Genomic DNA, 72089 nt, shown 5'->3' on the forward strand with positions numbered 1-72089 from the left:
TAATGAACACACTCAGTTCAAAATACCTGGTGAACACTTAGTTCAAAAATACCTAGTGAACACACTCAGTTCAAAATACCTGGTGAACACACTCAGTTCAAAATACCTAATGAGCACCTAATTCTACAGGTTACAAGCCTGCTAGCGTTCCACTGGACTGTCTAGTATAGTCTGTGGTCGTCATCTATGCTCCACTAGATGATTGGATCACTGTCAACCTTGAGGTCTTTCATCGTGTTATCACACAACAACTATTTCATCTACCCATGTTTTACCCAACATATTTTGTAGATATAAAATACATATACAGTTTAAAACATTTAAAACATGTATAAAAAAAATCTTTCACCCAGCATAGACAACAAATATTCAGACAATATGCACACATAGCACGTAATTTATATTAAATACTTCATATATATGTGTAAGATGAAAGGGACTATGCACTCACCTGATAAGGTGGTGATTCTGAATTCAGACAGCGCTTCGTTACTTCTTAAAACAATTTCCCTCGACAAAACCTAGTATCATTACCACTAGGGTTTAGCTCAATATTCACCGAGACTAAATAATAGTCTAGCTATTATTATTATTATATAAGCGTTAAACAACACTATATAACTCATAATAATATCCCAAATAATTATTATAAGGTCCTAATAACATTACTATATTAAAACATAAGCTATACTAAAGGTAGGTTAGGCGTAGCGCACTTACAGCGGGTTTTTATCAAAACCGGGCTTCGCTGGAGCAGCATTTCTGAGCCGAAAGGCTCTTTTCTCGGGACTCCGGGAGCCTCGGGGCTTCCTTCGGGTGCTAGGGGGTTTACCTAGACTTTAGGGGGGGTTTGGGGGCTAGAGAGAGAGTCTGGAGAGAGAAAGAATGGTTTGGAAAGGTGTGAATAATGAGGGAACCCGACACCTCTATTTATAGGCTGGAAAACAGCTCTACTCGTCGAGTCCATGCCACATGTCACCTTCTGGTGGCTTGCCTTGAGGAGAAAGCCTTGGCCCATAATCAGCCACGTCACCCGATTTCGCACAGCACCCTGCCGACTTCTAAACCCTGTAACTTTCGCATACAAGCTCCGTTTTCGACGTTCTTTTTTTCCACGCGTAGGTAAAAATAAGATCTACAACTTTCATTTAGACTCTGTCAGCTAATTCTCGACCGGTCTTAAATTTAACAGTAGGAGGAGATTAGACTGTTAAATGACCGCGAAAAATTCGTATCTCCTTCATACGGACTCCGTTTTCGTCTGTCTTTTTACCGTTGAGTTCCTATTAATGAGATCTTCAACTCTAATTTAGGTCGCATAAGCCAAAAACCGCTTGAACTAAAATTCGAGTTTCGGGTCGTGCACTGCTATGCCAAATCTTAGAAAATTCATAACTTCCTCATACGAAGTCAGATTTGGGCGTTCTTTTTTTGTATGTTCTCGGTTTAACGTACACTACAACTTTTGTTTACATCACTAAGGCCAAAAAGTCTTCTACTGTAAATTCAATATTTACGTCTCCCGGTGTCGTGCCGGTTTTGCCATAAAACTTCGACGGGCCATAACTTCTTCGTTATAACTCGGATTTCGGCGTTCTTTATATGTACGGAACCCTTGTAACATATACTACAACTTGGTTAAGATTAATCCTTCTAAATAATCTTCCATCAAAAACTCATTTTTGATGCTCATCGTCTCTAAATTGACTAGCCCGGATCTACGGGCGTTACAGGTGCCATAGTGGAAAGCATGATACAAGCCACCTTGGTGGCATCTTTCTCATGTGCCCTAAAATCAGCAACCTCCTGTGGAGTAGTAGACGACTCATCAAGTTCCTTAAGCTCCTTGTCAATGACATATTCCTTGTCCTCATAGCGTGTGACCATTCTGATGTTCCTAATCCAGTCATTGAAATTAGTCCCATAAAAAATGACCCTCCCACAAAGGTTCATGAGAGAGAAGGAGCCGGTAGGGTTTGATCCTAAAGCATTGTTGGAAGACATCTGAAAAGAAAGAAAGACAAGTTTAAATTAGATAAGGAATCCTTAATAAAACACCCAAATGTAATATTAAGGCTAGGACCCAACACAATACTTTATAACTTGGAAGAGGGATGCCGTAATCCAAGCTACAAAATATTTGAAGGTAGGTGAATGACGATTCACCAATTTCCACCATGAAAAAATAAATTATTAAGTTTTAATGAATTGAAATTCCTAGATTCTTTTGAGATTCATTGAACTTTTCGATGGCATGTTTAAATCTCGATTGTGCCCTTCAAGTTTGTGACTGGGATGCCGAGGATCACAAAACAAGGTGTGAATAACCATACAAATTAACTTGGTACTCTTAACTTTATCACTTAATCGATGTGTCGGTTAACCACACACGCTCCACCGATCTATGATAAACATTAAGTTACCCTTTGCAACACTTACTAGTCCATATTAGTGTACCAGTTAACTACACACGCTCCACTAACGACTTGGTAAGGTACAAAGTGTAATTTCATGGGTTAGCACCAAATTCACATTTTCCTAAAGTAACTAAGATTGGGAATTTATAAAAGGTTTAGTTACTTTATATTTATCATTATACTTTTAATGAGAATTATAGTCTTTGTCCTACCCGTTCCGCTAACGACCCTCCACCAGTCAAGGAGGCGGTGGGTGAGAGTAGAAACCCATTAAGCTGTCATTTTATAGGCAACAAACTTATACCCCTCTTATAGACCGGCTTCATGAATGAGGCCTACTAACGGTAAAACTGACTTGATCTTATACATATATATATATATATATATATATATATATATATATATATATATATATATATATATATATATATATATATATATATATATATATATATATATATTAACTTATAATATTATAAAGTATAAGGGTTGAATTTTAACTTTTAAAACTCTAGGGTTTGGAATTAAAGTGTGTATGAGACTTTACAAATTCCAAAACTTGAGGGCAAGTTTTGAAACTATTCAAGACTCTTCAACTTCATAACTTATGAGTTTAATGGTCTATTGAAATGAAGACTCTTCATTTTATGTAACCTATGAGTTCTTAATTAATCTCTTAAAGAAAAGGACTTTTGGTAATCCATAACTTGAGGACAAATTATGGACTCCATTAATACACATATATCATGGATTCAATTCATCAAATAAGCATGCATGATCATATTCAAACTCATAGAACAAAGCAATTCATATCATCAATCTTCAAGACATTAAGCATAATCATATTAACTAATTCTTGAAATTATGACAATTACCTTGTAATTAGATTACGATAAACATTACCATATCATAAAAACAGATCAGATGATTAAAAAATAGTTATAGGTAATGATCCTCACCCAATTTAGGCCAAAAAAACTCAAATAGTTCGATGTCAGCTCATCAGACTCGCCGAGTGCAGGTCCAGACTCGCCGAGTCTGTTCATGGACTCGCCGAGTTGAGCAGTCAGACAGCAAAACAGCTTTGCAAAATCACATATAAGCAACAATATAATAGAAAACAAGCCTAGGATCTGATACCACTAATGGGTTTTGAGCATCCTAACAACCTTAAGGAGCAAATACAACCCTAAAAGCTTTGGAACTATGTTTTCACTATTATACATGCAAAATTTGATTTCCAAAGCTTTATCTTTTCTAGCATGCAATTCTAGGTACTTGTATAACAAAACTAGATATAACTGCACACCTTTCCTTGTGATTGATTCCTTGGAGCTTTAAGATCCTAGCACCAATAATATGTATGCCTCAAATGAAGTCACAAATCACCAAAACTACTTGGAAGACTTGAGAGAATATAGAGCTCTCCAGAAATTGGCCTCACCTTGATATCACACACACTAGTGCCATTTCTAAAGCCTTGGACTTCTTTATATAGTATGGAGGATTAGGGTTACATCCATGTAAACCCTAATATCCATGATCCTTCATTTCCATAGGATCCATGGGTTAAAAACTTCATGGACTATCCATGCAAGCTTAGCCCATCCTAAATGAACTTGGCCCATTCTATATATATAAGAGTTGATATTTAATTAGTTCCTTTTTGATCACTAAATTAATTCTAAATTAATTCTTGATCAATACTAATTAAATAATATGATTTAATATTAATATATTATAACTAATAATATATTAATAAATATACTATTCTCAAAAGATTATCCATACAAGTTGTTTCGGTGAAGTGCAACCCAAATGGACCATGTCGGGTCGGGTCAAGTACATACCAAATACAGTTACGGACTTAGACACCTTATCTAACATTGAGACCCACTAAAATCGACTGTTTAGTTTTGGACAAAGAGGGACTCGGCGAGTTGTTCATGGGACTCGGTGAGTCGGGTCGTATTCCCCATCAAACCCTTTATGTTAAGGGACCAGGAGTTAAGATAGAAGAGCACCCAGTCGTCGGGGCTCATTAGGGACCTGAAAATCATATGACTCGGTGAGTGGATGAACAAACTCGGCGAGTCCAAGGCAATCTCCCAACCCCATGAAGATGGACTCGACGAGTTCAAGGAGAACTCGGCGAGTCATAGACTAGACGTATTCATTCGGATGAAGATGAACTCGACGAGTTCAAGGATGAACCCGGCGAGTCGGTTAAAGAAGGTCCCGATGTTTTGGTTGAAGGAGAACTCGTCGAGCTCTTGCTAGACTCGACGAGTAGAGTCGGGGTTTAGCTTGTTGTGAAGGTGGGGACTCAACGAGTTTATGGACCAACTCGGCGAGTCGAGTCAACTGGATGTGGACTTTGACCAAAGTTGACTTTGATCAGGGTTTTGACTTTGACTTTGACTTGGATTTGAGTTGCCCCTTGTGAGGGGTTATGAGTATGAATTAGTAATCAAGAAAGGTTGTTGTGCAGGGATTGAGGAATTGAGACGAGTTGATTTCCGTACCGAGGACTATGCAGACACTAAACGACATCGAGTTGAGTTACCTTCCAATAGAAGTAGGTCTAAGTCACCAAGGCCGACCCACTAGTAAGAGTTATAGTTGAGACGATTGTATTTGTGATAATTGTCTGGTATGTGATATATGCTATGATTATGTGCTAGTATGCTATGATGTTATGTGATATGTAATAGGAGGGGTATGAAAAACCCCAGTATCGGTCGAAAGGACCGAAGGGGTAGTTAGTACCCAGTTATGTTAGACAATATATGTTATGTGTTATGATATTATGTGGTAGTAGTAGGGGTGAAATAGTCCCCGGAGACCGGTCGAGAGGATCGAAGGGGTAGGCCAGCACGCAGATATGCTAGGCAAGATTACCGGTCGAGAGGACCGAAGGGGTTGGCCAGCACCCAGGTATACTAGGCAAGATTACCGGTCAAGAGGACCGAAGGGGTAGGTCAGGCACCCAGATATGTCTGGCAGTATGTGTTATGTATGGTATGTGCTATGATGGTGGAACTCACTAAGCTTCGTGCTTACGGTTTTTAGTTTTTTTTCATGTACCTCTTCAACGAAGGGGAAGGAGCCTGCGCGGTAGCAGCACATCACACGCACACCAGATTTCCGCACTACGTGATTCATGGGATTGTACTCTGATTTATTACTATTTGATGATATGAGTTTGAGACATGTTTATTATGGTTTTATGGATTGATATGTTATCGACACTGCTTTCGATAAACGATTTTATAAATTACTTATTTAAAAACAAAATTTTTGGCCTTGAAAATTGGGATGTTATAAGTTGGTATCAGAGCCTTGGTTTGAGGGATTTGGACACACCTTCGGGAGTGTCTGGACTCAAACCGAGGGTTTGAAAGGTTTTTCGCAAGAGAAATGTTTTTTAAAGTTAAAGTAAGAAGTTTTGAGAAAGAACAAGGTGTGTGATGTGCACGACCGGCCGAGCTCAAGTAAGTTTTCCCCAAGATACCCATACATGTTATGTTATATTACTATATGGTTATGAGAACTACATGCTAGAATAGGGATAAGGATCTAGGAAGGATGCATTTTTATGCCTGCTATGTGTATATGAGAACTTCATGCTAGAATAGGGCTAAGGATCTAGGAAGATGCATGTTATACCTTTTGTATATGCTTATTGAGTTGCATGATAGCCTGAATAGGATATGCTTGGTTTGGGTTACTCAATACCCGAATGCTGCTTGCTTTGTGCTAATAGGAGTTCAAGCTATCTTTAGTTAACTAGTAAACGGATACATTACATTACATATTGCGAGGACTAAATAATTTGAGAAGGTTAGGTTTAGCCCTATTTCGCAGCTCTTGTTTGAGTCCAACCGTTGTCGCATAGGACCTCTCATTCGAAGAATTATCTGTTCTTAGTGATATGTAATGGTATCCGCGAGCTAGTTAGGTGAAGGTGGCAGGAACTTCTTATGCAACTGATGGCAGAGAGTGGGTTGGAGGAGTTACCCTAGGGTAAGCCTAGGAAGAGATTAGCACTAAGTGCAGCAGTAGAAGAAGGGACTTGGTGAAGTCGAAGCGATCCTTGAGGAAAGTACAGATAGATGTGGAAGGTAGTATGGGCCCGTACTACTGAAAGCAGAGGATCCGTACCCGAGTCGAGGAGGGCTAAGGTGGAACCAGGGAACTTGTAGAGTGTGTAAGATCTCTCGTAATTATGTATGACCTTGACATTATGTATTTTGTTTCAGAATGGTGATGATTACGCGTCACGGAGCAGGAGGATCAGGATCAGGTTAAGATTCAGGTTCCGAGCCAGTGGACGAGAGGCTATGCGAGTTTATCGCGTCGGAGATCACGAGATGTGTCCTTGATGCGACCCCAGTTATCTTTGGGTCGATCAAGGAAGGGATCATAGAGCTGATGGAGGATCATCTCAGGGTGTTCAGGAGCGACATGGCGTTCAGCCAGTCAGGATCGCGCACACTGTCCTTCAAGGACTTCAGGGGGAGTGGTGAGCCAGATTTCCATGGGGCGAAGGACCCCATCGTGGCCAGGAGATGGATTGCAGACATCGAGTCTACATAGTTGACGAGCTTCTGACCTGAGGGGTCGAAGGTGCGATATGATGCAGGTTGTTTGAGAGACAGGGCTAGAGATTGGTGGGAGTCAGTTGGTGACTCTCTGGAAGCCTCGACTATTGAGGCTATGACTTGGCTTGATTTTGTAGCCCGGTTCAGGGCTGAGTTCATGCCAGCTGTGGAGCTTCAGCAGCTGGCCAGGGAGTTCCTTGATATAAGGCAAACGACAGAGACAGTGGCGGAGATTACCGCCAAGTTCCGAGAGAGGGCATTGTTGGTGCCCCGGTATGCGGGGGACGAGGAGATGCGGAAAACCCACTATCATGATATGTTGATGGCTGATATCCGGGAGCATGTTAGCTACTCAGCTTGTCCGACCCTGGATTCAATGATTGCCAGGGCGAGGGAGAGGGAGATTGACTTGGAGCACATCCAAAAGAGGAAGGTGGAGGAGGGTCATATGACTGGGGCTTCAGGGAAGAAGCCCAAGGGATCAGACACTAGGCCAAAGGGCCAACAGAGCTGAGGACGCTGCGGGAAGTGCGGAAAGACCCATAAGGGGGTATGCCGATTGGGATCGTCGGGCTGCTACAAGTGCGGCAAGACAGGGCACTTCAGCCGAGATTGTACCGCCCCTGCGCCCACTGTTCAGACATCAGAGTTGTTGTGTTTCCACTGCAACCAACGAGGCCACAAAAAGGCCAATTGCCCGCAGTTGACAGCAGCAGCAGCGCCAGTAGCGGTGCCAGCTCCAGCGACCCTAAGGGTTACAGACGGCCGGCAGGACAGGTCATAGGCTCCAGTGGTGAGGAGCCGAGCCTTCCATTTGACTACAGAGGAGGCACGCGCCGCACCCGATGTGGTGACGGGTATGATTTCTTCTCTCTAGCTTTTATTATATGTTGTTTATGATATTGATGTGCCATGTTGTATGCTTTGTTTAGGATCATTCCATGTGAACGGTATCCCAATATAGGTGTTGTTCGATTCAGGTGCCACTCGATCATTTTTTTCTCTTGCACTTAGTAAGAGGTTCCATGAGTCTTCGGGCATGTTGGATTGCCCTTTAGAGGTCGAGATTGCAGACGACCGGTCAGTACGGGCATCAGAGGTTTTTAGAGATTGTGTTCTGAGGCTGTACGAGGAGCGCTACTTGGTAGACTTGGTTCCCATTCCGTTGCGTGGGAACAAGGTCATTATAGGCATGGATTGGTTGAGCCTCAACGGGCCAGTGATCGACTGCGCGCAACAGTTGGTGCGGATCAGGACCCCAAGTGGGGGAGAGCTGGTGATTCATGGCGAGAGGCCACAGCACGGACCAGCCTTATGTTCAACAATGAGGGCTAGACACTACCTCCAGCAGGGTTGTGCTGGGTATGTCGCCTATGTTATAGATACCTGGGAGGCGGGTAAGGCGTCGGTGAGCGATGTACCGGTGGTGTGAGAGTACGCGGATGTATTCCCAGAGGAGCTGCCTGGGATACCTCCGGAGCGACAGGTGGAGTTCAGGATTGACCTAGTCCCTGGTGCGGCACCGATAGCCAAGGCACCATGTCGTTTGGCTCCTCCCGAGATGCAGGAGTTGTCTACGCAGCTGCAGGAGCTGCTAGACAAGGGATTTATCAGGCCGAGTAGTTCACCGCGGGGAGCCCCGATCCTGTTTGTCAAGAAGAAGGACGGGTCGCATCGCATGTGCATAAATTACTCGGAGCTGAACAAGGTAACGGTGAAGAACCATTACCCACTCCCTAGGATAGATGACTTGTTCGACCAGCTACAGGGAGCATCTTGGTTTTCCAAGATAGACTTGCGGTCAGGCTACCATCAGATGAGGGTCAGGGACGAGGATGTACAAAAGACTGCTTTCTGGACTCCCTATGGCCACTACGAGTTCGTGGTGATGCCCTTCGGGCTCACCAATGCTCCTGCCGCGTTCATGGATCTCATGAACCGCGTATGCAGACCAATGCTGGATCGGTCTGTGATAGTTTTCATTGATGATATCTTGGTTTACTCCAAGACGCAGGAGCAGCATGAGGAGCATCTGCGACAGGTTTTGAATACCTTGAGGAGGGAGAGCTTGTACGCCAAGTTCTCCAAGTGTGAGTTCTGGTTGCGCGAGGTGCAGTTTCTTGGGCACCTTGTCAACCAGAACGGTATTCTGGTCGACCCGGCCAAAGTGGAGGTTGTGATGAGATGGGAGGTTCCGAAGTCTCCATCTTAGATTCGGAGTTTCTTGGGGTTAGCAGGCTATTATCGGAGGTTCATCCAGGATTTCTCCAAGATAGCCGTACCCTTGACCCGGTTGACGAAGAAAGTTGTGGTCTTTCGCTGGGGGCCTGAGCAGCAGGCAACATTCGAGACCTTGAGACAGAGGCTATGCGAGGCACCGATCCTCTCCCTGCCAGAGGGCGTGGAGGATTTTGTAGTGTACTGTGACGCGTCCATTTCAGTTTTGGGCACGGTATTGATGCAGAGAGGTCATGTTATCGCCTACGCTTCGAGGCAGCTGAAGCCTCACGAGGCGAACTACCCGACGCACGATCTTGAGTTGGGGGCGGTTGTCTTCGCCCTCAAAATTTGGCGACACTACCTCTATGGGGTCCGATGTACCATTTACACAGACCACAAGAGTTTGAGGTACCTCATGGATTAGCCGAATCTGAACATGAGGCAACGTCGGTGGCTAGATGTGATGAAGGATTACGATTGTGAGATCCTTTACCACCTGGGGAACACCAATGTTGTGGCTGACACGCTTAGCCGCAAGGCAGCCCCGATCAGAGATATTTGTATAAGGATAACGGTAGTGACTCTGCTGCTGTAGTAGATCCGAGAGGCGCAGGTTGAGTGCCTGAAGGAGGAGCGCCAGAAGTGCGAGCGGATCATAGGCCAGGTGGCCTCTTTTGACTATGACAGCCGCGGATTGTTGACCCTGCATGGAAGGGTCTAGGTACCGTACTGGGGCGGGGTACAACAGATATTGATGGATGAGGCCCACAAGTCTAGGTTCTCCATCCATCCAGGGGCTACGAAGATGTACAAAGATCTTCGACCCGATTACTGGTGGCCCTGCATGCAGCGGGACGTCGCCTGGTGCGTCGAGAGATGCCTGACCTGTAGAAAGGTCAAGGCGGAACACCAGAGGCCTCACGGAAAGATGCAGCCGTTGGACATCCCCATGTGTAAATGGGAAGATATTACCATGGATTTCATCACTAAGTTTCCCAGGACCGCACAGGGAGTATATTCCATATGGGTCATCATGGATCGGTTGACCAAGAGTGCCCATTTTATACCGATCCAGGAGAGCATTTCGGCCGAGAAGCTGGCCGACATCTACATTTGAGAGGTCGTAGCCCGACACAGAGTGCCAGTCTCTGTGATTTCGGACAGAGACGTGCAGTTTACTTCCAGATTCTGGAAGAAATTTCATGACGAGTTGGGCACTCGTCTGCACTTTAGCACCGCTTTTCACCCGCAGACAGATCGTCAGAGCGAGCGGACCATTCAGACATTGGAGGATATGATGCGGGCTTATGTCCTAGACTTCGGTGGTAGCTAGGATACCTACCTCCCCTTGGCAGAGTTTTCCTATAATAATAGCTATCACGCGAGTATTGACCGTCCCCCCTTCGAGATGTTGTATGGGAGGAAGTGCAGGACCCCGATATGCTGGGGTGAAGTTGGGCAGAAAGTCATGGGGAGCACCGAAGTGGTGCTCAAGACGACGGAGAGGATTCAGCAGGTTCGGAGCAGGCTTCAGACTGCTCAGAGTCGGCAGAAAAGTTATGCCGACAAGCGTCGTTCAGACCTGGAGTTCCAGGTCGGGGACATGGTCCTCCTGAAGGTGTCACCTTGGAAAGGTGTCATCCGATTCAGTAAGCGGGGCAAGTTGGGCCCCAGATACATTGGACCTTTCAGGATTGCAGCCCGGGTGGGCAGGGTGGCATATAGGCTGGACTTGCCAGCCAAACTTAACCAGATTCACAACACCTTTTACGTCTCCCAGCTGCGGAAGTGCTTGGTAGACGATTCAGCAGTGGTCCCCCTAGAGGATATTCAGGTGGATGACAGCCTGAACTACATCGAGCGGCCAGTAGTTATCCTCGACAGGAAGTTGAAGGATCTGAGGAACAAGAGGGCCGAGCTGGTGAAGGTGCAATGGCAGCACCGCAAGGGCTCGGAATGGACTTGGGAGCCGGAAGACGAGATGAGGGAGCATTACCCCGAGCTTTTTCCAGATTCAACAGCAGACTTCGAGGACGAAGTCTAAAAAAGTGAGGGAGATTTGTAGCACCCGGTTCCTGGTACGTATTTAATTCAAGTAATTTCATATTTTTCTCTGGGACTCGGCGAGTTGGAGGCCCAACTCGTCGAGTAGACTCGACATTATTCGGGGATTTTAGTGACCTACTCGACGAGTAGAAGCTGTCTGGATGAAACCCTAATATTTAGGGTTTGCACCCTATTTAAACAACTTATCTCGTCCCAAACCAGCCTCCATCGTCCCTCTCACTTCCTAGAAGACCCTAACTCGAAACCCTAACCATTTATTGAGTGTTCTTGAGCTTTGTGGTGCCATTTTTGTGTGTTTGAAGCTTGAGGAAGAGAAGGAAGCTTGGAAGATCAAGAGAAGGCTAGTAGATCTAAAGGTTTTGCTTCATTTCCATCTCATTCAAGGTAAAAAGCTTCAACCTTGACTCCCCATTTGATAGATCTTCTTTAGGGCTTACATCTTGTCATTTTTGGGCATTTCTAAGGCCACATTCGGGATTGGGTGTGTATCATGGAGTTACACTCCAGATCTGGAACCATTGAGGGTTCCCATGGCACAAAGGTGCCAAACTTTTCGGCCAAAAACCCCATGCATGGACATCAAGTTCGTAGCTTTACGTACAATATGGACCCTAGGAGGCCAGATCTATAGTTTGGATGCTTTGAGACCCACTGAAATCGACTGTTTAGTTTTGGACAAAGAGGGACTCGGCGAGTCGGGTCGTATTCCCCATCAAACCCTTTCTGTTAAGGGGCCATGAGTTAAGATAAAAGAGCACCCAATCGTCGGGGCTCATTAGGGACCTGGAAATCATAGGACTCGGCGAGTGGATGAACAAACTCAGTGAGTCCAAGGCAATGTCCCAACCCTATGAAGATGGACTCGACGAGTTCAAGGAGAACTCGGCGAGTCATAGACTGGACGTATTCATTCGGATGAAGATGAACTCGACGAGTTCAAGGATGAACTCGGCGAGTCGGTTGAAGAAGGTCTCGATGTTTTGGGTGAAGGAGAACTCGTCGAGCTCTTGCTAGACTCGATGAGTAGAGTCGGGGTTTAGCTTGTTGTGAAGGTGGGGACTCGACGAGTTGATGGACCAACTCGGCGAGTCGATTCAACTGGATGTGGACTTTGACTAAAGTTGACTTTGACCAGGGTTTTGACTTTGACTTTGACTTGGATTTGAGTTGCCCCTTGTGAGGGGTTATGAGTATGAATTAGTAATCAAGAAAGGTTGTTGTGTAGGGATTGAGGAGTTGAGACGAGTTGATTTCCGTACCGAGGACTGTGCAGACACTACACGACATCAAGGTGAGTTACCTTCCAGTAGAAATGGGTCTAAGGCACCAAGGCCGACTCACTAGTAAGAGTTATAGTTGAGATAATTGTCTTTGTGATAATTGTCTGGTATGTGATATATGTTATGATTATGTGCTAGTATGCTATGATGTTATGTGATATGTAATAGGAGGGGTATGACAGACCCCAGTACCGATCGAAAGGACCGAAGGGGTAGTTAGTACCCAGTTATGTTAGACAATTTATGCTATGTGTTATGATATTATATGGTAGTAGTAAGGGTGAAATAGTCCCCAGAGACCGGTCAAGAGGACCAAAGGGTTAGGCCAGCACCCAGATATGCTAGGCAAGATTATCGGTCGAGAGGACCGAAGGGGTAGGCCAGCACCTAGGTATGCTAGGCAAGAATACCGGTCGAGAGGACCGAAGGGGTAGGTCAAGCACCCAGATATGCCTGGCAGTATGTGTTATGTATGGTATGTGGTATGGTGGGGGAACTCACTAAGCTTCGTGCTTACAGTTTTCAGTTTTGTTTCAGGTACCTCTTCAGCGAAAGGGAAGGAGCTGGCGCGGTAGCAGCACATCACACGCACACCAGATTTCCGCACTATGTGATTCATGGGATTGTACTCTGATTTATTACTATTTGATGATATGAGTTTGAGACATGTTTATTATGGTTTTATGGATTGATATGTTATCGACACTACTTTTGATAAACGATTTTATAAATTACTTATTTAAAAACAAAAATTTTGGCCTTGAAAATTGGGATGTTATAATACTGGGCCCCCGCCCGCTGCATCAGGACTTGCCCAGCATCAGACTTGCTCCGAAATCGGGCCCCGCCCGGCATCAGGCCCCGCCTGGCATCGAGCCCCGCTCGATATACAAATATGTTTCTCTTAGGCCCTGCCTGTCTCTGGGCCCTGGCCGCTAAACACATACAATCATATAACATGCTAGTACATCATACTGTACTGTATTCCTGATCTAAGGCCTCACCTAACTTGGGCCCCGCCCCTGGTGTGCTACTGATGAGTCGTAGAACCCCATCCACACTCCTGCTGATAATGAGATACAGGCCCCCGCCCACACTAACTTCTCTCCTATCTCGGGCCTCGCCCCTACTCTGTTAATAATGAGATATGGAACCCCGTCCATACTCAGCTAGTGATGAGATACGGGACCTCGCCCACACTCACCTCCCTACCAGGCACATACAAGTATCACAGAGGCAACAAGTATAATCTAACATAATAACGTTCCTCGGGCTTGCCCCGGCATCGGACCCTAGTCCGGAAACATACTATCATATAAACCTTCCTCGGGCTTGCCCCGACATCGGACCTTGGTCTGAAACCTCTAAATACCGACACATGCAAGAATCACAAAGACCTCTAGCATACTAACATTCCTCGGGCCTCGCCCGACATCGGATCGTAATCCGGGACATATATCATAAAAATGCCTATGGCTAACCCCCCATGTCTTCCTACTATACACAAACATAATGGGTCGGCATTGTGGCCGTAGACCCATGCACACAGTGAGGAGACTCACCTTGCACTGCTGAAGTCCTCTGATACATCTCTGGCTGCTAACTGGAAATTCCCCGAACTGCTACTCCTTCAGCTCCGCGAGCTATCAGTAATAAAATGACACTTAGTCCCAAAATGTCCTCAAAAGTCAAACTAGGTCAACCTTGGTCAAACTCAAAGTCAACGGTCAAAGTCAACGCTCCGAGTTGACTCAACTCGTCGAGTTACCTCCTAACTCGTCGAGTTCATATGCTACTCAGACTCGTGATAAACCGAGTCAACACGTCGAGTCATCATCAAACTCGTCGAGTTTTACCATTTCCAAAATCGGGACAACTCGTCTCAACTCACCGAGTTCCTCCATCGACTTGTCGAGTTCCTTAGAACTCAGAACCATGCATAAACCCTGGTCAAACTCACCGAGTTGCCAAACAACTCGTCGTGTACATGCAAAATCCATAATCGAGGAAAACCTTATCCACTCGTCGAGTCACCCTATCAACTCGCCGAGTTCATGCAGAAACCAGAAACGGGAAAACCCTCTTCAACTCGTCGAGTTGGCTATCCAAATCATCGACTTCCTTCAGTTCACTTCTCAGTCAGTCGATTCTAAACCAAACTAATGCTTCCAGAGGTAGACCTAACCTCCTAGAGCATGCTTTCCACGTAAAGTTGCAAACTTTACATGCATGCAAGTCTCAAATGCTAAAAACTAGGCTAAAGGAGGGTTATGCTATGGTGAAGGGCTTCAAGATCCAAAAGCTTGAGACTTTATGACATTAGAGGCTTTGGAGAGTCCAGATCTGAAGTTGCAAACTTCAGATCATGTTCCTCACAAGAACTAGTCCACAAAAGTGCTAGAATGGCCTTAAAGCTTAAAACGAGGAGATCTATCCATGGAATGCTCAAGGTAACGACTTATTACCTTCTAAATGCTGCCAAACTGAAGTAGGTGCTGGATCTACACTCCCCTCCTCGTTCCTTGCTTCCAATCTTCCAAGATATGCACCACAAATCAACCATTAGCTTAAAAATGCTCAAGAAATGGAGTTAGGTGGCTAGGGTTTTGCTTCTGGACTTGAGAGGGTAGTAAGGGGGCTGAGAGAGAGTTTTAGTGTTCCTTAAATAGGGTACAAGGCCCGAATTTAGGGTTTACCAAACCCTGACCAACTCGTCGAGTTGGTCTCCCCAACTCGTCGAGTAGGTCCTTCCACCCGCGTCCTGATTCTTGCACCAACTCGTCGAGTTGTTCCCCTGACTCGACGAGTTGCCTTCTAGACTTGTGGGTTTTCTTTCCTTTTCTTGGTCTTCTGGATTTTGGGTGTTACAAAATATGAGTTGTGGGCCTGATAGGCAAGCCAGACTCATACTGTCGGCTAAGAGGTAATCTAGTCTTTTAGCTATGGAGCCAGTACATGCTGTTGTTATTTATGTGCTATCTGTTTGTGCGGTGGTATTTTGGGGGAACTCACTAAGCTTCGTGCTTATAGTTTGTTTATGGTTTCAGGTTCTTCAGATGATTCGTGGAAAGGCGAAGGCGTGACCGTACACATCCTCGGTTTTACAACATATTGGACCTTGGGAGACTCCGATTTTAAATCATGTTTTGGAGACAATGTTTTTGTAAACACTTTTGTTAATAAATGAGTTGTTTTGAAAAGTTTAAATTTGTTGAAGTTTTTGTGATGTTACAAGTTGGTATCAGAGCCTTGGTTTGAGTGAATTGGAGGAACACTCGTGTGAATCCAGTCTCAAACTAAGGAAAAAGGGTTTTAAAAATAATTTTCGAAGTAATGGTTTTAAAAATAACTTTCAAAGTTGTTTTCAAAATAACCGAACGAGGATGCGATGTGTACGATCAGCCGAAGCCAGTAAGTTGACCCCAAATTACCACAATGATCTTTGATGTTGTGATATGTTAGAACGGCATGCTAGTGATAGGCTAGGGATCTTCAGGAATTGCATGATAGAATTGTCTGATTATATGATGTCTGATAGCCTAGGGTTCTTCCTTATATGAAATTGACATCATTATTGTAGTTGCTTAGTGTATGCATCATAGTTGTACATAACTAAGATTCTATAGCCTGAGAATGTTTGGTTTGGCCTTATTTCCTGTTCTTGTTTAATGAAGGGCTTAGGGTATGATCAGGTATTCGGATGTCTATAGGATCCAATGTTATGTATGGCTAGCATACACGAGTATTGCAGGGTTGGTAGAAGTTTCATGAGTGGGTGCAGTGTATAGCGGGTCATCGCGAGGAAATGATTAGCCACTCTGGGGAGAAGCTTACCAGAATGGCGATAATGAAAGAGTGGAACTAGGCCGGAGGTGTGGAGGCGTCGGCGATGTGAATGAGGACTGGGGAGGGAAGGTCATCGTACCTGTGGAGGCAAAAATGAAACCGAGAGTGATGTGCGACGACGGTGTGCTGTGTAACGTCTGCGACGGTCGGCTGTGAGACATAGGCGCTAGTGATCTGTGACGTTTGAGATGCAAGGGCAAGAGACAAGGATGAATGTTGGTGTTCTTCGATGGATGCAAGAAAAGAGACACCATGGTAGGGTTTGGGTTAGGGAAATATATGAATCATGCTTTTTTCCCTTTTCAGATACATTTGAAGTCTGACCAACTAGAGTGTATTTGTTTTTTTATTAACATGTGTATTAAATAATAATTTAAACATAAAATAATTTGATGATTAATAGGTTTGGTAAATGAAAATTAAAATTTAACTTCATATTTGTGTAAAGGAAAATTAAAACTTTTATGTTTCTATAACAATCTTTGTGTATGTATAATATTTATAATACCTAAATAAAAAATCTAACAATTCATGATATAAGATTTTTGAATTTGACATTTTATCCGTCTCCCTTAACCGATAATAACGCATTAAGATTTCTAATTGTAATCATTGAAATTATAAAATACATTTTAATCTCCATATTTTTGTTATTAGATAAATTTCTATTCTTTTATGGATTTAAAAAACATGTATTATGCCAATGCTAGAACAAACATAAAATTTAAAATTATATTTGAATAATAAAAAATTAAAAAAAGTTGTCACCCGCATCAAATGTTCAAGGTTGGTATTTTAATACTAAGGAGAACAATAATATTATTATTTTTCATTTATATTTTATATACACTATAGTTTTTATTAAACTATTATCTAATATGTTACCTTTTTTCTAATTAACACTTAATAGTTTTTTTTTGTTATTAACTAATATTATCACTATATTGCAGATATGCACAATCATCACCAACATTTAAAATCTTGAAATTAAGTTGAAAAATGTTGCATCCGCAAATGAAAACGTCAACTCAAATAAATTGTTTGTACATCAATATACAAGCTTATAATTTCTCACTTCAAATCGCAATGTTAGATATGTGTTATCTAACATTTACAATGGTAAGATAATTGTTTTTCACATTTTCATTTTAGAAAAAATAATTTCCATTTGATGTATGTTTTGCAATAACAATAAATAAAAGTGAAAAGATTAGTTTGTTTCTAATATATCAAATATTCACGTCATAAGAAAAATAAAAATATTAATTATAGATAAAGATGGTTCACATACTAAGGGAGTGTTTGGCTTAGCTTTTGAGAGGACAAAAGTCCTTTTAGGAAAATATCAAAGGTAAAAGATGTTTGGTAAAAGACTTTTAAAAGTTACTTTTGGATTTTAGATAGAAGGAAAATCAACTTTTTGGAAAAGTCAGGAAAACCTGACTTTTTGCAATTTTTTCAAAAAGAACTTTTGCCCTCTAAAAAACTAAACCAAACACCCCCTAAAAGAGCATAAAATGTTGTATACAAATAAGTTTTTACAAATTTATAATTAACACCTATGTTTTTGTTATTATCTACCGTATTTTAATTTTCTATAGCATCTTTTACTTAATTATAGTAAATCACACTTCATTCATCATTTTAAGTTATAATTTATTGTGTTGTATTTATTTATATTTATTACCTTATGTTACATTTAATTTAACATATATCAATGTCATTTCCATGATTTATTATGTTTTTTTTTCATTATACTCAAATGTATATTACATCATAAAAACTCATGATTTTATCAAATATCTAAGCATACAAAATGTAAATTGGATATTCATAACATAAATATCATTATGAACTTACCGACAAAACATCTATTTTATAAATTATTAATTTATTATTATTATTGCTAAATAATTACGTTAAAATGTAATTAAAATTATTTTTAACTTTCTCATCGGTAGTGTCTATGAGTTATAATCTAATTAAAACTAATAAAGTTAAAGATAAAAGATATTAAAAAATTAAAAAATAATCTTTTACATTGATCCTATGGTTATAGCCATTTAAAAAATAAAACTATAAGATCCATACCTATAAAAATAATAATAATAATAATAAAATAAGAAATACAATTTTGATCTTATTGTAAAAACAAGGGGACCCTTTATTTAATTGTGTTTATTTTTTTTATTATATTTGTCATTTTCTCTATTTTAAAATCAAAATTAGATCCAACATTTTTAAAAGATATCGAAAAGTCTCATTGGCCAAAACAAGAGTCACTGTTGACTGCCGCTTTATCCACTCTTTAAAAACCTCTTTACTCCGCCGATCACCACAACCAACACAACCCCTCCGATGTCATCCACCATAACCACCGCCATCATCCTCTTACTCTTCATCACTCTAATCAACATCCCAAATTCTCAATCACAATCTCCCAGATTCCCATGTCAACCACCACACCACAACTCCTACCCCTTCTGCAACACCGCCTTACCGATACCCACCAGAGCCCAATCCCTCCTCTCTCTCCTCTCTCTTTCCGAAAAGATCAAACGCCTCTCCAACAACGACACCGGCATTCCCCGTCTCGGCATCCCTCCCTATGAGTGGTGGTCGGAATCTCTCCACGGCATCGCCTCTAATGGCCCCGGTGTCACATTTGAAACCGGACCCATCCCCGCCGCCACCGGCTTCCCACAAGTCATTCTCACCACATCCTCTTTCAATCGAACGTTATGGTTTTCAATTGCTTCGGTTATCGCCGTCGAAGCGAGGGCAATGTACAACGTGGGTCAAGCCGGGTTGACTTTCTGGGCTCCGACGATTAACATTTTCCGAGACCCAAGATGGGGAAGAGGGCAGGAAACCCCCGGCGAGGATCCAATGGTGGTGTCCGCTTACAGTGTTGAGTATGTGAGAGGGTTTCAGGGGGAGAAGACGACCGAAGGTAGGAGGAGGGTGTTGTCAGGCGCCGACGACAACCATGGCGGCGGCGGCGGCGGTGATGAGTTGATGGTGTCTGCTTGTTGTAAGCATTTCAGTGCTTATGATTTGGAATTTTGGGGGAATTACGCCAGATACAACTTCAACGCCATTGTAAGAATCCTTTCCAAATCCTGAAATCAACTAATTTGTATCCAAAATCGAAAATTAAACAAATTCGAAAAACAAATGCTTGAAGTTCAAAACTGGGTAAACATTCAGGTAACAGAGCAGGATATGCAGGACACATATGAACCACCATTTAGAAGTTGTATACAAAAGGCGAAAGCAAGTTGCTTAATGTGTTCATATAATGCAGTAAATGGAATCCCAGCTTGTGCTGACAAGAAGCTTTTACAAAAAGCTCGAACACAATGGGGATTTAAAGGGTTCAAGATTCATCAAATTACATAAAAAAGTTTCTAAATTTTAAATACATTTGATAAATGATAACAAAAACTTACAAGCTTTCGGTTTTATCTTTTATGCATAAAACCAGATACATAACTTCAGACTGTGATGCTGTGGCCACTATATACGAGTATCAAAACTACACTAAAAACCCTGAAGACGCTGTGGCCATTGCTCTAAAAGCCGGTTTCTTTCTAACTTTCCACTTTCCCATTTCTAACTTTGTTAAAATGGTTATTGACCAATTTACCCTTATATTCCCTAAAACAATTTTTAACAACTGACTGTTGAAATTGAACATCGGGTGTAGGAACGGATATTAACTGTGGGACCTACATGTTGATACACACAAAGTCGGCAGTTGAAAAAGGGAAAGTGAAAGAAGAAGACATCGACAAAGCTCTTCTTAATTTATTTACAGTTCAACTTCGTTTAGGACTCTATGATGGGGACCCGATAAAAGGGAAGTATGGAAAATTTGGAGCTCAAGATGTTTGCACTTCAAATCACAAGAATCTTGCCCTTGAAGCAGCAAAACAAGGGATTGTACTTCTCAAGAATGATAACAAGTTTTTACCTTTGAAAAAGAATCTTGTTTCATCGTTAGCTGTTATTGGTCCAATGGCAAATGCCACAAGCAAATTGGGCGGAGGATACATAGGTTTGAATTTCTTTAATTTGATCTTTATTTCAATAATTTAATTATTTTTACCCATAATAGTCAGAAAATTGAATCAGAAATTTTGGGGAAACTACTAAAAAATGATATATTTTGGACAGTTTTGTAGTTTAAACGACTAATACTTCATTTCTTCCAATAAAACTATACAAGTTTTAAACGTTTTTCCAAATTAGCTATTTTGACTTGATAATATATTAGGTCAAAATGACAAATTTGGAAAAAAGAAATAAAGTATAAGTGGCTAAACTATATTATTGCTCAAAAATGGGCAAATTTGGGAAAAAGAAATAAAGTATAATTAATTGGTTTCTTCTGTAAATTGGACTTAAATTTTTGGGTTAATTTCTGTGTTTTTTTTTGGATTAAACCTCAATTTTTTTTTGCCTGAAAAAACCTTATATTTTTTCATTTTTTCCGAAAAAACCCTCAAATTTGTATTTTTTTTTCCGAAAAAACCCTCAACCTTCTAAATGCTTCCAAATAAACCCTCAACCTTTTTAGTTTTTCTTGAAAAAACCCTCGTAGTTTACAAATTTTTTTTTGGAAAAAAATGACTAAAAAGCCAGATCGGAAAAACTGAAAAAAATACAAGGTATTTTTCAGGCAAAAAATAAAATTGAGGTTTAATCCGGAAAAAACACAAAATATTAAGTCTTTTTTAAGATTAACTCTTATTTTTACCCCTAATAATCAGAAAATTGAATCAAATTTTTTTGGCAAATCACTAAAAAACGATATATTTTGGCATTGTAGTTTAACCACTAATACTTCATTTCTTCCAATCAAACTATATAAATTTCAAACATTTTTCCAAATTAACCATTTTGACTTGATAATATTTTATGCCAAAAATGGGTAAATTTAGAGAAAAAAAGTATAAGTCGCTAAACCACAAAATTACCCAAAATATAATGGTTTTTCTGTAATTCTACTAGGAACTTGTCTCAAACTCTAATATGAGCTTAAGCTTTTTAAACATACGTACATTTTTCTAGTGATTATAGCAATTAACCTAATATTACCCTAATCACAACAATTATTATAATTCATAAATTCCTACTTACTTACAATTTAATTATTTTGAAATTTATACAGGAGTTCCATGTAGTCCAAAAAGCATAATCGATGGGTTTAAAAAATACATAAAGAAAACAAGTCATTCATCCGGATGTGTAGATGTCGCATGCGCTTCCAATTCAAAATTTCCAGAAGCAATTTCCATCTCAAAAGCAGCCGATTTTGTAATTATTGTGGCTGGAATTGATTTGAGTCAAGAAACCGAAGATCATGATAGATTTAGTCTTCTTCTACCAGGGTATCAATCGGCTTTGATTTCTACAATTGCTGCTACAAGTAAAAAGCCGATAGTTTTAGTTTTGACAGGTGGTGGGCCCCTTGATGTCTCATTTGCTCAAGGGGACCCACGGATTGCTAGTATTATTTGGGTCGGGTACCCTGGTGAGGGTGGTGGTACTGCTCTTGCTCAAATTGTGTTTGGAGATCATAATCCTGGTTAGTATTTCCAGATTTTAAATTTTTTTTTTTAATTATAATATTGTGGTTTGAAATAATTTTATATATTTATAAATGGAAAGTGATTTTTCATGAAAAGAATTGAAAGTAGAATGGTATAAATATAATTGGGTAGTTTTTTAAAGTACAATGCCTTCATAAGTGAACAATTGAAAGTAGGATGCTATCATATACTGAATAAGTTGCTATTTATTGTAGGGTTAATCTCATAAAAAACCTTATATTTTATGTTTTTTCCGGATTAAACCTCGATTTTATTTTTTTCTTGAAAAAGACCTTGTATTTTTTCATTTTTTTTCGATCCGGCCCTTTTAGTAATTTTTGTCCAAAACACTTGTAAAATGCGAGGGTTTTTTCGGAAAAACTAAAAAGGTTGAGGGTTTTTCGGAAACAGTTAGAAGATTGAGGGGTTTTTTCAGAAAAAATTTAAAAACATACAAGGTATTTTTCAAGAAAAATAAGACAAACGGGTAGATTTTTCAAAGTATAATGTCAAATAAATGAAATGGTTAATCTCATAAAAGACCTTATATTTTGTGTTTTTTTTTTTCGGATTAAACCTCAACTTTATTTTTTTTTCTTGAAAAAGATCTTGTATTTTTACATTTTTTCCGATCCGGCCCTTTTAGTAATTTTATTTTCTGAAAAACTTGTAAAAATGCGAGGGTTTTTTTTCGGAAAAACTAAAAAAGTTGATGTTTTTCGGAAATAGTTAGAAGATTGAGGGTTTTCTCCGGAAAAATAGACAAAGTTAGAGGGTTTTTCCGGAAAAAATTAAAAAAATACAAGGTCTTTTTCAAAAAAAAAAAAAAAAGACAAACGGGTAGATTTTCAAAGTACAATCAACGCCTTAATAAAAAAAGAACAATGATCTAATCGAAATAAACAAAAGTCTAGAATGATATAATACTTATTAATAAATACAAATACACAAACAGATGAAAGTAGATTGCTATTTCTTACAGGTGGAAAACTACCCGTGACATGGTACCCACAATCCTTCACAAGCATAGCAATGAACGACATGCACATGAGACCCAATCTTTCTTATAATTATCCCGGAAGAACATATCGTTTCTACACGGGTCCCACAGTCTACAAATTCGGACACGGATTAAGTTACTCAAATTACACCTACAACATCCTCTCACCACCCACCAAATCCATTCTTCATGTTTTCAATTCACAAAAAATATTACAACAAACCATAACAGGCTCTTCCAACTATCTTTACGTCGATAAAATCCAACAACATTGTGATTCTTTAAGATTCCCAATTGAAATCTCAATCACAAATCATGGCCCATTTGATGGAAGCACAGTTGTGATGTTGTTTGCACAAGTCCCCAAGGGTTTTGAAGAAGGTGCACCATTGAAACAACTTGTGGAGTTTGAACGTGTGCATACGGTTTCTTATTTGGATACTAAAATGAGGATTGTGGTGGATCCGTGTAAGCATCTTAGCATTGTTGATGAGTTTGGGAAGATGATATTGCCTTTGGGTGATCATACCCTTTTGCTACATGATTTACAGCATATTGTTTCCATTGTTATGTGATCGGAAGATATAAAAAAAAAAAGAGAGAAAAAAAAAAGAGATGTGTTTTAATGGCAATGTATGTCACAACATTGTGTACAATATTGTAATAGTATTGAGATAATGATGAGAAACATAAACAACAAAATAGCAGAATGGAAGAAATAATGTATGTTTTTTTAATTAATTTGTGTTTTCTGGTATTCTAATTTTATATTGTTCTATTATGATTGCTAGTGTATATTTCGGTATTGCTGTTAATGTGTATATTTCGGTATTTTTGTATGGGTCAGGGTTGTGTTTGTATTTATCCATGTTTAGTGGTAATTATTGTTATTAGATAAGGGATATTGCCAAGAAAAGCCTTCAGTTTTTTAAGTATTCACAGTTTTACCTTTTTTGTTTTTCTCACCTGATTTTACTTCCTAATTTTCATTCAACTTTCTAATTTTATCATTTTTACATTTTTTTACCAATTTCTCAAGTAAAAATTGCAAGAAACCCCTTTATTTGCAAAGCTTTCACCTTTTTTTTTTTTCCTTCAGTTTTACACCATAATTTATTGCAACCCTTTAATTTTACTTAGTTTTTTTTGCTTCATTTTAATTGGAATCCACAAAAAGCATTGATAATGAGATCATCTAGAACTATATGATATTTACTGTGATTCCTTATAAATGAGTAAAAATATAAATAAGCATACATCACTATGTTTCGAGTGTTCTTGTGATTCTAATAGATATTTTTCATGGAATTAGCAAGTGAAAGGAACAAACTAAGTGGTCTCAAGTTTGAGCATCATTTTTACCATTCTTTCTATTTTTTATAAGACTTTTATATGACATGCCATGCCAACAAAAAAAATGCCCGGGAAAAAAAGTAAAACGAGTAAAATTAACAAGTTGTATAAAAACAGTATGGGGTATAAACTTATTTAAAAAAAAAAGAACAAAAATGTATTTAGGGTAAAATCGTAAAAACTTTGCAAACCTAAGGATTTTTGCGAGTTTCACTTTAAGGAACAGGTGAAAAGGGTAAAATGGTAAATATAAAAATGTGAATGAAAATTACAGAGTAAACCCCACAAAAACACAAAAATGGTAAAACATCTTTAAACTAAAAAAAATATAAAGGTTTTTTTTATATTGGGTGGTGCTCCTTTTGACCGTTCAGCGGTCCTTGTGTTTAGAAATTATTATTATTATTTTTAAATTTACCCTATATATACTTACCATTTTTTACAAAATCTTCACTCAAATTCCTTATCATTTTAACATCTTTTCTTCAAATATTTTCAAAATGTCTTCTTCCAAAAGGCCTACCAACGAAAAAACACCCGCTAGAAACACCACAACCCCAATACATTCATTTGATCAACCGATTTTTTCGCCTTCGTATTACCACTATGGCAGTATGCTTTCGTATTTTCCACAACGACCAACACAACCACTACCATAAACACTACCACAACCCGACTCAGATTTTAATCCATTTGATTTTTTGTCTCAACCTGAGTTTGTTCAACAAACACAAACACAACCACATACGGTCGTTTCTGAGTCCGAACTGGAATTCGTTGAAGAAACTTAGTCCACTCGAGCGGCAACTAAAAGAAAAGAGAAGGCGCAGACTAAATGTTAGGAACCCCTAGAAGTGTTAGTGTTGGCACAATCATGGATTGATATTTCAGAAGATGCGACGATTGGAAAAGACCAAAAGCATGACCGTTTTTGGATTCGGGTTTTACATAGGTTTCATAAAGGAATGAACCGTAGAGAGTACCGTTCAAAACATCAAGTGTACTCGAAATGGGGGAATATGAACAAGGAAATCATGATGTTTAATGATTTGTATACTAACATGAAACGTCAATGGAAAAGTGGAGAAAACGATGATGTGATTTTGCGGAAAGCGCTGAAAGTGTATCAAAAAGAAAACGTGAAGGCTTTCAAGTTTCTTGAAGTTTGGAATTTTGTGAAAGATAACAAGAAATCGCAAAACAGCAAAACATCAGACAAGCATATCTACAGTGGTTCAAAACGCAACAAAACATCTGAGTCCGACCACACTACATCAGATGCTCGTGTTCAATTCGATCTGAACGAAGATGAACCTGTTCCAGTTTCACCACCTTCCCGACCAATGGGAAGAGACAAAGCAAAAAAGCAAAGGCAAAGGCAAAACGTAGGATTCAGATGAGTTGAAAGAAATGGGGGCCGATATGAAGGGTATAAAAGATAGAATGGACAAGATTTTGCAAATTGCTTCTGAAAGAGAGCTTCGGAAACAAATGGACAACGACATGAGAGTACTAGTGGTGGACACGTCAAATATGACCGGAGACGAGCTTCAAGTTATTTTGGCGATGAAGGAGGAAGTGAAAAAACGTTACGCTAATCGTGGCTGATTTCTAGTTTTTTTTTTCAAAAGTTTTTAATCGTTTGGTGTTGTTATTATTTTTTTTAAAATAAAGTTGTAAGTTTTATGTTTCTAATTTGCTTTTCTAAATTTTTTGGTTTTTTTGTAAGTTATGCAATGTATGGTATTTTTATTTTTAATTAATGAAATATTATCATTTTTAAAAAAATAAAGATTTTATCCATTAAAAAAATAAAAAATAAATAAATAAACCTAAATGTGGCACCATTCCTTGGGTGTGAAAACAAACCACACTATTGTGATAAAAACACATGTAGCGCCTACGCGACAGTGTGGCAAAATGAGGGAGTGTGACACCACTCCCTCCAGCCTAAAATGCACCATCAAGCACCCATTACTTTCTCTACCAAATTGTTGCTTCCGTTAATGACTGTTAATGATTTTTACCGGTAGGGGCTTTGTCCTCCTACCTCCAGATTTTGTCGTGTCTTGTTTAAGATGAAACTCATGCTCTATATAGAAATTATACTATGCACCCCTATCTTCTATTAGATCATAGTATTTATAGTTCTCATGTTTATTCCGGTTAAAATCACCTAACATAGGGATGGCAAAAAAACCCGAACCCGACGGGAAAACCCGATTCCCGAAGTTTTCGGGTCGGGTCGAGTCGCTCTTATCGGGTATCGGGTTCTTATTGGGTATTTTTTCGGGTTCGGGTCAGAGAGTGGGTTGTGTCTGCCCCGACCCGACCCGCCCCGAATATATATATATATATATATATATATATATATATATATATATATATATATATATAAAAACCCTTTTTTTTCTCAGGCCATTTAAAGAAATTTCACCTTGTTCATCGTATGCCACGTCTACCTATATCCCAAAAGACGCAATGGACATTAACATCTTTTATGAACTTTTCCCACCGTTTGCCAATCCAACCGCCACCGGTTAGGCGATTACCACCGTCTCCTTCAACAAGCACCTTTCCCCTTTCTCCCCTCCTTTTCTTCTTCGTTATCTCTCAAAAAAGGACCTCAAAACGCTGGATTTCAATTTTAGATGCGTAAACCTAATCCATCTGTTACAATCGTCTCCTCGATACAACTAATCTCCCGTCCGAAGGGAAATATTAGTCTCTTTTTGAATTGGAGATGCAGATAACATTTTTTTGGCGACCGAATGCTGGGTATTTTCAATTTCACTATCTGTAAGTGAAATGCCTTTGCTTTAATTATTTTCTGTTCGGTTAATACTTTTAAAAAACTTAATTTTCGCTTAATGGGATTTCATATCCTAATCTCTAATTCTCTATTTTCTTGAATGTGGAAAAGGATTTGGAATCTCTCTCTTATTTTTTTTTTATTTTTTTTTTAATTCATGTTGATTTCAGAAATTTTTGTGTGATTGGCACGAGTGTGGGGGCTATCGACCAGTTTCAGTTTATTTGATTATCGCCCACACCATTCCCCAAGAGATTAAATAATCATTTGGAATACCAGTTTTGTGGGATTTTCTCTGGTTTGATTTTAGATTTGTATATTAAAATGATAAATGAGAAAACTAAAATCCCAAGAATCTCAAACACTATAGGAGTATAGGACTGGATGAATGGTGTTCAAAATTGCAATCTTGAATTCCTGATTGTGTCAATCGGGCTTTCTTCAGACCCATAGTTTTTTCTTCATTTGAACACATGTTTAGAAGGTACTTATCTTATTTATTGTTAATATATTTTATGCAACCTTTTCTTATTTGTTAGATGATAAAATTGTTTTGTAATTGGCTGCATCGAGTTCCAATCTATGAATTGTTTTTTTGGTTTTGGATGGGCTTTTTGGTCGAGAGTTTGGCTCCTTTTCATTAACTTCACATTCTTGGCTGATAATTTCCTCCTGTTGGTCGCATTATATTAGGGTTTCTGAATCAAGTCCAACTATGAGACATTCCTTTGAAGATAATGACTAATAAGATCAGTTATTGGGCTCCATGCTAAATTCATCACAGGTTACTAACATTACCCTACATGCTAGTACCCATGTATATCTTGTCATAAATTATTTTACTTATCCAACCTTCATACTATTTATCTTACTAATCTTTATTATTATTCCTGAAAAGAGAATTTAGATAACCATTTAAATATAATCTCATAAGAAATTCAAGCCAATTAACGGCTAATAACATTTTTTCTTGAATTCAGATAGTTTTATATAAGATTTTTTTTTATTCTGAGGTTAGATATTTATTTGATAAACTGAAATGAACGTATGTGATTTTGTTTTTTTATTGATTCTTGAATAAAAAGTATAACTTATAACATAGTTTTCTGTCTGTAGGCCCTAGCAAGTAAGGAAATTAAGAAAAATACTAGGAACTAACATCAGTTTTGGATGAAGATTCAGACAACATTTGCTTGAGAAGCCTAACATTTCAGATAAAGTTAAAGAACATGTGCTATTTGTATTCCCTTCAACATCATTTACACTTATGATGTTACAAAAGATACATAGCTAATAGCTTATTATGGTGTCATGCAGGTTGCACTTGGTCAGCCTCAATTCAGAAGAGCCAAATGAACAAATGATGCCCAAGCTGTCCAAAATTTACCCTTGGATTTCTTTGAAATTTCATGAAATACTTTGTCCATGGTTCTTTAACGATGTTAATTATACATTATTTTCGGATAGTGAAATGTGTGGGATTAAAAGGTATCTAATTATATCAAACTGTTCATCGAAGAGATTAGATGATGTTGGTTATGGTGACTTTAAGATGATAATTACTTCTTTTAAATTTTCTTGTGATATGATGGATGTTTTCAGCTTGACTGGACATAGTTTGACATCATTAAACCCACCCTTGTCTCCACCTATTATCTTTGTGAAGTATGTGGTCTAACTAATATACTGTTACTGTGCATCCCAGTTCTTGTCAGGCAGTTGGATGAGCAACGGTCGTTTATGACCAGTTTGACGTCTAGAACTAATATGATTGCATATTTCACTAAAAACAACTTTTTTTTTCTTTCATAAATTTGGAAAAAGGTGAATCATCATTGCAATAAAAAACATTCAACCCACCAAAAAGTGTTTTTGTGGCCAACGTTACCCAGATTTGAAATTTCAAGTTTTGTGGTTAATTTTAATTCATATTAGACTAGAATCATTCAGGTTATATATTATATTAAGCCAATATTTTCAAGGGAAATGGAATTTTAGGCGACTAAGTTGATTTTATTTTAACATCATCCGAGAATGAATCTTGGTAGTTTTGAAGCAGCTGCTTACTATTTGTCTTTTTTATTCTAAGTTTAGTGATCAATTTTACTCGGTGTCTGTAAGTATGGAATTGTGTTTAGTCATCACCTTTGTGGCCTACAATTTTGATTGTTAATTTTCATCTTTGAAGTACCATTGCTTCCTGGTGAACCAAATCATGGAGATGAGGCAATAGACACAAACGAGGAGGAACTGCTACCAATTGTTGAACACAAACAGAAGACATCCAAATTACAATATAGACTGAATACTAAGGGTCCCACTATGCTAAACGCAAAAAGTCCAAAATCACAGCATGTAGTTTTATTTTCTTACCCATAATAGCAATGTACTTTCATTTTGAAGTCCAATGCTATAATACGAAATAAATTAGAGTGAGATGCTATAAACGCCAATGAAATTTAATTTCCTTACCCCTAATAGCAACGTACTTTCATATCCATACCAATAATTGGAACGTACTTTTTTCTTTAATAATAATAGCAATGTACTTAGAATTCATTACCCATAAGAGCAATATACTTATATTTCTTCAAAAATTTAGACAATGGTAAAGGAAAGACTAAACTGCACAAATGGTCCTTGTGGTTTGCTCAAAATTGTCTCTTTGGTCCAAAAAGGTTTGGACTAGCACCACAGGTCCAAAGTTTTCATTTTGTTGCTAGTTTGGTCCGATTTGCTTTGAACTTTTTCATAATGACCATTTTGCCCTTAGTTTTTTATTTATTTAAATATTTTTCTGTTTAAAAGAAAAATAAAAAAGTTGTATTTTCTATTTTACTTTTATAATTCTTTTTATAAAGGAATAAAAATAAATAAATAAAATATACAATCTCTCTCTCTCTCTCTCTCTCTCTCCCCTAAAATCTACAACCCCATCTTCTTTCATTCTCATATAAACGCTGATGCATCTTCTTCCATTTTCGTTATCTGCAAAAATTTGAGTTGAAGCTTACATCAGAATACCCAGTTCAATGGCTTACACCCAAAAACAATTTTTCTTCACGACTTTTTTACACCAATCATCACATGTGATCGATTCAGATTGAAAAAATGAGAAACTGGCCCAAATCCTTTAGCATAAAGATCCTCACGCATACCTAGATGATTGATCGAGTGAGTAACGATTTTACTGTAACTGCGTATCGTAGTCGTTTCAAAACAGGGAGGAAAGTTGAAATCATAATCAAAGAAGAAGGTATGAGGATTTTTAATAAGGGAATGGTGTTTTGGGTCTTTTTTATGGGGATTTTCAATGGGTTCAAAAACCCTAGTTTCTTCTTCTTCCTCTTTATGTTATATCAAAGATCATAGATTTGCAGAGGGTTTAATTTTGAGAGAGTGTGTATGTTCATATGTTTGATTTTCTACAGGAAGAAGGAAGAAGATGGGTATGTTCGTATGTTCGTATGGGATGAAAGAGAGAGGGGTAGGTGGGTGGTGAGGATGGATTTCATATTCATGGAGAATTGGTGGATTTCAAGGTCCGATGATGATGATCCTCGCGGAGGTTCAACAACCATCGGTCGTGGGGAAGAAACAACCACTGGAAATATTACATGCGGTTGGGGATGAGATAGAGAACACGGGAGAGGCTAAATAAGGAGGAAATAGACGGGAGGTGATAATCGGTGGTGGTTATGGTATTGCCGGAAAAAATGGATGCGTAGGGGTTCATTTCCACAAATCTTATGTAGGGTTGCTGATAGGAAGGGATATCGGTGGATCTGTGGGCTTTGATCGGGTAGGGGCAGGAAATCACTTACCTTGGTCGATGGCATCCGGTGGTGGTGGTGGCGGAAGGTGGTGCTGGCAGCTTCCGGTTGTAATTTAGATGGGGTTCAAAGTTTTTGGAGGTCAGGGAGGAAGACAAAGGTGTGTCTTTATTGTTTACGAGAGAGAGAGAGAGAGAGAGAGAGAGAGAGAGAGAGAGAGAGAGAGAGAGAGAGAGAGAGAGAGAGAGAGAGAGAGAGAGAGAGAGAGAGATTGTATATTTTATTTATTTATTTTTATTCCTTTATAAAAAAATTATAAAAGTAAAATAGAAAATACAATTTTTTTTTTATTTTTCTTTTAAACAGAAAAATATTTAAATAAATAAAAAAACTAAGGGCAAAGTGGTCATTACGAAAAATTTCAAAGTAAATTGGACCAAACTAGCAACAAAATGAAAACTTTAGACCTATGGTGCTAGTCCAAACCTTTTTGGACCAAATTAACAATTTTGAGCAAACCACAGAACCATTTGTGCAGTTTAGTCTAAAGGAAATAACCAAATCACCTTTCATGAATCGTGCTGAGCACGGGCCTCGATACTTTTCTGGTATATATATTATTACACTTCAGCCGACTAACCCTAAAATAACTCGTTCACGCTTCTCTTCTAGCCTTCTAGGTTACAGCCGACATATTTCCAAATTGACAAAATCAAATAGCAAGCTACGAGCCTGCGATAGTGCGACGACCATCGTCCAGTAAGCAGCCACGGAGCGACCCTTCTTTCTTTAATCGATCGACGGATACGCAACGCACAAGAAAAAATCGAATCATAGATTCATACAGCTTTCTTTCTCTTCGATCGACGCCACGCACAAGAAACAATCACAGGTAATCGATCGCATCTTTCTTTCTCTTCATTTTTTTCTTGAAATTGATAATTTGAGCTTGTTTGTACTGTTAATCTAATTTTGTGGCAATTTGTATTCTTGAAATCGATTTCTTATTTGGAATTTGTGAATAAAAAGAATAATCACATGCTTGTTGTATATGTTATTCCTACATTTATACATGTTTATCAGTTTATGATTCTACCTAATAACATTTTGAACAATCATTTGACAGAAGCAACTACAAACATAGCATTTGGCCGATTTCTTTAGATCTAGATTTCCTAAAAAATTTAGTTTGATTCTCTATTTTGCTAGTTACAGATCATAAAAATTATCAAACTGTGAGATCGATGTTGTGTACAAATATGAATCGCATAAAGACAATTGTTTGAATTTTGTAGATCGAGCATTAGATCTGCTTACAAATTGTTAAATCTGTTAACACTAGTTTTTATTCTTTTAGCTCGTTTTCCACCATCTGATTGGTTAGTAAGTTTGAAATTTTAATAACGAGATTATGTTTTTTTTCAGTTACTTTGGAGGTCTTTACTTGATGGGTAAAGGATGGATTTCCAATTGAAGACCACAATGGCATTGTTGTCCATTTGAAGATTTCATTTGATGAGTTTATGAGCATGTAGATACCATAAACTATTTTTGATATCTATAAAACCTAGAAATCTTGGTTTCTTGATTCTCATCCAACAAGATGTTGGAGCTCTTTATGTCACGATGTATGACTTTTTGTCAACGATTATAAAGGATTATGAAGGTAGTCTAGCCCACAGGCAACATCATTGCATATCTCGAGACATTTGCTCTACATGAGACTTGTGCATCCAAAAATATGTGTTGTGCTAGTGTCACGTGAGAGTCTGATGCTTCAAGATAGACATTGGTGCTGTGCGTGGGTTAGCATACTGTCATAATCCTTTGTTATCGCAACAGAAAGTCATGCATGGTGATATAAATAGCTCTAACATCATGTTGGATAAGAACTACGATACTATGATTTCAAGTTTTTGTATCTTAAAAAGTATATCTAAGACATTTTCTAGTTGTAGATTAGTTTTTGTTATTTGTTTTGAACTATTGTAGTTGTAAAAAGTAAATTTAAAGAAATGAACTTTGAGGATCTTCATTTTGCTTTTATTGTATGATATGTTTGTGTAATTGTAGGCTCGCATTGAGTTATGTTTAATGTTGATATACATTTGATATGATCTCCATGTGTTTGCATTGTTGAATATGGTGCTATATTTTTCTATTAGGTGTGAAACCCGTGTACTACACGGGTTAATTAAAAAAAATTATATATGAAGATAAAAACTTTAAATATTTTTTTTAAAAAAAACATTAAATATCAAAGTGTAAACATTACGTATTTTTTAAAATAAAATTTCAAAATATATATACAAACAAAATGATAAATAAATAAATAATTCAATTTATATTAATAAAACAAACTACAGAAAAATAATTATATTTTGACCATATAACATTTTTTATAGTTTGTCAATAAAAAAGCAACAAAGTTTGATTATTTTTTTTATATAGACCATTTTGCTTAAAATGACAATGAACTTTAAAAGAAACATGTCAATTTTGAATTATATATATTGAAGAAAACATATTAAAATTTGAAAATATAAGAAAACAAATTAATGACACATTAATTATTTTCTATAACCTAAAATTTAGGTAGTTAATTAAGAAAATCAAAAATTACCACAAAATGACAAGTGAAAATTAATTTCTAAGAATTAACCACAAAATTACATGTGTCCAAATACATAAGAAATTGACAAGTGGCAAAAAGTTCTTTATTTATTAGGGAGGATTTCTTTTGTATGTGTTCTAGATCTTTATGTTTGATATTTAGCAATGCTTGAATTGCACAATGCATGATCCAAGTAAAAACGTGTAAAACGATTCAACTCAATCGAACGTTACAAAATACCTAATGTGTCTTCCTCCTTACCTAACGTGTAAAACGATTCAAAATCCCGTGTTGCGGGGTTGGTTACGGTATACGATATTGGTTACTTTGGTTTCAAAAAGGGCTAATGTGTTTCACTTTATTTGATATTTGTAGCATCTTTTCGAATATAATTTTCATGTGTTCAAACCGATATTAGTGGCTACTGCTTCCGGAAATCACAACGAAAAATAAATTGAAGTTAATATTCTACAGCAATCTTGCAGGTTCGCATCTATTGCTAATCTTTGGCCGCGAAAAAGCAAGTAAATGAATAAACATTACTCTCAACATTAAACCCTGCAAATAATCATATTTTAATCAAATTTTAAAAAACTAATTGCCCATTTAAAAAGAAAAAGAAAGTATAAAAAGCGACCAAATTAAAGTAATCGACCTTATCAGCATCCACTTCAATGGTCCTAGTCAACTCCAAAACCAAAACCAAAACCAGAAAAGTAATTAGAGGTGGGAGAGTTGCAATCAAAAGGAAATGTAACCTAACAGGAAAAAAAATACATGATTAATCAACGATCAGGATAATTATCATCAGGCAAATAGCCATGTTATGACATACCTAGGCAAAGTCATAGAAGCAAATGACAGATGCTGAGTTTTGTAAAAACCTGAACATGAAATATAATATACCTCAAAAGGTTCTAAAAATGAACTTGAATTCGGGTCTGCCAGCAAATATGAATCCTTGCTTCTGGTTTCTCATCAGATAAACTGAAAAAAAAAAAAACAATTTTGTAATAATAATTAGAAAGGTATCAGACTTAAACATGTGGGTGCTATCAAATCGATGAGGTGGTATCAGAGAACTGGGCAAGAACTGATGATAAATTCAAAGAAATAGATAAAATAGATCGATATGATCCATATTAGATTGAGAATTAAACTGAAAAAGATCAAATAAATCACAAGAAGAAATATGGTCAAATGTGAATATAAGCATATTGGATATACTGTGAAAAATGGAAATGAAAAACAAAATACAAACGCCATAGTAAACTTTACAACAGAACCTGAAGAACAGTCGCAGTTGTAAGTTGTTGATAGCTGAAGTTGTAAAACCAAAAGAAACAAAGTCAAAAGTGTCAAGTTTAAATCATAACTGTGATTAACAGTTCTACTAAAAGTGTGTCATCTTAGCAAACATTTTGCTTTTATACCGGAATATTAAACCTCTTACAACATATATTAGTTTAATGTTTAAAAATTAGGGAAGAGGGTGGAGTGAGGATTGTATGATAAGCGACATAGCAGCAATGGTTTACACAAAGACTTAGAAATTGCCAAATATCTACAATACATACACAAAATGAAGTCAAGAAAGCAAAAGCTGAAAAGGTAGAAATGCAGAAGCCCTAAGTTTTTAGAGCAATATTCTGATATGTACCTCAATTGGTTATCAAAACCAAATAGCAAGTGGAGGTCGGTGGCGTGCTGATGGCGAAACAAAGAGAAGCAACCCTTTGCAAGAGGCGTCGCTTCAAACCCTCGACGTACTGGTGATTTCTAGTGGTGATGATAAGAAATTATATCAATGACAGAGAGTATAGAGAAAGAAAGAGAAGGATGCACCTCCATTCTGCTGTGAAGGTGTCATTAGTCGTCATTGATTCTTGCTTCCTGTGTTGGTGGTCTCCCTATACAAAAAGCCCTAAAATAGATGAACAAAGAATTACTACATACAAATTAATAACAGAAACATCTTTTTTATAACCGGAACTTTCAGTATTCTACCTGGTTGAGGTGCTTCATCGACACAGAAGGTTAGAAATCCCGTTCGAACAACTGTTGGACAAAGAGGGCTCAGAATCAAGTCGAAAAATAGGGCCCATAATCATCTATCCAGATTTCCCCTTTACTGGAGCACTCATGTAGATCCGAGCTTAAGAAACCCACATAAATTGAAATCATTGTACAGTGCAAATGATGAACTTACTTGGGATTTGCTAACTTCTGAAATGAAGCCCACGAAATAAAAGAATCGGATTTTGGGGAATAGAGGAGAAGGAAAGAATTTGATAAGATAGAAAATATGTACCAGCAGTGGAGAAGTCGGAGGGAAAATTTGACACAGATTCTCCTTCAATCGATGTAGAGGTAAAGGTTTTCTGGGAATCGCACTGGTGGTTGTCCGCCATGAACAGAGATCGGAAGAGGACGATGGAATTTGGGGAGATAGAAGGAGGACAGGATGGAGGTTGATTGAGGACAAAGGAGAGCGAAAGAGCATCATGCGATTGGAAGAGAACGGATGGTCTGAAGTGGTAGAAGTTAAGATTAGCGGTGGAGAAGACAGAAACTGTGGGAAGGTACTGGATGCGGTAAAGGAAAAGGAGAAGACGACCCGTGTAAATGATGAACAGTACCTTCACTCTAACCACAACACGTGTACAGTAACAGATAAAATCAATAGGGAATTCTTGGAGAAAAAGAATAAAAAAAAAAAAATATAAGTGGCCCAATAGGAAGCAAGTTCAACAAATGAAGAAAAAAAAAGAAAAAAAAAAAAGATTCCAGCCAATTAATGCAAGAACTGTTCAGTAGTTCAAAATTAGTATATATATAAATACACCATATGGGCCTTAACAACTTAGGACCCTCTAATGGGCCTTTTTCTATTTCGGGGTGGAGATGATTATTTCTCAACTATTTGCAGAGATTAACATGGTAGTAGTTCTCCTATGGTAGCATTTGGTATACCGGAACTAGAAATGTAATCTTATTATTTGTATTAGACGAACGGGTGTGGGCAACGCGCATGAGGCGTTATCTTACGTGGCATACGCCCTTAACGGCGCCATGGCGGGGAACACCGCCCCAGGCTCGCGTTAAGGCGCGTTACGCCACGACGCGTTATGGTGATAACGGTTGATTTTCTCTTTTTTTCGACATAATTTTGACCGTTTGTTTTCAAACGGTAACATAAAAAAAATCAACTTTTATATATATACTATATCAAATCATATTTCTTTCATTTTTACCTACAAAATTCTCTACATATTTCTTTCAATATTTCAAAACCAAAATATGGATGAATTTGATCAGGCCCATCCGTACAATGATGATAATGACGAAGATGATTTGTTCGTGAGTATGATGTACCAGTATTATACAGGCAGCCTAGTACAGCCAGATCCAGCTCCATTACTCACGCGACGTGCGGCGTTAAATAGAGATCGTGAGGAAGGGCATAGACTAGTTAACGATTACTTTGCGGAAAATTGTGTCTATCAACCAAGCGATTTCAAAAGAAGATTTCGTTTGCGAAAAAATGTTTTTGAAAGGATAGCCAACGCTATGGAAGCAAAGTATCGTTTGTTTCAACTTTTATAATTTATAAAATGTCACTTTTAAATAAATATAGATATAATTTTTACGTGTTTAATATTTATTTAGGTATGAATTTTTCCAAATGAGATATGATGCTAGAGGCAAACGAGGCTTCACAGGGTTGCAAAAATGTGTTGCTGCAATTAAACTTATGGCAATGGGGGAGTCGCCCGATTCTATTGACGATTACATGAGAATGTCTGGGAGGACCGCACGAGAAAGTTTGTATTTATTGGCAAGAGGTGTTGTCGAAACCTTCGGTGACCAATACTTGCGCAAACCTTCGTTGCATGATATGCAACAATTATATGCGGCGCATGAAGAAAGACATGGTTTTCCGGGTATGCTTGGGAGCATTGACTGCACACACTGGAAATGGAGAAATTGCCCCGTGGCGTGGAAAGGCCAGTATTCGAGCGATCATCATGGAGCGCCTTCGTTGGTATTAGAGGTTGTTGGTTCACAAGATTTATGGATTTGGCATGCTTTTTTCGGGGTTGCGGGTTCTAACAACGACGTCAACGTTCTCGATCAATCACCGATATTTGACGATCTTTTGTCAGGAAAAGCCCCGGATGCTCCTTTTCACAGTGAATGGAAATGAATATAAGTTTGGGTATTACCTTACAGACGGAATATATCCACAATATTCTACGTTTGTGAAGGCGTTTCGACACCCAATAGATCCAAGGGACAAATATTTCAAGAGACGACAAGAAGGAGCACGTAAGGACGTTGAACGTGCTTTTGGGGTTTTGAAATCAAAATGGCACATTGTTGAACATGCGGCGATACCTTATGAGTTAGATACTCTACGATATATCATGTATGCATGTATCATAATGCATAACATGGTTGTCGAAGATAAAGGACGCAATATTGCAACGTATTCTCCTACGGAACCAAGACATGTGCAATTTCAACCAGGGACATCAGAATATTTACATAGAGTGGTTGATATTCAAGATCAACGAAAACACAAGCAACTCCGTGAAGACTTGGCGGATTACATCTATGTTGGTCACGAAGATGAAGATGAATAGTTTTAGGGCAAAAAATGTAGGTTTTATCATCTTTTTTTTTGTTTTTTTTTTATTTTTTTGTTTTTTAGGTTTTTAAATGTTTTTGTGTTTTGTTGTAATTTTTTTAATGTTGTTTTTAATTTAAGATTTATTAAAATTTTATTTTTTACTTTTCAAATATAAATAAATAAAAAAAACAAATTCGAAATATAGAAAAAAAAAACATAAAAAAAAATAAAAAAAATAGAAAATAATTGGTGTTATCACATGTTATTAGATGTTGCCCATTTCCACCTTGGGTGTTATAACACCATGTATGAGTAGGATGCTGACATGACACCTTTTGGGTGTGGTAACATGTTGCCCACACCTAGTAGTCTTAGTATTTGTGCTGTATTTATGATTTAAATGTTGTACTCTCCTCGATATTGAAATTAATGAGAATTATTTTAATTATCTCAAAGTCCGCTTCTATGGCCACACGCACACTCATGTGTATAGACTCACTAAACGTTTGCTTTTCCACCTACGTGGGACAACTTGTTTCCACTTTTTCAAGTTCCATCTTTTCATTTCACATATCCTAATTGGGTGTTGCTATAGACACACCAATCTATATAACCCTCATACACCACTAGCTTTACTTTTTAGGTCATTATTACCATATAATTATTATTTTTTATACTTTTTAAGTCATAATTAACATAGACTAACGTTTATAATTATTTCATTAAAACTCAATCAATAAATAAACTTTATTATTTAATAATTATAATTTTATTACTAACTTTGTTAATATTCATAACTTTAAACTTATTTTTTATCAAGATAAAAGAAATAACAATAACGTTATTTTATAATATAATAATATAAATAATTTTCATTAATTTTTATCTTTGTTTTTAACCGTAAACCCACAAATATTTTATTTTTTCTTCAATTTCCATAAACTTAATTTTTATAAATATGTTCTTCTTTGCTGTTTCTTATTATAATTTGTTTTTTTTTTAAATTTTTATAAAATGTATAGCTTTTTATTTAAAAGTGCAGTTTTTTTTATAGAACGCGCAATTTTTTTTAAAACGTGCTGTTTTTTTCTAAAACGTACAGTTTGTTTATTAAAATATGCAAAAAAAATTTATAAAAAGTGCAGTTTTTTTAAAACATGCAGTTTTTTTTTATAAAATGTGTAATATTTTTTATAAAACATGCAGTTTTTTTTAAAACATATAGTTTTTTTATAAAAAAATATTATTAATATTTAAACAATGTTTGTAAACAGAATTTATTCAGTTTCGTTTAAATCGTAACATGTAAATTGAAAATATAAAAATTCAAACTCAATCCCAAACTAATATCATTAATTGTAAAAATATATAATAATTCAAACAAATACTATATCTATTTTATTAACTGCATATAAATCGTTGCATATATGGTATATTAGTCAAAAGAAAAAAAAAACCCTTACGTGTGGTGTGTAAAAAATGAAAACAAAAAGATAAAAAATAAAAAAAATAGATAAATAAAAAATGAAGTGTACGCTATTAACATAGTTAATATAATTATAAAAGTTAGAAAGAATTATGAGTAAGCGATGAATACAAAAAAAAATACGAAAAAAATAGAAAGACAATTGCATCAAGCGAATGAAAAAGAAAAAAAAACATGCTTGAGGAACAAAAAAGCACAAAAAAAGGTACATATCTTGAAAGAACCCAGACTATAATAAATGGGGTATTTTTTGCTATTTGATTAAAAGTAGAATGACTAATAGTGGTAAAAAAGAATTACATAATGAAATTAGAACACGTGGTGGATATTAATGGGAATTTGTAATAAAGTTTGATGTGTCAACATCATTGGAAATAGTTAAAACCAAGATTTATGATCAAAATAGGTTATCACTAAAAGTAAATTAGAGGTTAGATTGGTGTGTGGAGTAGGTTGATGTGTACAAAGAAAATCTCATCTTAATTTGAGAGTCGATATTCCATTCATCTTAACTCCACTTCGAGTGTGTAATATATTGTTACAAAGTGTTCTTCAAGGTGAGCGCAACCCGATTAAAAAACTACACAAACGGATATTATATAACAAACTTTACTTGTGTTGATCGTTCGGAGAATGAAAATCATATTTTCTAATTAAAGAAAATCATTACAACAATTCTTTCGAATTAAGTCCTTCGTAATTGATTACTTGTAACTTTTAATTATGATTTAGGAAAAAGGTTCACGTCATTAACTTTAATTTTTATTTCCATATTAGTTTGGATGTCGACATATTAAAGGAGACCGTCGTCGTGTAAGCACATGGTGAGCACTGAACTCTGATCACCACTTGGTTCAAGTTCAACGAATGGGCTACAATCATTGTCTTGTTCTTAAAATGTATCAAGACTTGTTCGGTAGATGGTAGATTGTATGCTTGAGTATGGAATAAATTAAATACCTAATTAAATAATTTGCAGCCTTTATCTGAGTTCGGTTTTAAAACAACAACAATTATTAAAAGTTTAGTTAAAAAAAAACTATTGATATCTAACTTTTTTTTTAAACAGGCGAATAAGATTATAACCAAAAGAAAAAACCCAAATCGTTTAGCAAGTAACTAAGATGAATGAGAAAGATACAGTATATGAAAAAAATGTAAAATACATGAGATTACATATTAAAATGAGTAAAAGGTGAACAACTTCATTTGCCCCCAACTACTAGACCCAAGATTTTTGTACTTGCACCACTCGTATGATTGTATAATGATGGAGTATGCCGTTTTTGTTGGGGTGTACGAATTCTCTTGAAAAATTTTATCATTTCTGCCATCCATCTTCCAAAGAGTCAAGTAGTGACAACCTGCCTTTTTCTTGGACAATTTCCCCACGATGCTGCAAAGTTAACATATTCCCGCACAGTTGTGAAATTTATGTGTTGGATCCCGCACCATTTGAAATCCATGAATGAACATCTTTTGCAAATTCACATTCGAGTAATAGATGATTTACTGATTTCGGACTTGATTATAGAGTTGGCAATTAACGTCATGGACAATAATGTCTCGGTAGTTAAGAGTCTCAGCTACTGGGATTCTACATATGCAAGCTCTCCATACAAAACATCTCACATTTAAAGGTATAAGATTTGACCAACAAATAGGTTGTCCCATGAATTGAATAATATGTGAGTCAATCGTCATCTTCATTGTGGTTTATGGTTGAAATGAAATCCAATGTTGGTGTCGGAGCTGAAGTGCACTGAACACACCAAGATATAAAATTCTTGAAGTTCTGCATGTGAGACGGAATCAATCAGGTGCGATTTCCATCTCCAGGTAAAACCATTATTGCATATTCTCTCCATGAATATGCATGTTTTAACTGATTCTAATTGATAGAGATGTGGGAAACGAGTTTGTAAAGTTTCTTCCCCACACCAAATATCTTTCCAAAAGAGGATATTTATGCGAGAGTCGGGGACAAGACTAAAACAAGCATTCACATCTATGTTATTTTCGTTTAATCTTTGCATTGCCTTAGATATTACACCATACCCCGTTTGAATTCTTCCGGGCCAAGAATGAATCTGGTTTTTTGTGTAAATTATAAATGTTATTGATAATTCCCACCCAAATACTCCTGCATTTAGGGTTGTAAATGAACTGAACGTTCAATGAACTGTTCGGCGTGAAGTTTGCTTATGTGCGTTTATTTAATAAATGAACAAAGATGAACACAAATTCTTGTTCGTTTAGTTAAACAAACGAATATGAAAAATGGTCCCGTTCGTTTAATTATGTTCATGAATGTTCCTTTATGTTGTTCGTTTATATTCATTCATTTAAGCTCCTTTTATGTTCATATATATTCAATTTTGTTTGATTACATTACTATATTATATGTTCATTTATGTTCATATATGTTCAGTTACTCTTATTTATCTACGTTCATTAACGTTCATTCGTTTATGTTCGTTTAGCATGTTCACGAACATAAACGAACGAACATGAACAAGGCATTTTTTTAAAGGAACAAACATGAATAAGAAAACTCGTTCGTTTAATCGTTTGCGTTCGTTCATTTAAGCATCTGACTTAAACGAAGTGTAACACCTTGCTTCGGGTCGTTTCATATTCGGGGCCGTGAACCAAAGATCAAGTATCATAAGGCTCCGGGCTTTGGGAAAGAGCGGTTTAGACCCATTCGGATGTGTGTAATGTAGATTATGTGATCCAAGAGTTCGGTTTGTGCTTTGGAGTCAAAGAGTAAAATGGGAAACGTAGTGTTTGAGACTTCTTGATGAACCAATGAATCGAGTATTGAATTAATCAGAGTATGAATTCAAGTAAGAATGCGAGATTGAACACCGGATGTAAATATAATCTTGTTTCAGCTTGATTTACGCTTTCGAATGTTTACAGAGAAAATAAACAGGTCTGTAAAAACTCTTATCTAACTCTAGTAAAATATCCTATTTATAGGGAACAGAAAGCGTACAAAAAATATACTAAGGCCTAGACACTTAAGCTTAGAATGAAAGCGCCCTAGTAAAATATATTACAAAATATTCGAAGAGTTCAAAATACATTTTGACTAATTACAACAATTCGACCCTTACAATCTCCGCCTTTGTAATTATAGTCGAAGTCTTCAATTCGTAAGAAGCGTGATAGAATACAGTAACACTCTTCGAATCTCCGTGTACCAGGAGATAATCTTCTTCAGCTCTTTCTTATCTCCTTCATTGTTTTTCTTGCAATGATTCATACGAACAATCAAGTTCGTATATTGAGATGTTGAATATCTCTCCACTTCGCTTGCTTGGAATAAGAACCGTTTAGCTTTTCCAGCTTTGTCTTTTCCTGCGAATACCATTCCAAAAGGTTTCAAGCAGATTTCACCATCAGCATACTTTTTCAATTCTACTTGAGTCTTCGTTGGAGCCATCGGAGCTTTAATTTCCATTCCTTTGGCAGTAGCTAATTCAACATCTTTTAGTGCCAAGCACTCATAATAGTTTTCGATAAAAATCTTGATGTGAGCTACTCCAAGCTTGAATTCATCGGGTTCTGTGTTTTGAAGGTATGAAAATGATTTGTCTTTCAAAAGTAATGCAACTTGTATAAGATCATACAAGTTCATTAATGGAAAATCTGCAACAGTGAATTCGCAAATATTTCCATTTGCCCTGGCAACCACATACTTGAAATTTTGGACTGTGTTTTCGAATATCACATCCTTTTTCAAACTGATCACTTTCTTGATTTTAACCAGTGACCACACTTCCTCAGGGGCTTTTGCAAGAACAGCATGAAAACGAATTTTCATGTGTGTACCTTCATCTTTTTCTTTAAAATTTCCTTCAGCCTTGAACTGAGGCATGATGAACATCATTTCGTTTATCGGAAAATCCAGCTGGCTTGTATCAGTATTCGTAATCAAATAACTCTGTTTTGGCTTCTTCTCAAACGAATACATGTGATTATACGCTACCTTGGCCTCGATTGTTTCATAATCGTAGTGTTTGGCAGGATCACCTTTGTCCATTTCCTTCGGATCACCAGCACGCTGAACCATAATGCTTTGAATCATCCTGAGTTTTTCAATTTCAGCTTCAGCTGCAGCCTTCTTTTCTTCTTTCGATTTTCCCACTACAATCGATTTCTCGTTATCTTTCATGGCTGGATTGTCAATTGCTTCTTTTGGTTTCGAACCACTTTCACCAGTCTCTGTAGATTTACCAATTACAATTCCTTTCGAAAAAGGTCTTGTAATAGGTAGCGTTGTAACAACTGTTGAAGTAACCATCCCAACAAACACAATAACTGGCTTTGTTGTTGGGATCTTCGAAGAAAATACTTTTCCTACAACTTTCGCATCTTCACCACTAGTCTTCGACTCACTAGTTTTTCTTTCTCCCCCTTGCACCCCTGTGAAAACAGGCGGGGCATGCGTTGTTGGAAGAAGACTTGATATGCGAAAGAGTGGAGCAAGTTGTTTGTTGAGAATGGCTTCGAATTGGATAAACTTCTGTGATAAAAATTCAGGAGTGATAAAGGAAGAAGAAACCGGCCTGTCAGAAATTTCTTTTAACTCCTTGAGCAAAGTTATCACTTCCTCAAAGCTTGTTCTTTCAGATGTTGAAAGTTGAGTAAGTTGCAGACTCAAATTTTCATACAATTTAACAAATCTTGTGATTGCATCACAAATTATATCAACCTTTTGATTCAAGGATGCATAATCTTGTTGAACAGTAGCAACTTCTTTTTGCATGTCTTCACGAAGTTCGTGAATCTGCAAATTTACATCCTCCCTGACCTTCTTCACTTCTTGCACAAAAAGAACATGCCTTTCCTTTGTGACATTCTTCAAATTTTTCACATCAGTGGTAAACATTGAAGTTTGAGATTTGATCCGAAGTTCATTATTTTGATCATTATAATCAACCTTCTCCAAAATTCGAGATTCAGAATCAGTAATCATGCCAGAGACTTTGCTCACAACTCTGGCTTCGAGCATTTTCAACAGTGAATCAACCTCCAAACGAGAAACAGATGAACCACCCCCCAGATCAGCTTGAGATTGAATTATCGAATTCAACTTCTGATTCAAAATTTTAAACTGCTTCATGGTCATCAGCATATGATCTGGAAACTGTTCTTCTTCTTCATGAAATTCCAATTCTTCAAAGGTACCTCCAAACCCCTCTGTATCAGTTTCTGTCTCCATAAAAATGGGTTCTTGAACATTCGAAGTTGGTTTGGGTGTATCAGTGGATTGAGAAGAAAAAATTGAAGTGAATGGTTGATTGATAATGTGTTCGAATGTAGGAGAATCAGTGGTTGAAGTAGTTGGAATTGTGGATTGTGACAAAGAAACAATGCTTTCAAATGGAGCAGAAGTAGATTTACCTTGATCTTCATTCTTCGCATCACCATCACCCATATTGACATTTGCATCTGTATCAGATACGTGTGCAGGGATGCCTGAAGTTCGTACCTCCTCAGAAACTGATTTGGCAACCGAATCTTCAGGTGGTATGATGATTGTCTGCTCAGGAGTTATCTCTGGGGTTTTTGGAATTCGTTCCTCATCATCTTCTGTTGACTCAGTAGAAATTACAAGTTTTCGAGTCTTCTTCTTGTTCTTCTTCTTTGATAACTGTTTTGCCATATCCTCAGCCCTTCGTTTCTTAGACACCGGAGAAACAGGTACTGGCACTTCTCTAATCAAAACACCTTGATGAGTGATTTGAGGTTTTCGAATCACTTTATGGATATGAGACTTGCGTTTATGGGTTGACTTCATTTTGATTCTTCGAAACATACCAGTCTTCGAAGGAATGACTACATTCTCTTGTGTTTCTTCAATAATGGGCTCAATCACTTGAGTTTCATCAACATATATCTCAAATGTTTCAGGCTTCTTCTTGGGAGATTTCGAAGATTTGATCTCTGTCTCTGGCTTTTTTGTCTTCTTGGATTTCTTATCATCTCTTCCCAATAATATGCCAGTTTCGATTGTAGAATCAATAGTCTTCAAATATGCCACCAAAACAGAATTCGAAGGATCAACTCTTTTAAGCATTGCATCAGGAATACGAGCAACTGATGGAAAAACTTCCGCACTATCTGTGACATCCTTCGGATAGTGGTACGATTGGAAAATGGCTCTTTCTTCATCATTAGGAACCAAAATCCCTTCCTTTTCATAAAAGTATTGCAAAATTAGGCTCCAGTACCTTGCACACGAAATACCATGAATAGCATTCGTATGTTCTACACCCTTTTGGAATTCCTTCCATAATTGTGTAGAATAATCCACTTGAAGATCATAGTAGATTCCAGCAACCATTGCATAAACTTCCATTCTTCCTTTATCAAGACCAACTGTTCTCCCAGTTAAACATCGTAGAAAGATTCCAAATAAGAAATTCCATAGTCGTGGAAGACCAGATTTCTTAAAATCACTTATCTTGGACAATGGAGGCTGATATCCCATCTCATTAAACATGTTAACGATTTAGGGGAATGTGAAAGCAACATATGGAGGTATATTCGGAATATCAAGAATTTGACAGAAGAGTTTCTTGGATAGCCTGACCTTTTTGTCGTTCACCAGATGAAAAGTAATCGTATCAGAAGCCTTGTTATATGTAGCAGTAGATCCTGCTTGAGACAGCCATGACATTGGAACAGAAAATGAACTGAACATCGCCTTTGACAACATAGAGTTCTTCAAAGCAACGATGAGCATCTTCAGGTCTTCCGGATATTGAGAAACATCACCCTCCAAGTGATAGTTTGTGGGTTGAATCTTCATTATTGGTAATGAAGAAGCATCTTCAGTGGTATGAGAATCAACATGAGCAGAAGTCGCCATTGTTAGGGTTTGAAGATTTTGATGATCAGAGAATTTTGGGTAATTTTGCTTTTTGATCGTGTAAACGAATAATGAACCCTTGAATCCCCTTTTATATGTAACCCAGAAGTTTGAATTTGAAGCGGGATAGGTATTTAATGATATCCGATGTGACACCTTGAAAATCGGACCATTACTGCGTAAAAGTGGCCATGCGTCAAAAAGTAGCTGTCACATCGCCTTGAAAAACGGACAGAATACCATACGTCATTTATAAACAGCCTGTCTTGTAATCCCCAAGAATATTGTAACCGTCAGAACCCTTCGAATGGAAGCAAGGCTCTTTCACTTTTGGGATGAAAAGCGAAGTCAGATGCCAGATATTCGAAATCATCAGCCTGAGTTGGTATTACTCAGAACCTCAAGGATTTCGTGAGTGCAGTGTTCCAAAGAATGTAGACGAGAAACAAAGATTAGAAAAATTTGGGATATTGTGATGTCAAACAATTGACACAAAAGCAGATGAAATCCCGGGCAAAGATTACTTCATTAATCATTAAGAGAAATGATCAATAGCTTATGTGGTTTCCCGTGAATTACAATCGAATACTTGTTGATAAGTATCAAAGGGCTTATTTTATAATACTTCGTGGGTAGGGAAAAATTTCGTTACATATCAACCTAAACATAAGGTGATAAATTGTAACAAAAATTACTTGTTTAACTAGTGTAGTCATTGACAAGTATGTTTTGAAAAATGTTAAGTGACTTGGATTTTCAAATGAAACTCACACGGAAATCATATTCATGAAAAAATTTGTTCTGGATCTTGTTGGGTAACAAACATCATGGGTTTCGAATGTTTGATCAAGACCACTTATTCGAAATGAATATGATTTGGAGTTTCGAATTTTGGTACTGAAACAAAAGTTTCGTGAAAATCTGGAACATTGTTCCCCGTCAATGCCTTAAAAGTGTAGTGAAAATTGGGTTTCACTTTCATCATGGTCTCATGATGTCAGATCATAAACACAGATTTTTGATATGTCTAAGTCTCGATGGGTTTGATCAGAGACCTCTCGAACATATGTCTTCGTGTGTGATCGTGTAAGAACTTTATGGATGAAAAAGATTGATGTAAGACACGAAAAGTACCTCTGTTATGTGTGGACCAAACAGTAAACTCTTAACTCATTTTGAGAAGAGTCAGGTAGCTCAGAGACTAATGTGAATATAAGCCTGATTGGGAAGAAATTTTCGTATGACAAATTTCATTAAGGCTTTCGTACACACACATTGAGTCAATTGAGGCTTTTGGACAACATGCAGCAGCATGCTTCTAGGGACAACTTAACTAGTTCAAATGATGAAAAATTTATCGATTCATACGAAAAAATGTACCTGACCCTAGAACTGCAAGCATAATCCATTCTGTGTCTTCAAGATTGTCTGTAACAAAATACTAAAAAGAAATAAGAATCAAAATATTTTTGTTGTTTTGAATTTTCGAAAATAAAGACAGAACAAACGAAAATCTTTTTGAAATTTTGAATTTTCTAAAATTAAATGACAAAACAAACGAAAATCTTTTTGGATTTTTGAATTTTCGAAAATTAAATGACAAAACAAACGAAAATATTTTTGGATTTTGAATTTTCGAAAATTAAATGACAAAACAAACGAAAATCTTTTTGGATTTTTGAATTTTCGAAAATTAAATAGTACTTGTTGCAAATATGCGAAATTTTATCATCCCCTTATAAGTAACAAATGTACGAATTTGAAGGGGTCGAAGCGTTGACTATGAACAGTAACCTCTGAATCAACCCTTAAAATAAGTGATAAATTTACGAATTCGAAGGGGTCGAAGCGTTGACTATGAACAATAACCTCTGAATGCTGACGGATATTGCTTTGTCTTTCATTCAGCGCCTCTGAATCAGTCCTTATCATGCATCATTCTTCTTTTTCGCATGGAACAGAATTTCCATCGATCATTCCAAGTCCCTCTATAATTCTCACAAGGGATTTTTCATCTAAAGGTTTCGTGAAAATATCAGCTAACTGATCAGTTGTTTTCACGAAATGTACTTCAATATTCCCATCCTCCATGTGATCCTTGATGAAATGATAACGAAGTGCTATATGTTTAGTCTTCGAATGCTGCACGAGATTATGACAAATTCTTATTGCACTTTGAGAATCACAATATAATGGAATCTTTTTCATATTAATTGCATAATCACGCAATTGACTTTGAATCCATATAATTTGTGAAGTGCAAGCAGCAGCAGCCACATATTCTGCTTCAACTGTTGATATTGAGACATATGTTTGCTTTTTCGACTGCCAGCTCACCAATTTGCCATCGAGAAATTGACATCCACCACTTGTGCTTTTTCGATCAAGATTACAACCACCCAGGTTTGCATCCGAATATGCTTGTACAAAGAACCTAGTGTTCGAAGGATACCACAATCCTAACGAAATTGTTCCTTTAAGATAACGAAATATATTCTTCACAGCAGTGAGATGTGGTTCTCGTGGATTTGACTGATACCTAGCACAATTACACACAGAAAACATGATATCAGGTCTACTTGCTGTAAGATAAAGTAATGAACCAATCATGCTCCTGTAAAGAGTTAGGTCAACTGCAGGTTTATCTAACGAAGGTGTCAACTTTATGCCAGTTGCCATTGGAACTCGTAACTTCGTGCTATTCGTCAATCCAAACTTTTCCAACAGATTCTTCGTATATTTTTCTTGATTAATAAAAATTCCTTCTCTGTTTTGACGAATATTCAAACCAAGAAAATTATTGATTTTTCCCATCATGCTCATTTCGAACTTACTTTTCATCAAATCTTCGAATTCTCTAGATAAAGCAGGGTCAGTTGAGCCAAAAATAATATCATCAACATAAATTTGAACAAGCATTAGATGATTCCGAACTTTCTTTCGAAATAATGTGGGATCAACAGATCCTTGTTTAAATTTAGATTGTTTCAAAAATGAAGTAAGAGTTGCATACCATGCTCGTGGTGCTTGTTTCAAACCATAAACTGCCTTATCTAAAATATAAACATGATTTGGAAATTCTTCGTTAATAAAACCTGGGGGCTATTCCACGTAAACAGTTTCTTCAAGCTCTCCATTTAGAAATGCACACTTCACGTCCATTTGATAAACATCAAAATCTTTGTGAGCTGCATAAGCCAAAAATATACGAACCGCCTCGAGTCTTGCGACAGGGAAAAAAGTTTCTTCATAGTCGATTCCTTCTTGTTGTGAATATCCTTTAACAAGTCTGGCTTTGTTTCGAACAATATTTCCATCTTTGTCGGTTTTATTTTTGAAAATCCATTTTAACCCGACAATCGAAACTTTTTCAGGTTTAGGAATTAATCTCCAAACCTTGTTTCGTTCAAATTCAGACAATTCAGATTGCATTGCAACAACCCAATCTGAGTGTTCCATTGCAATCTTAACTATTTTTGGTTCAATTTTAGAGATGAAAACATTGAACATGCAAAATTCTTGATGAGTATTCAATACCTCATTCTTTGCACGGATTTGAGCTCTTGTTAAAACTCCCTCTTGTGGATTCCCAATTACTTGATCCTTCGGATGATCTCTTGTCCACTTTTCCATTGGCGGATATGCTGGATCAAATTCCAAAGGTGCATCTTCGTATATATCTTCATTCTCTGAACCTGCAATCGAACAAACATCATCAAAATCATTATTATTCTCAATGTTTTCTAAATGCTCTCCCTCAACATTATGCTCCCCCTCAACATCAGTATTCATTCTTTCATTCTCCCCCTCGAAAGAATGCTCTCCCTCAACTATAGTATTCGAATCCAATTGCTCCCCCTCCACTGGATTATTTTGCATACTTTCGCCTTTCTCTGGAGAAGTTGATGTCGAATAATCATTAAGCTTTGTTAGTTCAGAGAGATGATTATCATTTGCTTTAATTTCAGCATCAACAGCATGATCTGAAATTCCAAAAATTAAATCATAATCAATATCTAATGTTTGTGAGGATTCAGATTCATCTTGTATGTCTTTCAGAATAGGATGATTTTCAAACTGTGAGGAAGTTTGTTTAATGTAGTAATCATCAAATGTAAGATTAAAAGTTTCTTTAACTTTTCGTGTTCGTTTGTTCAACACACGATATGCGACTGAATTATGCGAATATCCCAAGAAAATCCCTTCATTTGCTTTAGCTTGAAATTTCGTAAGATTATCCTTGAGATTCATGATGAAGCATCTGCATCCGAAAACATGAAAAAATTTAACGTTAGGCTTTCGATTGTTGAGAATTTCATATGGAGTTATGTTACAACGACGATGAATGAAAGATCTGTTTTGAGTGAAACATGCGGTGGATACTGCTTCAGCCCAAAGGTATTGTGGAAGATTCGCATATGCCAACATAGTCCTTGCCGCTTCGCATAGAGACCTATTTCTTCGTTCAACAACATCATTTTGTTGTGGTGTGTATGGAGATGAAAAGTTATGCGAAATTCCTTTGTTCACCAAAAATGAATCAAGAACATTGTTCTTAAATTCAGTTCCATGATCACTCTTAATTTTTCGAACAGTTTTCTTCAATGTTGTTTCCATCTTTTTGATAAAGTCAATCATGATTTGTGCAACTTCATATTTAAGCCTGAGAAAATAAACCCACGTAAATCTGGAAAAATCATCAACAATCACTAAAATGTACCTTTTCTTGTTGAGAGTTGAAACAGTTGAAGGACCACACAAATCAATATGTAAGAGTTCCAAAGGTGCAACTATTTTCGAATCAATCGTAATTGGATAACCTTGTTTATGTTGCTTGCCAACTTCACAAGCTGCACATAAAGAATCATTGTCAAATTTAAGTACAGGTAAACCTCTTACCAGATCTTGTACCACAAGTTTATTGATGTTTCGAAAATTGAGATGAGAAAGTCTTCGATGCCAAAGCCAACTTAAGTCTGCTGTTGCTTTCGAAAGAAGACATATAGCAGGTTTCCCTACTATCGGATTGATGTCCAAAGTGAACATGTCACCTTTCCTTTTGGATTTCACTAACACCTCTTTTGTGTTGACATTAGAAATAATACTTCCTTCTTCATTAAAAAGAACTTGATTGCCAGTGCCCACAACAATTTGAGAAACACTTATCAAGTTATGTTGAAGACCTTCAACATCCGCCACACGATTCACTGTGAATTGTCCATTCGTGATCTTCCCATATCCTTTGACTTGACATTTTTGATTTTTCCCAAACTTCACTACTCCAGCATTTTTGAGACTTCGAAAATCACGTAAATTCTCCTTCCCAGTCATGTGACGAGAGCAACCACTATCGATGTACCACTTGTTATCATATTGCTCGTCACATAGTACCTACATTCAATGGAAAAATTTAGGTACCCAAGGCTTTTTGGGTCCTTGGAAATTAGATTTCAATTTCGAATGCAATGAAGAACTTTTAACCCAATCACAAACTTTTGTTTTGAGACTATCAATTAAGTTTACATCTTCATTTAAAGGAACCGAAACATAAGTTTTTGATGGTATCGAATGTTCACTGACATTACCCTTCGAATTCTGAGTTTGTGAATGAACATTCTTTGCTTTTATTACTGGTTTCCAAGCTTTGACTGAAATGTTCGAATCCTTAGAAGATGAACTGCCATTCGATGAAGTATTCACATACTTCTCATATGCTTCGTGAATTTGCTCCTTTGAAAATGTATTCGATTGATACATCTTTCCTTTGCCTTCAAGCCAATGATCAATGTTCTTCCTTGAAGTCATTCCTTTTTCTCGTGAAATTTTCATAGTTTCTTTCTTCGTTTGATTTGGAAAATTTGGCTTTTTAGGAACAAAATCAACTTTTGGATTTGTTATAAAAGATTTAGCATATGATGTATCAACTGTTGATTTAAGATGTTGACGTTGAAAGAATTTTTGATTTGGATTTGAGTTATTTGAAAATTTTCTTGGAATATTAGTTTCTGAAACTTTCGAAAACCTTGGTTGTTTATTCACTTCAGACTTTGAATGACTTGATTGAGATGAATGTTGAGGTTTTGTTGAAAAAGATGAATTTTTAGCTTTGAAAACATTTTTGGGTGATTGTGATTCAGACACCTTTTGAGACTCAACATTTTGCCAAAATATTTTCTTTCTTTCTTGTCTTTTTGAAATGTTGTTTTCCTTTGAAAATTTGTAAATTTGATCTTTGAATTCCTTGGAGTTTAATTTGACAACTTTTTCACATTCCTTTTCAACTTGTTTTGAATTCTCTTTTTCAATTTTTGATTTTTCAACCCATTTTCTTTGTGGTTTTTGACGTTGGAAAACATACGAATTCTTTGTTAAGTTGTTTTCAACTGTGCTTTGATTTGCGAAAAAACTTCATCAGTTGTTTTTGAATTATCCTCTTCAACTAACTTTTTTAATTCTAGTTTAATTTTCTCAACATTTCCAGTAGTTACGAAAACTTGATTTGGAAAAATGACATCATCTGTACACTTGAAATTTGGATAAACCACTGTATTCGTTTCAAGATAGTGTTCACCTTTTTCATTCATCACTTTTTCAAACTTTTGTGTATCACCATACACCTGATCAACCACTATTCGTGGATTTTCTTCTTCCTTTGAAGATTTCTTTTCTTTCGAAATTTTCTCTTCATCTTCATCATCACTATCATCAGTTTGACTGTCTTTGAGATCCACGAAGTTCATATCACTAACTTTCGAAGTTGAGGGTATATCGGTTTCATTTCCAACCATCAAATCCTTAACTTTTTCTTTCCCTTTAGATGTTGATGCAACATTAATAACAGACAACTGAGAACAATCAACATCTTCAAGTTCACTAATTTCACTAATATTGTCAGAATTATCTTCAATATCAGCAAAATTAGATTGAGAATCAGATGTTGAATTCTCAGTCTTTTTCAAAATTTGAATTTGTTCAGATTTAGTCAAATTATCATTCACGATGTTAACTAATTATTTTGCATCAAGACATTCATCAATTTTGACAATTCCATATTTATATCTATCATCAGGAACTTTGTCAAAATCAGCTATTATTTGCTCACAATCATACGAAATATTATCTACCTTAGCTCTTTCGAATGCTAGAAAAGGTAGTAATTTTCTATGTTGCTCTTTACTTATGTCACTTGAATGATGTAAATCAGTTAATTTGCCATAAAGTCTTTTCGCAGAATTACAGTAAATGTTTCTTTGTGCTAGCAAAAGTTTGACTTCACTCGTTAAAGTATCTCTATCACACATAATGTTTGTAATTTGTAATTCCAAACATTCAATTTTGCTTATTTTCAAGTCTAATATCTTTTTGGTCTCTAACAACTCCATGGACAATTTGTTGGCCTCATTACTAGCAGACACAACAATTGAATCAAAATAAGTAACCGTCTCATCAAAAGATATTAGTTCAGAATCATAAGCATGAGTAGGAATATTAAAATATTCGAGAATTTTACGTACCTTTGTTGCCATTGGAGATTTGTCTGCCGCTTTGGATACGAAGCATCGTCCTTTCACTTCGAATTCCTCATCATCTGAGTCCTCCTCCATTTTCGCATACAACGCTCCATGTGTCGGATTTCGCATTTCTTCATCGTCTGATCCAGATGACCAGATTTGATAAGTTCCATCTTCATCCTCATGTTCACCCTTTGCAACTAATGACAAACTCTTAGCTTTCGCACGAACCTCTTCCAGCTTCTCTGCATAATACGCCTCATCCTTGACTTTATTCTTCCTCTCATCCTTCTTTCGAAGCATACAATTATTTGCAAGATGATTCGCACCGTTGCAATAATGACAATCTATTCCAGCATCACCTTTCAACTTTTTCTCAATCTTTCCTTCAGACATTTTCGAATCTTTCTTCTCAACTTTCTTTTTCTCCTCATCAGCAGTTTTACTCACAACACTTCCTTTTCCCTCAGCAAGCTTAGTTTTTGGATTGAACGGCTTTTTGAAAAACTTCTTAACATGATTATTCGAGTAAAAAGCTATTGCCTCATCATCCGAATTCATGATGGATCCTTCTTCTTCCTCAGAATCACCATTTTCAGCTTCTTTCTTAGATATCTTTGATACCAGTGCCATTGGACCTCCCAAATTCAGCTTCGTTTCTTCAGCAATTTCATTTACCTCAGTTTCGTGTGTTTTCAACTGATTGTACAAATCATTGAGAGTTGATGTATCAAAACTTTGCTGATTCTTCACCATCATACTTACGCTTCTCCATTCTTTTCGAAGACCCATCACAAATATGAGATTGAATTCCATTGAAGTCCTGGTAATTCCATAGCGATTACAACGATAGATTAACTCGTTCAGTCGATCATAGTAGACTTCGATTGTTTCACCTTCTTTTTGTCTGAAATCTTTCAGCTCAACTAAACACTGTTTGACTGAATTGATTTTCGTCTTCTCACTTCCTTGAAACTTATCTTTCAGATTGTTCCAGACCTCCTTTGTAGTTGTACAACTCCTAATGTAATTGTACACAACTGGAGGTAAAGCACCTCGCAGTTCCCCCAAACACCTTTTCTCCAGTTTCTTCAGACGATCAGATTGATTATCAACACCAAAATTTGTTGTAGAAGATCCGATTGGTTGAACATTCACTGGAACATTGACATTTCCAGTGATACATGTCCATAATTCTTCATCAAGACCATTCAGATAATCCTGCATACGATCAGCCCACTGATCATAGTATTGAGGGATTAGCATTGGAATTTTGGTTGATGAACCTAACAGATGAGAAAACGAGGTCATCGAATTGAGATTGAAACTCGCCATTGTTGTACGGAAGATGATTTTGAGAAGTTTGAAAAGATTTGAGAATTTGAAAACAAACTAGATGAATCAAATCGAATTGATGAGAATAACACTCGATTCAACAATTCAAATGCAGAATCGAATCACAGACTAAGATCTAGACAATTTTTCACTTTCAAAAAGTGCGGAAACTTTTGAATCAAAAAGTTGATTCAAAAACCTTTTGAACAGCGTGAAAATCAGATCAGAGATATGATTCCTGCTCTGATACCAATTGATGAACCAATGAATCGAGTATTGAATTAATCAGAGTATGAATTCAAGTAAGAATGTGAGATTGAACACCAGATGTAAATATAATCTTGTTTCAGCTTGATTTACGCTTTCGAATGTTTACAGAGAAAATAGATAGGTCTGTAAAAACTCTTATCTAACTCTAGTAAAATATCCCTATTTATAGGGAACAGAAACCGTACAAAAAATATACTAAGGCCTAGACACTTAAGCTTAGAATGAAAGCGCCCTAGTAAAATATATTACAAAATATTCGAAGAGTTCAAAATACATTTCGACTAATTACAACAATTCGAACCTTACACTTCTTTTATGAATTATGGATTTTAGTTTGATGTGTTTTAAGTCAAAAGTAATTAGATATGATTGTAGAGCTCCCCAATACCTTTCCGTGAATAATAAAGATCACCGAAATCAGAGTTGAAACGAAGAAGTTATGACCGTTTGAAGTTTGGACGGTTTTCGGTTAAGCCGCATACACTGGGCGTACTAGGGCATCTCTGAGTACGCTGAGCATACCAGGAGTACACTGGGCGTATGCAATCAGTGTCCAAACCCTATTTTCGTGGTTTGATCCATATTCAAGCTCTTTAACTTCCCCAAACCCATTTCATTCTCAGTCTCCACCTCTCCAACACCCTCCCATGAAAACCCTAATCCTAGTTTGAGCCTTTTGAGCAAAAGAAGGTGATCTTGAGTGCTTTGGAGTGTTCTTAGTGCATCCTAGAGGAGAAGGAGCTCTTTGGAGAAGTGTTGGTTGCATTGGAGCTTGTAGATCCATATTTTATTCACCTTGATCTTTCTTCTAGAGGTATAAAGTTTGAATCTTGATGATGCATTTGATAGATCTAGCTAGTCTTGGGTGTTATGAGCATTCGGTCACTTTAGTGCATAAAGTTTAGATCTTGAAAGTTTGTGACCTTGTTACGGATAAAGTTGGAAACTTTATCCATCTAAACATCATATTGATTTAGATCTAAAGGTTAGAGACTTGGACTTAATGGATTAAGTTAAAAAAGATGCTCTTTTGGTCCCTTTGAGACTTAAAAACTAGATCTTGGTGGTTTGGACCATTCTAATGGATAATGTTGGAAACCTTATTTGTAACACCAAGTCCAGTTATTATTTACATTTTGGTCCCTTATATATTGAATTACTGCTTTTGGATCTTGTAATTAGTGAGTTTGGAGGAAGGAGGGACCATTTATGCCAATTTCGGATTTTGGAGGTGGAGCCCGAACGCAGGGCGTTCCCTTGAGGAACGTGCTGCGTTCCCGCGCTGAATGCAAACCCTAATTTTTAGGGTTTGGGACCTATATAACCAACATTATGACTCAAGCCCTGGCCTCCTTACCAGCCTTTCAACCTCGGAAACCCTGAATAACCTCTCATTCCTTACTCTTGTGTGTTTTTGGCCTTATGAAGTTCATTGTTGCCGATTAGAAGCTTGAAAGGAGAAAGAAGAAGCTAGTGAAGAAGAACTTGAGTATCTTGAGCTCAAGGATCCGGGATAGCATCACCTTTTGGCACTCATTTGAGGTAAAAAGATTTCAACTTGCCTCATGAATGCTTATATCTATGTTAATGGAGTTTTGGACCTTATTAGGTCCCAAAAATGGATTTTATGAGTCCAATCCGTTTCTGTACTTAGGGTTGCCACCCTTGATGCTATTTGTGTCCCAATATCAGTAAAGTTTCGATCTTTGAGGTCTTAATGAGTTCATGCAAGAGTTATGGCCATATTTATGGAGGTTGATTGCTATTTCTTGAGATTGGGACTCTTGGGGACATGCAAAGTCACCAAGTCCGTGACTTTATGATTCTAGAGGTCCTAGATAGCTTGGATCTGTATTTGGATAGCATGGCTTAAGCATTAAGGGCTTAATGGCCAGTTTTTGGAAACTGGACGCGAACGCCCTGCGTACGCGTTCCCACTAGGACTCGCGATCTGACCAAGGAGGAACGCCCAGTGTTCCACAAGGGAACACCCTGCGTTCTTTGCGTCAGTGGGCCTTTTTGGGCCATTTCCTTGGACTAGATGATTATGGGCCTTAGTGGATTGCTCTTTTGGGTTGTTATTGGACTTTATTGCATGTTGGGCTTGAGGGAAGGCCCATTTGAGAAGTTGGGCTTAATTTTTTGTGGGCTTGGAGAGACTATATGGAATTGGGCCTTCATGTTATGGATTTGGGCCTAGGTCATGGGTCCATTTAGATCAGGGGTAAAATGGTCATTTTACCCTAAGAAGGATTATTGGATTTTGACTAAGTGCCATTGTGATAATGATAGCCGGGAGTCGTTGGAGCAGCCATTAGAGATTCCTTACCGTGAGATTCAACAGTCAGCTTTGCGAGGTGAGTTTTCTCCTGGTTTGAACGGGTCGAAGGCACCAAGGCCGGCCTGTATATGTTATGTGTATAGATTAGTAGCTGAGTGTGGGTGGGTCTCGTATCTCATTGATAGCTGAGTGTGGGCGGGTCCCGTATCTCATAGCATTATTTGAATATGGATATAGGACTGATTAATAGACTTGATTATACTTGTTGACTGTGTGATACTTGTATGTATGCTTAGTAGCTGAGTGTGGGCGGGGCCCGTATCTCATAGTTAGTCGAGTGTGGGCGGGGCCCGTATCTCGTAGTCAGCAGAGTGTGGGCGAGGCCCGTATCTCATAGTCAGCAGAGTGTGGGCGGGGCCCGTATCTCCTAGTTAGCAGAGTGTGGGCGGGGCCCGTATCTCCTGGAGTGTGGGCGGGGCCTGTATCTCCTAGTAGTATGATTATGTGTATGGTATGTGGTAGTTTGGGGAGACTCACTAAGCTTCGTGCTTAAAGTTTTCAGTTTTGGTTTCAGGTACTTCCGGTAGCAATGGGAAGAGCTCGGGATGACTGCAGTGCACACACCATTTGTTTAGCCTGGGATGTTTTTACTCTGATATGTTTGACAGTTGTTTTTGATATTTTGAGATACATGACTTATGATTTTATGTGATGAATTGTTAACTATGGTTTTATTGATGATTTAAAAATGAAATTTTTGGACCGTATTTTTAGGATGTTTCATTATCCATTATGGAACCTTTAGTGTAAGTCCCAAAACACCTAGATCAATACGATATCAATCAAACTATCTAAAGAATGCGGAATATAAATCAGATAGTTATTGAAGAACACACAAATAACTCTTAATGCACACAATTTATTAGATGAAATCGTCTGGTACACCAAGAACTCCTTTAACAGCCGAATACAATAAAAGATGAACAATTAGAACTCCTAAACAACTGAAAAGCTATTTATACAAACCTAGTACAAAGCCTTAACAGGCCCAAGCACAAGTTGACCGAACTCACTATGTGATTTTGGTCCTCATAACCAAAAACACCATAAGCCCACTAACAATAAATATTTCTAAGCCCAAGTACAATAATAAACTAGAAACCCAACATAAACCATTTAAATATAACCCAACAGTCTCCCCCTTGGTTTATTGCTGGCTGACTTTACGGCTTCTCCAAAAGATGAACATCAGAATCAACCAATGATCCTGCCCACAACCTCTTATCAATGATTGTTGCTATCATGCCGGTGAAAGCCTTTGCAGCAGATTCAAACATTTCATTTTCTACCATAAGCCGATGTTTGGATAAAGTATGAATGTCATGCTCACCAAATTTCAGCAAATCCCTAGGATCAACAAGACGAATCTGATCCTTTTTCAACTTGATTACGACAGTAGCTATAACCTCATCATATACCCAATATAGTAAATCATTCAAAGAGCCATCAGGTACACGCTGAGTGATAGGGATCTTTTTCGCTTTATTTGTAGGCGGCCACATAACATTCACCATAGTCTTGTTGGTACGGGGATCAATGACATCCTTGGCCTTTTTAATGAACGATGACGTTGGGTTCATTTGTTGGATTGTGGAACGGTGCATGGACCAGCTCTGCAAGATCAACTTTTGTCCAAGACACAAAGTCAACCTTCTTCGCATAGTACTCAATGTTTCCGCTCTTTCTCTTTACAATCCACATCTTCTTATCAGCTTCATATCCCCACATAAGAATTCCAGAGCGATCTCCATATCTGTCAACAAATTTTCTCTTTCCAATTTCTTTAATAGACATCTATGGGTGATCACCAGGTGCATTCTGATCAGAGTTTTTCATCAGAAGCATTTTATCTTTCTTCAACTTATCAACTTTTCTCTTATTCTTCCTTCTTTCTTTAACTGTGACAGGGCCAGAAGACAGAAATTGATCAAGGTTAGAATCTGGGGCAGGAGAAACCACGACTCTTTCAGACGTCTTTGAAGCTTTTCCATCATCAGAACCTGAAGTCTTGAACTCATCACCAAATTTTCCAATTAATTTGTCTTTGAGATCAAAATAAAGAGCTGTCAACCCGCCAAGATTGGCTTGAAGGTCTGAGATCTGCTTATTCTTTTGAGAATTTTCCTTTTCAAGCTCAGAAACACTCACATCCAAATTGCCAATCAACAAGTCCTTCTCAATGGACTCCTGCTTCAAAATTACGATCTCTTGTTTGAGCTCAGAAATGGCTTGTTGAGAGTCTTCATCACCTCCTTGCTCTGAACCAATAAATATTCCCTTTCCTCTTGACTGAGGAATAGAGTATTGAAAAGCAAGTAGCTTGGCTAGCTTGACAGATGCATAATCATGCTCTTGAGGTGGTGGGGAAGAAGAGCTTCCCGAGGCAAAAGTTTCCTCATTAGCTAAGAATTCTTCGTCAAAAATTGGGCTTTGATCATCTTGATTAACCTGGGCTGGTTCAACATTTGAAGTTGACTGTTGTACTGGTTCAGTAATAAGCACTCCCGGCCTTGGATCTCTACGTCTTGGCTTTCTTGGCATCAGGGAGGCATTTGAATCGTCTTTATCACTCCTAAATGGAGACTCAGTAGTAACAGGAACTGCTTCGGGAGGCTTCCTTGCAGTGGACTGTAAGTTTTCGATAAGTTCTTCCATCTGTTCGGGCGTTGGATTGTTTGGTTGCTTGAAAATGTTGATTTCTTTACTGGCTCCTTCGATGGTTTAAACATACGAACATCCTCATCATCATCATCATCATCATCATCATCATCATCATCATCATCATCATCATCATCATCATCATCGTCGTCATCATCATTAACATCATCATTAACATCATCATCAACATTATCATCATCATCATCGTCAGAAACATCATCAGAAACCTCAAACGAAAAACTGAGATTTGATTTTGATGGCGCCACATGTTCTTCGGCCACCATAGCAATTGGAGTACCAAACAGTTTGAATACCTTCTGTCTCTACGAATTTTCCAAATTTCATCAGTGCTTCTGTTCCCTTGAAAACAACCTTTGACGCTTTTCGTACTTGTTTCATGAGTCCAAAGGTGTTTGGACCCAGGGACTTGACATCAAGAGTATCGGGGGTCCTTTCCAGCTCGGGATGCATGGCATCAAAGATCATTTGTAAAAACCAAGGATACATCAAGAAAAGATCCTTCTTTTTCCCAAAAAGGTTGCTCTTCGTAATTCATCTTCTTTAATACTTCTGTGATCTTGGCAGCAGAGAGTTCTGTTGGGAAAGTAGATTGATCTCCGAACTAAAGCACTTCCCGAATGACTTGCTCTGTAATAATAATCTTCTTGCCTTTCATAGAGGATTCAATAGCACCAGCACCATCAGATCATGCACAGTTGAATGATGCATTCCTCCAGAAATCATTAATCAGGTCCTTGCGTATGACTGGATTGGCACGTAGAGCGTGGGAAATTCTGAAATTGTTCAAACCCACGATCATGGATTTGAATCAACAAACTTCAACTGATCCGCCATTTATCTGCACCAAACGAGCCAAGTGAGAACAATAAAAATTAAAATTAAAATTTTATTTTCTCAAAAATTCAAATTTTGGTAAAAAATGTTGATTTCGGTCAAAAGTAAGTGATTTTGGTCAAATTTTGACCGAAATCACTGTGTTTTGACAAAAAACCCGGATCTTCATTGGAGCCTGTTCCAATCGCCGTTCGTCGGAAAAACTCGTCAAAACCATTCGAAACCTGCAAATCTATGGAAAACAAATACACCAAGAACAACGTAAATGCCATTGCCACGATCGAAAACCAATAATCTACCTGATTCACCAACGAATTTGCAACACAAACACCGAGAAAGTCAGATTTTTCAGGAAAACTCGAAAAAAAAACTTCGAGAGAAGACAACAATGGCGGATTGAGGTTTATCGGTGGGAAATCCTAATCAGCCGAAGACGAAATTTATATATGCTCTTAAATGATCTCGGCCCAGATGGCCCACCAAACGATTTCGGCCCAAGAATAAAATACTCATTTTTAACAAAATATTTCTTTCGATATTACATTTCAAAGACCAAAACAAAGATAAAAAATAAAATTAAACACACATTTTTAATAATAATTATTTTTAATTATTTTTAAATTTATTATTATTATTATTATTATTATTATTATTATTATTATTATTATTTATTGGTAATTTATCCCCCTAAATTTGTGCATAACAGAGAAAGTATGTACAAATTTAAATAAAAACAAAAATGTATTAAACAGATTCTAATAAAACAAAAACTTTTGGAATCAAACGTGATGAAGCAAATTTAATATCGTTTATCAGCACACACCTGCATGGATAACTCTGGTCAATCACCAATATTGTGGTCCACTTAAACACAAAGGATATTTGCAAGTTGGACAGATTATAAGTGACAAGACATTGCAATTATATTCCTAATTAGACCATTTTGCTGACGACGACCAAGGATATTGTTGTCCACTTAAATTCAGCAGCGAGATCTACAGTTAACCTTTAGTCATGAACCAATTCAATTTTAAGCGCACTAGAACGTGTTCCCCACTTCACGACATACCCTAGCTGTCACACCCCAAAACCGGAATGGCGGAAACGTTCGGGGGTGGAGGACGTCATGTTCAGTATCACAACAATGCAAAGTAGTAAACAAGCAACAACATCATCCATTGCATTAATAATATAATTTCATACAAGTGTGTTCTGTCAAGTTATATAGACACCAAAAATATACATCAAAAATTAAAGATGAGTCTTGAACGAGCTCCATCTTCTCAAAACCTGGCACCGGTACCTGTCTACTGGTGACCTGAGAATACAAGTTATTTTGAAAGAGTTTATCAGCTTTAAAGCTGGTGAGATCATAAGTATATTAGTGTCTGTATTTGTATGAAAGTGTTTGTAAGTCTGTAATGTATAAGTTTTGTAAAAGTTTGTAATTGTTTGAACTCTCCTAGAAAACCCTATGTTTCCTACTAAAAGTAGCCTTCTACCAAGGCATCTAGTGTCTGTGTGTGTGTCTCTTGTAAGAGTATGTATTTTCCCAAATCTGACTATCATTAACCAGTAATATAGTTTCTACATTATTGTTTATTGTGTGAATAACACAAAGTAAATGTAAAGGGAAAATGATATAGTACTGTAGTGTTGTATTAAGTAACTACTGCTGTACTAATTACTTTAAACTAATTGTTATTTTAAAGTACCATGTGATCGGCCTGTATCCTGCTACCGACTCTATAGAAAAACGACGATGTAAGACGTCGTAAGAAATGACGTTTGGCACCGATAGACTTGCAAGTCCCACTGTAGCGACCAGTTTGAAAAGTAAGAAATCCACTTGTTTGGTAGTTATTAATCACATGTGATTGATATAATAACTATAATAGTTCAACTTGTATTCTCCCCCATAAAAGCATTTAAAAACATTTAAAAGGTTAATTAAGGGGTATGAACTCACCTGTAGTGAGTGGTTTGGATGAACGAAATGTATAGGATGCTAGGTGTCAAGTGAGGACTTGTACACACACGATGATCCTAGTTAACATATAATATCACATATATGTATCCAATTAGTCTTTAAACAACTAATTAACAAAGTTAAGACATCCTAGGACATGTAAAAACACCTTATTTAAGTGCTATAAGTCCTAAGGATTGCATCTAAGTGTTGTAGGACATTGCTATTGAGTTTAGGGTTCAAGGGAACCCTTTATTTGAGTTTACGGTTTTGTGACCATAACTCATTGAGTTTACGGTCGTAAACCCATGAGTTTACGGCCGTAAACTCATGTTTCTTGACCATCTTGTGTTTTGAAGCCTTAAAGATCACAAGAAGCATTCCTACTTCATGTTTAAGCCTTAGGAAGAGATTAGGGCACCATTTCACTCCTTTTAGGAGTTTACGGTCCTTGGACCATTTCCCTTTGGGTTTACGGCCGTAAACCCAAATGGTTTATGGTCTTTTGATGTTTTCAAGTACTAAACACATCAAGGAATGGATCTAGGCTAGTTTCCAAGGCTTAGAAGGGACTAGGGCACACTTTGGCACCCTTTTTAGGGTTTACGGTCCAAGAACATCTTGGACCGTAAACACCCTTGATCCTTGGTTTCTTGGGTGTTTTCTTGATGTTTAGAAGTGTAACAAGCTCTATAATACTCTAGGATAGAAGTACTTACTAGGTAGAAGCTTGAAAAGGTGCTAAAAGTCCAAGAACACTAGTGTGTGTTCTTGGTTAAACTTGAAGATCTACACTTTTGGAATGATTTCACGGATGGAATCATGTTAGATCACTAGATTAAGTAAGATATCAACTTTTTAGGGCTAGAAACACTTACAATGTTGAAGATCAAGAAGAAAAGTCGATGATACTTGAGAGAGAATTGAGTTTTGGATCTTGAAATTGTGAAAAGTGATAAATAATGACTAAGTGTCATATTTATACCCTCTTTTAGGGTTTACGGCCGTAAACACCTTTGTTTAGGCCGTAAACTCCAAACTCTTGGAGTTTTGGAATAATATCGTTGCACAATAAACCCTAGGGCATCCTCTCTCCTGTTATCACCTGGAGTACTAATCTTAAAATACTCAAACTTATTCCAAAAAGCTTGAAAATTAGCAGAAACAGTTTTGACTCCTATTGAAGTGAATGGTTGTACAGAATAGAAATTTCGGGTTGTCACATCATCCCCCTGTTAGAAGGAATTTCGTCCCGAAATTAGAGTTTAAGCAAATAAGTAGTTACAAATAACTAAGTAAAAAGAAGAGGATATTTCTGTTTCATCTGATCCTCTCGCTCCCAAGTGAATTCAGGTCCTCGCTTGGCGTTCCAGCGAACCTTAACTATCGGGATACGGCTTTGTTTCGTTTGATTGACCTCCCGGTCCATGATCTCTACTGGTTCTTCCACGAAGTTGAGGCTCTCGTTGATCTCGATCTCGTCGAGTGGGATTACAAGAGTCTCGTCGGACAGACAGTTTTTCAAGTTCGAGACGTGGAAAGTAGAATGTACGTTACTGAGTTCGCGTGGTAAGTTAAGTTTGTAAGCTACAGGGCCGATTCTTGCGAGAATCTCGAAAGGCCCTATGTACCTTGGATTCAGCTTTCCACGCTTTCCGAAGCGTATCAAGCCCTTCCAGGGTGAGACCTTCAATAGAACACGGTCGCCCACCTGGAATTCCAACGGTTTCCTTCGTTTATCAGCGTAGCTTTTCTGTCGGTCTCTAGAGGCTTTCAATCGTTCACGAATCTGAACGATCTTCTCTGTCGTTTCCCGTATGATCTCCGGACCCGTGAGAGTGCTTTCAGGAACTCGTCCTTTAGCTAACTGGGTATTACCCACCTCAGCCCATCACAGAGGGGATCTGCACTTTCGGCCATAGAGTGCCTTGAATGGAGCAGCCTTTATGCTCGTGTGATAACTGTTGTTGTAGGAAAATTCGACGAGGGGTAAATGAGTATCCCATGCTTTCCCAAAGTCGATCACACAGGCTCGCAACATATCTTCCAAGGTTTGGATAGTTCTCTCACTTTGCCCGTCTGTCTATGGATGGTAGGCTGTACTCATGTCCAGCCTAGTTCCTAGGGAACTCTGTAACGACTGCCAGAACCTCGAAGTGAATCTACTATATCTGTCTGAGATAATGTATATGGGAACACCGTGCAGTCGTACAATATCCCTAATGTAAGTTCTTGTAAGCTTCTCCATCTTGTCTGTTTCCTTGATAGGCAGGAAGTGTGCGGACTTGGTCAATCTGTCGACGATGACCCATATGGTATCAAGTCCACCCGTTGTCTTGGGAAACTTGGTTATGAAGTCCATAGTAATCCGCTCCCACTTCCATTCCGGTATCTCTGGCTGTTGTAGTAGACCGGAGGGTTTCTGGTATTCGACCTTGACCTTTGCGCAAGTAAGGCATTTACTCACGAAGGTAGCAATCTCTGCTTTCATGTTAGGCCACCAGTATAACTTTTTAAGATCCAGATACATCTTATCTGAACCCGGGTGGACGGAATAACGAGTGTTGTGTGCCTCGTTCATGACCAAGTCTCTGAAACCACCGCGTTTCGGGGTCCAGATCCGATCCATGAGAAAATAAGCTCTGCCACCCTTAACCTCCAAGTTCTTATCCATCCCTCTCAGGGATTCACCCGCCACATTTTCAGGTTTCAAAGCGTCGAGCTGAGCCTCCTTAATTTGCGTGGACAAGTGTGAATGGATAGTCATAGTCAATGATTTGACTCTACGACCAGAATATTCTTTCTGACTTAGGGCGTCAGCTACTACGTTGGCTTTACCCAGATGATAACGTATTTCACATTCGTAATCACTGAGTAGCTCGACCCACCGTCGTTGTCTCATGTTGAGCTCTTTCTGGTCGAATATATGTTGTAGGCTCTTGTGGTCTGTAAAGATTGTGCTCTTTGTACCGTACAGGTAGTGTCTCCAGATCTTCAGAGCAAACACAACTGCTCCTAGCTCAAGATCATGAGTAGTGTAGTTTACCTCATGTGTCTTTAGCTGTCTCGAGGCATAGGCGATGACCTTACCTCGCTGCATCAGAACACATCCGAGTCCTTGATTTGATGCATCACAATAGACAACGAAGTCTTCTATCCCTTCGAGGAGGGATGGTATTGGTGCGGTGCACAAGGCTCTTTTGAGCATTTGGAACGCTCTCTCCTGCTTCTCTTCCCAGTCAAAGGCCACGCCCTTCTGGGTCAGTGCCGTAAGAGGTTTCGCAATGCGGGAGAAGTTCTGAATGAACCTGCGATAGTAGCCAGCGAGACCTAGAAATTGACGAATTTCTGTAGGCGTCTTCGGTGCTGACCAGTTCTCAATGGCTTTAATTTTGGAAGGGTCCACGTGTATTCCCTCTTCGCTAACCACGTGCCCTAAGAATTCGTCTCGTCGGATCCAAAATTCGCATTTCGAGAACTTCGCATAGAGCTTCTCCGAACGAAGGGTTTCTAAGACTAGTCGCAGATGTTGACTATGCTCCTCCTTACTACGAGAGTAGATAAGTATGACATCGATGAAGACGATGACGAACTGATCCAAGTAAGGACGACACACCCTATTCATTAAGTCCATGAATACAACAGGTGCGTTTGTTAATCCGAACGGCATCACTACGAATTCGTAGTGCCCATAACGAGTTTGGAAAGCTGTCTTCGGAACATCCTCCCCTAGCACTCGTAGTTGGTGATATCCGGACCTTAAGTCGATTTTTGAAAAGAAGTTCGCCCCTTAAAGGTGGTCAAATAAATCGTCAATACGAGGCAAAGGATAACGATTATTGACGGTCAGTTTGTTGAGCTCCCTGTAGTCGATGCACATACGAAACGATCCGTCTTTCTTCTTGACGAACAAGACTGGAGCTCCCCAGGGTGAGAAGGTTGGTCTTATAAAGCCCTTGCTGAGCAGTTCGTTAAGTTGATAGGACAGTTCTTGCATCTCTGCAGGTGCTAGACGATAGGGCGATTTGGCTACGGGAGTAGCCCCTGGAACTAAGTCGATTCGAAACTCGACTTGACGTTGCGGAGGTAATCCTGGGAGTTCTTCTGGAAAGATGTCGGGAAAGTTGCGTACTACTGGAATGTTCTGAATGTCTTTCGTTTCTTGGCTCACGTCGACCACATGAGCAAGGAATGCGCGACATTCCTTTCACAAGAATTTCTGAGCTTGAATGCTCGAGATGATACGAAGGTTCGTGCCGGGTTTGTCGCCATAAACTACTAGAGTTTCGCCAGACGGCAGATTAAGGCGTACAACCTTTTCGTAACACATGATGTCGGCACGATGATGACTCAACCAATCCATGCCGATAATGACATCGAAACTTTTAATAGAAACCGGCATGAGGTCGATCGAAAATGAATGGCTATCAAGTGTTAGGGTACACCCTATGAATATATTGCTAGTGCTCTCTGTCTTTCCATTAGCCATTTCTACAGTGAACGGTTCTTTAAGTGCTCATGATTTTTGCTTAAGTAAATGAGCAAATTTTTGATTCACGAAACTCCTCTCCGCTCCACTATCAAACAGAATGCATGCATAAGAGTTATCGAGGAGAAACGTACCAATGACCACTGTGGGGTCGGCAACCGCTTCCTCGTGGCCTATGGCTAGAACTCTTGCCACTCCACTGGTATTCCCTGCCTTCGGGCAGTTCCTTTTGTAGTGGCCCACCTCGCCACAACCGTAGCAAGTTTGGTTCACACCAGCGCCGGGGACTTGGGTGATTGGCCTCGCCGGAGCTTTGCAGAAACGGGCAGTGTGCCCCTTCCTGTTGCAGTTCAAACACTGCATTTCCCGGCAGGCTCCTACGTGGTGGAAGTTGCATTTGTTGCACTTAGGCAAGCTTCCAGCGTACTGCTTTACCGGAGCAGCAGCGGCAGGTGCTATCGCAGCATGAACTGCCACGACCTGCTGCTTTTTGGCAGCCTTTGTCTTTCTCTTGTCATCCCAAAACTTCCGCTTGGAATCGGCAGTTCTGACGGGTTCTGAGATGGCCAGGGATGTTGTTGCGGCCGGGGTACGAACCCCATGGTCTATGAGCCGCTGTGCCAATCGCTTGGCACTATCCAATGTAGTGGGGTTTGAAGCCAAAACATTTCCCTGGAATGGAGGCACCAGCCCCCATATGTATCTTTCAATCTTCTTCCCCTCTGTATGAACCATGTTGGGAAACCTGGCGGTGTAGGAGACTATGTTGGATCCCTTCATGGTTAGTGTGACAACCGTCAAAATTCGATTCGGTTCTAGATTTGACTAAACTTAGTTGCACGTATAGGCACGACACATACTAGACTAAGTAACTAGAAACTAAGTTATAACCTACTAGAAGCTTGGAAACAATTAGAATCAATGGATACTATACTTAGATTTCACATTGATATGTGAATTCTACAACTACTTAACTGTAGTGAATATCCATATTTAGGTCACTCTTTGACTCGAACACCTTTTCATGAATCATATACACACATCATGCACTTTACCTAGTGGTAGAAATTAGGTCAGAGTCTCATAGAAACTTAAGTCAAAGTTGAAGACTAAGACTAGTATACTTGATTCCTCAATTTCGCTTGAATCTCGGAATCACTACATAGAATGCCAATAAACCGATAAAAATAAATTACAAACATTATTTATAACTATAAAAGAGTTATAATACCATAAGATAATTTGAAGTCTCAAATATTCAATTTATTTTGATATTCAAAGTTTATTAAACTCCAAAACCCTAAAAGCCCTAAAACCTAAATTTTATAAAGTTTAACATCAAGAATTTTATAAAATTAGTTATGAAACTTATAATATTATCTTAAAATAATTAAATTCAAGGAAATATAATCAAGGAAATAAAAATTTAAGTCATTAACATTTACCCTTAATTTATAAGTCAAAAATCAATATTTTATGAGTAAAAACTATATTAAGGTGCATATTTTATAAAAATTTGGTGTTTTTATAAAATAATTAGAATTTTATAAAAATGGAAGAGTGAGTGAACCTCTCTCCTCATCAAAATTCGTCCCCCCTCTTTGCTAGGCACCCTCTTCCCAAAATTTTTAATCATTCACTTCACCCTCACACTCCATCTTCTCTCTCACTCTACCCCTCATTCTCTCTCACACTCTTCATCACCACCACTCCATTTCTCTCTTCATTTCTCTATACCCACGAAATTTTCCAGAGAATAAGTCCAAGAACACACCTCAAACTCAAAATCTTCATCAACTAGTGGTGTTTATTAAGGTAGAACACGATTTCCTTTCATTTTCCTCCATGTTTTCAAGGTTTTTCTTGCATTTCCTTCTTCTTCTACACCTTTCTCTTAGAAAATTTGTGTGAATATTCATTCACTTCAGTTTTGATGATGATGGTGGTAGATTTTCACCAAAAACATCTTGCATGTTACAAAATGGTGAAGATCCATGACCTAAACCTAAGTCAAAACCATGGAAATGCACTTTTATATATGTTTTGGTGGAAAAACACCACATGCACCCTATGTTTTCTATCAAAAACGATTTTTGAACATTTCAAACTCATGAATGATCTTCAAACCAACATGCATGTGATGATCTTCAAGCTAATATGCTAGATCATCAAAGTATGTTGTTAAAAGCTTTCAAATATGTTCATGAAGGATTTATTTCCAAATAAATATCTAAAACTCCTTTTCTGACCAAATCCGATTTTTCCTAGATTCCCATCAACAAAATAAGATGATCTGTAAATTTCCAGAAAATAATTCATTTTTCTAGAATTATTATAAGTAATGCAAGAAAATAGGGCAATAAATCATATAAAATACTTTCTGGGGTCTATAAATCCTAGTTAAATTCGTGGACGACCCTATGCTAAATAATGATCCCTCATTAAGTTTCATCGATTTTTGTTACTGTTTAATATGGTTTTGAATTTTCTTTTTGTTTAGCCCCAATAAATCATAAAACCGCTTTAGATAATTTGAAAAGGTTATATAATAATTTTCGTAGCTTATACTCTCTGTGGAAGACTTAGAAAAATATTTTCAGAATTTTTCATAATGTATTCCTATTTTTCCCCGATTTTTGTGTATATTATGGACTAAAAACAGGAAAAATAGTTCTGCTTATCCAAAATTCATAAAAATTTACCAGAACACCTTGTAGTACATTAGGAGGCTACATAAAAATTTTGATGACTTTTCCCTTCTGTATACTATTTTTCTCCTATTTTCTAAGATTAAATACACATAAATACACAAAATCGGATTCCAGTAGATAAAAACCACATTTGGGATTTTTCCCAGATTATTTACACTGTACATGAACTTTACAAAATTTTTGGTAATTTACTTTAACTGTTTAATAATTATTCTCCAATTAATGATTATTTAAGAGGATAAAACAAAGAAAAATAGAAAGACTAATTGAAAAATATCTTTTATATTTTTCACAGCTTCTACATGTATAACAAAAGTGTTACAAAAATGTTGGGCAATTTTGGAAACTGTTTTCTTTTTATTTCAATTTTTATTAGAATAAATGCTCAAAAATCATAAAATTGGGTTAAACAGTTTAGAAATCAATTTTTATATTTTTCCCAACTTAAGAATGTTTAATAACAATATCACAAAAAGTTTGGGTAATTTTGGAAACTTTTTTCTATTTATCCCCATTTTTATTAGAATAAATGCATAAAAATCATAAAATTGGGTTACACAGTTTAGAAACCCCTTTTTATATTTTTCCCAGCTTAAGTATGTGCAATGACATTGTTATAAAAAGTTTGGGGTATTTTCATAACTGATTTCTATTTTTCATGAATTTGTATCTATTTAGAGAATTAAATATGTGAAAAATAGTTATACATATTCATAATCCATGAAAATTTATCTAGAAGTCTTTTAGTACAATTAGAACCAAAATCTGAAGTTTGGTAATTTTTATTAACTGTTTAGTATTTTTCATGATTTTATGGTTATTCAAGAAACTAAAATCGTGAAAAATAGTCAGACAAATCAAAAATTCAAGAAAATTTATCTTAAGGTCTTTGACTTCAATTAAAACTTAAATGCAAAGTTTGGGAAAGTTTAGAACTAAATTGATTTAGTTTTGAATATTTAATCATTGGAACACCTCTAAAATGTTAAATATTAACATTTCAATAATGGAAATTTTCCACTTAAATTGTTATATAACAATTGATTCCTTGAAACTTAATTTCCACAGAAAAAATGTTTGTAACTTATCAATATTAAATTTTGACACATTATTGGCATAATTCTATTGTAGTAGTAAGTATACTAGTGTTAGATTTCGATTAGAGACTCACTAGCGAATACCATTATTGTAGGAATCGGTAGTGGTACACGTGGAACGTAGTTCAAGGCACCATTTGCATCATCTAAATGCATTGTGAGTATTCACGCACTCCCCTGTTTTCAGTTTTTATGTTTTGGGGTGGAAAAGCATGTCCCGAAAAACTATTATTTGAATGTTGTATTTAAATCGATTTATATCAAA

General features: G+C 37.3%; 2 protein-coding genes and 3 long non-coding RNA genes across 6 annotated transcripts; 4 read left to right on the top strand and 1 right to left on the bottom strand.

Annotated features, from left to right (window-relative positions):
* Positions 1-18792: 18792 nt before the first annotated feature.
* On the top strand, positions 18793-23772 carry LOC145109049 (Glycosyl hydrolase family protein). The gene is made up of 6 exons (XM_079046155.1): positions 18793-19536; positions 19645-19811; positions 19922-20019; positions 20144-20494; positions 21611-22027; positions 23014-23772. The coding sequence occupies exons 1-6, from the start codon at positions 18793-18795 to the stop codon at positions 23604-23606; spliced, it is 2370 nt and encodes a 789-aa protein (XP_078902281.1). The 3' UTR covers positions 23607-23772.
* A 3044-nt stretch (positions 23773-26816) lies between these two features.
* LOC145169175 (uncharacterized) lies at positions 26817-28769 on the top strand. 2 transcript variants are annotated; one of them, XR_013742344.1, is made up of 5 exons: positions 26817-27183; positions 27367-27680; positions 27890-27980; positions 28313-28427; positions 28514-28769. It is a non-coding gene; the product is annotated as an uncharacterized LOC145169175 (long non-coding RNA). The 2 variants fall into 2 exon arrangements; XR_013742343.1 differs by lacking the exon at positions 27367-27680.
* Positions 28770-31565: 2796 nt separating this feature from the next.
* LOC145109050 (uncharacterized) lies at positions 31566-33008 on the top strand. Its single transcript, XR_013708727.1, has 2 exons — positions 31566-31861; positions 32395-33008. It is a non-coding gene; the product is annotated as an uncharacterized LOC145109050 (long non-coding RNA).
* Positions 33009-35371: 2363 nt separating this feature from the next.
* Positions 35372-36053, bottom strand: LOC145169177 (uncharacterized). The gene is made up of 3 exons (XR_013742345.1): positions 35793-36053; positions 35591-35641; positions 35372-35507 (listed from the first exon to the last, which is right to left on the bottom strand). It is a non-coding gene; the product is annotated as an uncharacterized LOC145169177 (long non-coding RNA).
* Positions 36054-36883: 830 nt separating this feature from the next.
* Positions 36884-38229, top strand: LOC145106633 (uncharacterized). Its single transcript, XM_079043589.1, has 3 exons — positions 36884-37164; positions 37253-37628; positions 37750-38229. The coding sequence occupies exons 1-3, from the start codon at positions 36884-36886 to the stop codon at positions 38227-38229; spliced, it is 1137 nt and encodes a 378-aa protein (XP_078899715.1).
* Positions 38230-72089: the final 33860 nt, after the last annotated feature.

The sequence above is a fragment of the Lactuca virosa genome, chromosome 4 (assembly GCF_052849685.1).
Source record: "Lactuca virosa cultivar CGN04683 chromosome 4, Lactuca_virosa_CGN04683_v6, whole genome shotgun sequence".
Classification (NCBI taxonomy): Eukaryota; Viridiplantae; Streptophyta; class Magnoliopsida; order Asterales; family Asteraceae; genus Lactuca; species Lactuca virosa.

What these genes read in the sequence shown, in the direction of transcription:
- LOC145106633 (XM_079043589.1), top strand. Translation starts at nt 36,884, where the DNA reads ATGGATGAATTTGATCAGGCCCATCCGTACAATGATGATAATGACGAA. An exon ending in GCCAACGCTATGGAAGCAAA is followed by an intron (nt 37,165 to 37,252) that starts GTATCGTTTGTT and finishes ATATTTATTTAG; the next exon opens with GTATGAATTTTTCCAAATGA. An exon ending in ATCATGGAGCGCCTTCGTTG is followed by an intron (nt 37,629 to 37,749) that starts GTATTAGAGGTT and finishes ATCTTTTGTCAG; the next exon opens with GAAAAGCCCCGGATGCTCCT.
- LOC145109049 (XM_079046155.1), top strand. Translation starts at nt 18,793, where the DNA reads ATGTCATCCACCATAACCACCGCCATCATCCTCTTACTCTTCATCACT. An exon ending in ACACAATGGGGATTTAAAGG is followed by an intron (nt 19,812 to 19,921) that starts GTTCAAGATTCA and finishes GCATAAAACCAG; the next exon opens with ATACATAACTTCAGACTGTG. An exon ending in ATTGGGCGGAGGATACATAG is followed by an intron (nt 20,495 to 21,610) that starts GTTTGAATTTCT and finishes AAATTTATACAG; the next exon opens with GAGTTCCATGTAGTCCAAAA.